Genomic DNA, 72089 nt, shown 5'->3' on the forward strand with positions numbered 1-72089 from the left:
TCTTTGAATAAATAAGTATATCGTCGATGAATATGATTACAAATTTATCCAAATATGGTTTACAGATCCGATTCATCATGTCCATAAATGTTGCTGGGGCATTTGTTAGTCCAAAGGGCATGACTGTAAACTCATAATGACCATACCTAGTTCTGAAAGCAGTTTTAGGTATGTCTTCTTCTTGTACTTTCAATTGATGATATCCGGAGCGCAAGTCTATCTTAGAAAAATACCTAGCGCCTTGAAGTTGATCAAAAAAACCATCAATCCTAGGTAATGGGTATCGATTCTTAATTGTAACTTTATTTAGTTCCCTATAATCGATACACATCCTCATCGATCCATCTTTCTTTTTCACAAACAACACTGGCGCTCCCCAAGGGGATGAACTAGGTTGTATAAATCCTTTGCTTAGTAATTCATCTAATTGCTTTTTCAATTCTAGCATTTCAGTGGGTGCTAATCGATAAGGTGCCTTTGCTATTGGTGTAGTACCCGGAATTAGATGGATTCTAAATTCTACTTCTCTATCGGGTGGTATTCCAGGTAATTCTTCTGGAAAGACATCTGGGTATTCTGAGACTATAGGGATGTCCTGAAGTTCCTTACTTTTAGTGTTAATGATTACAGAAATCATATACACCATTTCTTGTTTTCTTGAATAACTAGCCAATTTCATTACTGAAATGAATTTCAGTGGCTTTCGAGGTTTATCTCCTGTAATTAAAATTACCTCTCCTGTGGGAGTACAGATTTCTACGGAATTCTTATCACAAAGGATTCGAGCATGGTTGGCTATTAACCAATCCATTCCTAATACCACATCGAATCCAGCTAATTTCATAGGTAATAGGTTTGCAGAGAACTTATGGCCTAAAAGTTCTATTTTTCCTTCCTGCAAAACTTTATCTATGTTAATAGAATTCCCATCTGCCGTTTCAATTGTAAAAATCTGCCTAAGGGTGGTTACTGGTAAATTAAGAGCTTGGCAGAATGAAGTATTAATAAAACTTTGGTTTGCACCAGAGTCAAATAATACTTTTACAAACACGTCGTGGACTAAGAACGTACCAGCTATCACATCTGGGATTAGTTCCGCTTCCTGAGTAGTTAATTGAAATGCTCGGGCATTCTTCTTTGTTGTTCCATCAGGTGGTTTGCCTTTGTTGTCTGTGGGTTTAACCAATTTAGGACATTCTGTTTTGAAATGCCCTGCTTCTCCACAGTTAAAGCAGACTATGAATTTCTTTCTCCTACAGTCTTCTTCCTGATGCCCCGGAATTTTGCAAAAATTGCAATATCCTTTGCATTTTCCAAAATGCTTCTTTTTGCAAGAATTGCAAAATGGTCCATTAGAGATTGTCCGGTCCCCTTTCTTTTGAAGTTATTACGATTACCCACACGGAATCCTTGGGTAATCTTTTGAGCTACTTCTTTCTTCCGATCTTCTTCTCTTGTGCGTACCAGTTCATCGGTTAAAGTATTAGCTAATTCCACAGCATCGTCAATAGTACGAGGTCTTGCAGCTTTAAGGATGTTACGGATTTCACTAATTAGTCCCCAAATATAGTGAGAAATGAGTACCGGTTCTGGCGAAGCCAGTGTTGGTACCACTCTAGCATATTCAAAGAATGTCGAAGTATAACCGCGACACTCTACACCTACCATACGATGGCTTAAGAACTTATTCGCCATTTGTTCTTTTTCACATTCGGGACATAATTTTCTTTCTACAAGATTCTTAAATTCTTCCCAGTTCATAGCATAAGCCATCCTTCTTCCTTTTGCTTGTAATACTGTGTTCCACCACTCTAGCGCCCCTTCTTTGAACAAATTCGACGCATACATAACCTGATCTTCTTCGGCACACTTACTTATTGCAATTACTGCTTCGGTTTTCTCTAACCAACGCAGTACTGCAGTTGCTCCTTCGTTACCAGCAAATTCAGCAGGTTTGCAAGCCAGGAATTCTTTGTAAGTGCAACCAGGCGTTGCAGTTTTCATTTTCTTAGGAGGTGGAGCCTGTCGTGGATTATTATCGTCATGATTGCCGCCTCCATTTACACTATGACTAAAATTGTCTTCCTGGGTACGTTTACTAGGAATGATTTGTTGCGGTTCAACAGGTTTCTGAGCAGCAGCCATGATTACTGGAATAGCATTGGCTATCCCTTGAGTAATGATATTTTCTATGTCTTGTCTAGTCATATATTGGTTTTCCTGAGTTTGCTCAGATTGATTCCCTTCATTTACTGGTTCATTACTGGCGTTTTCCATCTGATAATTATTATAGATATAACTATTAGTATCAAATGATTGTAAATAAAACAATTGCAAGTAATCACATAAATCTTTTTTTTTTCACAACACACACATATATATATATATAGCCAAAATTGTCGATGTTTCGACTTCTATTTTAATTTATAGATTATATAGGCATCCATACACACTGTTTATCTTACAATGTTTTATTTCCCATTTTACAGAGTTAGATTTTTTTACTATTACTATTATGATACAGACACACTTCCCACCCTACTATCCTTTGGTCAACTGGCAGTTTTAGTAGCGACGATCCCTCTCGTCGTACTTCCAGGAGATTTGTTCTCCCATTTCCCGGATCCTATTCCCTGTACCTATCAGCTCTTCACCGAACTGACGAAGTTCGGCTAAGTTTTCGTTGCTCATTGGAGGACTGGGGAACGGTTCTGGATCAAACCGTGGGAGGAAGGAATAAGGACTGTTGATCATATTTTGAAATTGCCAGTCATTCGTCCACCATTCTTCCATTTGGCCTAAAGGTCTAGTGTGGATTAGTGGGTCTGGAATAGCTGGTTCCAGATTTACAGGAAGTTGGTTTTCAGCCGGGTAAGGATATAGATTATTGTGGATAGGGCTAATAACATCACAATTTGCCAGTAAACGGTCTATTTCGTCTTGAAATGTGATTTCTTCAAGTTGTCTAGAGCTCTCTCCAATTTCTATTCCTTTTTGTTTAGAATCTTCTCTAGTTTCTATCTGTGCTGGTTTAGAACTCTCTCCGGTCTCGATTCCTTTTCCTTTGTCTATAGGGTTTTCTACTTTTGGGAGTTTCCTAGTGGCTGGCTTTCTTCTGCGCACTTTCCTCCATCCTACATATCTTCTTCTCTTTTTAGGTTTTGCTTTTTCCAGCGGTGGAGCTTGGAATTCCAGGGGTTCCTCTATGTCAGCAATATAACCAGTAAAGTCGTGAGAGACTTCAATTGGTATTGGGTAGAGGTTGAGATTCTGAAATGCTTCCGATATCTCACTCATGCTGTGTAGCATATATGCAAAATGCACAAAAATGCTAAGTTAAAACTTTGGAACAAAGTTTAACAAATAAACATGGAAGTTTTATTGCATACTAATTTGTACAAAAGACAACAGGAAAGAGAACACACTAGGATTTATTTATTTATTTACTGGGTAGTAATTTTCATGCTTATTGATAATTTAGAGGTTTGCATTCTCTGCTACGGTAGCTAGCGTATAAAGATTTGCCCATTTTTCGTCTAATTCGTCTTCCCAAGGTGGATTATTGCCTAATTCCTGGATTTCTGGATTAAACCTCACTTTCTTGACTTGGGGTTTCTGGCTTTTCCTAATAATCGAATTTCTTTTCTCTGGTGTAAGAGGATTCTCATATTGTGCTTTCCGGACAAAAATTCCTTCTTCCAGGTTTGCTGGGTATTTGGAGGAAGAGGTTCATTTTTCCGTGGGTGTAGTATCTAATTTGTGGTAGATGACAGAAAGCCTTTGTTTACCCATACTGTAACTAACAAATAACTAATTAAAACACATAATCACAAAATGGCAATTTAATAGACTTAAATCAGTAGTAAGCTTATATCAGTGGCTCTGATACCACCTTTTCCTGTCACGGCCCTCGGCCCCGGTTTGATCCGGTCCAGAGCCGCGAGTCAGGAAATCCCGTGGTATTTAATTTAGGCGACATCGGAAGTCTTTTTAATAAAGAATCTTTTGATATTAAAACTGCCCGTTTACAAGATTTAGGGATAAAACCCTATAATTTACAATATTGCGATTTCTCTAGGAAATCTTTATTTCTGAAAACATGTTTCTTTTATTTATTTACATTGAGCCACTTTTCTAAGCTTTTAGTGCTCCACGGCACTTTTCTTTGCTTACAACAGATCACCTGAAACATGTTTGAAAAAGGTTTTGTCAGCGGGGAAATACTGAGTGAATCATTTATTTTGATAAAAATAACATTTAGTTATAAATTACAGCATAAGAGCGATTACAATGGTTCCTATCTTATTGTTATATGGCACCGTGTCACCTCCTGGTGACGGTGGTCATACCACTATTGGGTCCTGTCACCCAATTAGTGATGATAAGCACTGTTAGTGCTTATATGCCTAACCTATGTTAGGGCTTATTAGCCTAACCCTGTGAGAAAATTAGTGATGTGCACAATACCCCACTAGCCATTGATTAAGATAGCCACGACTTAATTCATGTAATTATAACTTTTGAAAATAATTTGAGGTATTGTAAAACAATTGATAAAAAGAGAATGACTCACATTGCAGATTTAACGAGCAGAATATAAGCCTACTGATTAGCCTTGATTAACCTAATTTAAATAACAATGCACACACAAACGGGTTAGTAACTAATACAGCAGTTACGACAATTCACGAGATTAAACCTTCACAACGAGTTACAAGTGCAATACTTAACAATTCAACGGATTCACAACGAATGACAGAGTATAGTCCGAGTTCGAACAGCACTCAAACATTCAAGTTGAAATCACGATGAATAACAAAGTATAAACTCAATTTGAGCGGCACTTAAACAATCGTTGGATAGTTATAATCGATCGGACGTTGAATCGTAATAGCGATCGAGTTATTACCCTGATTGCGGCAGCGTTTCGTGAATCGTGTGTGTTAACTGTACTGTTTCTGCTATAACTCGATGTATACAACGAGAATTTACGTCGTTCCAAAGACAGAATTCAAGTGCCAATGTCTGCTATTTATACACGAAATTTGGACATGCTTATGGACCGTAAGCCATATCCCTTACGGTCCGTAAGGGAAGCAGTCTATTTATAGGGTAGCTGGGTTCGGGACTAGGCTTGCTGACTTGATAGTTTTATGAAATTCTACTGTGATAACGAATTATGTTGATAACCGTTAGCTAGGTTTTACCCCCCTTGAGTTTTAGGGGCCCTGATCCTGATTCCGATTGTTCTGGAAATCTTAGGGTTTATACAGAATTACTTGGGTGTCTCAATTAAGGTTTCCTTAATAGATAATTAACCTACTAAGTATTAATTTTAGTGAGAGTTGTTACATTAGGCTTCCCATCACCAAGTTTGTGGTAAATCTACTGGTGAGTTACGAGATCCACATATCCTAAGTTAGTGCACTGGGGATGTTGCACATTACTCACTTCAAGTTATGTTCTATTGCAAACCCAGGGCATAAATCCAGACTCAGATATGTTTAATGTCTTCTACTTCATGGCATGCAATGCGGGCTTCTACCCTTTCTTCGCTCGTAACAATGTTACTGCTATAGGCGCGAACCCTTCAAAGAGCTTGCATGATTGGAAACATAAGTTCATTTATATTCGTGAGGCTGTTATTCTCATGAAGATGACGTTCAGGAATACTATGCAGAAGATTTCCAAGTGGCATGTGTGTAGGTCCCCCGGAGGTCGAGGTTAAACCTTATCCTTGTTATGTTTAACACACTAGCAAGTGCGGAATCCAAGCTAGAATGCAAACCGGTAGTTTATATGAGAACACAAGCTACAAAGAGAAAGGAAGACACACGAGATATCAAAGTTTTCTCTTGTATTTCAGTGGACACGGTTACAGCCCTTGACCAAACTGAAAATGCTCTCTACAAGACTTAGTTCACTCACACACACACTTTCTATCTTGCTGTCTAAACTGTCTTGCTGTGTCTCTTTTTGAAGTGAACACTACATGAGTATATATATACCCAACACAGATCGTCTGGTCGAAGGATCAGATTGACTGATTGAAGGATCAGATAGATGATCGAAAGATCATCTATCGATCTGAAACCTATCGAAGGATCCATATATATACCTCGAAGGATGATATCCTTCGTGGTCCATCAACATCCATCGAAGGTTTATCTTTCGAGCTCATCGAAGGATCTAAACAGTCCTTCGATGACTCATCCTTCAATGACACATCCTTCGACACAAACAAATTACAATCAGGTTCTAACTGTTTGGCCAAGTCAAACCAGGAGGATGGTTGACTTGGTCAAACTTACAAGACTAACAAAGGACATCGTTTTATATCATTACAAAATACAGACAAAGTACATACACAAGTGCACCAACAAACTCCCCCTTGGCTGTAGCTTTGTCTCGATCTTCGTGTCTTCAAGTCTCTGACGTCCTTTCAAGTCTTTAATGTCGGAGGACCTTCAAAGTCTTCACGTCTTGAAAGCAGAAAGTGTATCAACAAACTCCCTGTTTCATGTAAGAAGTGTGTTGACAAACTCCCCCTTAACATAAGCTCCCCCTTGAGTTATGCTCGTGAATGACTTGATCTTTATAGCTTGAGATCCTTGTGGTGTTGATGATGGTCAGCGGCAACTCGATCATCTTCATCATTTGAGTGCCTTCACGTCGTGTCTTCATTCCGAAGCTTGTCATCGACCATGTTCTCCTTGCCTTTAGAATCTGCACATGCCAGAAATCTAAACGCGTAATGAGAACAACTGCTTGGAATATAGTTTATAAAAACAAATGACACACGAATGACCATGTCACAATCAAACACCGTCCGACAGTTTGAAAGTTTAATAAATTTGTCAGTTTTAGTTTCTAACTTTCAAAACTTGCAAATTTCGACTGTTTATGAAGATTTAGTCAATTCGGTTTTCAGTCAGGTTTCAGGTAACGAAGACTCGAGATCCAACATCGTACGATCGAAAATAAAATAGAAATAAAATCTTTTTGGCTTTTATAAAGTTTATATTAAAACACACCTAAAATCTTTTTGGTATTTTTGAATTTTTCAAATGTAAAGACTGAAGGCAGTAAATAAATATATACAGACATTCTTTTTGCGAGTTTCGAGGGTAAGAGAATCATATCAGTGTACGGTCTTTTGTCAAAACACATTTCCTTTTAATATTCTTTTACAGAAGCGGATAAGTATTCTACCACAATTACCGATATTGTTATCCACTTAAACTCAGCGATCAAGTGTAATCATAATACATTGAGATACATTTAAGGTATGATTTATACTTACCGACCGGTGTTCATCCACTCACGACACATTCCCGTATCAAGGTATGCACGAGAGTTCATCTTACTGGCGAGTATACCATTTATCATCCGTTTTTAACGTATATAAAATGTGAACAAGTCACTTATTTGAGTTTGAAAACCAAGCCCTATGTGATGAAATCACTTATTGATGAGGAACTTGATTTTCATATGCATGAGGGCACAGGAGCAAGTCCGTGAACAGGTCAGTACTTTCGTACAGCAGAGAGACGAACTTGACTCCCGGATAAATGTGATATTTTATCACTTATTTGATTGGACATGTGATTGTTTATCACTTATTGAGGTCGAATGCAGTATGAGATATGTACACGTATGTATGGTATCATGGAAGAACTAGACTTTGTCTTTTATAGAAACAACCATGATACCCAGATGATAAACAGCATAAACCTCGAATATCTCAGAACCTCGGCAATCTATCAAACGAAATTTCGGTACCAAGACCATATGCCAATGAGCGGTTCCCACGCGGTTTTCAGTTCGTTATGTTTATATCTCCTGCATACTTTAAAATGATCGTGAGTCTACCGGTACATCATTAGTAGAGCTACTTATCATTTTCTTTTCTTTTGATTTCTAGAAACATGTTTCGACCGACCTCTGATGTAATATCATTTTCTCTTATATTGCCAAGAAACTCATTTTTGTTTTTCTATTGTTTTTGTGTTTTTCTGAATTTTCTCCCCCTTAAATGTAGAAAGTAAATAAAGTAAAAACATATTTTTGTATTTTTGTGGTTTTTCAATGTTTTTGTATTTTTCTTGAAACTTTCTCCCCCTAAAATTCAAAAATAAAATAAAGTAAAAACATGTTTTTGGATTTTTGGTTTTAGAAAAATATTTACAAAAACGATTTCCCGATGTCGGTTACTCTTGCTTCACCTTTATGCCGTTTACCAAAAGTAAATAATCGAATCTTGATTTATCAAATGCTTTGGTAAAAAGGTCGGCACGTTGGTGATCGGTATGAATGTGAACCACATCGATAAGTCTCTTTTCAAAGCAATCATGTATGAAGTGATATTTAATATCGATGTGCTTCGTTTTTGAGTGCTGTACAGGATTTCTAGTGATCTGTAAAGCAGCTTCATTATCAACATAAATAGGAGTAGTTAGGAATTCAAAACCGTAGTCCCGCATCTGTTGTTGGATCCATAGAACCTGGGAGCAGCAACTAGACGCAGCAATGTATTCCGCTTCACATGTAGACGTAGCCACACATGTCTGCTTCTTGCACTGCCAAGTGACTAGGCGATTGCCTAAAAACTGACATCCTGCTGTAGTTGATTTGCCATCTTTCTTGCAGCCGCCGAAATCAGAATCACTGTAAGCCTTGAGATCGAAGTTATCATCCTTAGGGTACCATAACCCGGTGTCAGGGCAACCCTTCAGATAACGAAAAATCCTTTTGACAGCAGCATAGTGAGAGACCTTCGGATTTGCTTGGTATCTGGCGAGAAGGCACGTTGGATACATAATGTTGGGTCTTGATGCGGTGAGATACATTAAAGATCCAATCATAGCACAATAAAGTGAAGAGTCCACAGCTTCCCCTTTTTCATCCGGAGTAATCCCGTGATTCTGCGGAAGAGGAGTAGAAATTGGCTTCGAATCGGACATCTGGAACCGGCTCAAGATGTCTCCGACGTACTTGGTTTGATGGATAAAAATTCCAGATTCGGACTGATTAACTTGCAAACCCAAGAAGAACGTCATTTCACCCATCACACTCATCTCGAATCGATCTTGCATCACCTTCTCAAATTCCTTGCATAACTTATCATCGGTAGAACCGAAGATAATGTCATCGACGTATACCTGTACCAACAGAAGATCTTCACCTTTTTCTTTGATGAAGAGGGTACAATCGATCAAACCCCGTCTAAACCCGTTGTTCAGCAGGTAGGTAGACAGTGTCTCATACCAGGCTCGAGGTGCTTGATGAAGACCATATAATGCTTTGTTAAGTAGTAAAACTCTGTCAGGATGTAATGGATCTTCAAACCCCGGTGGTTGCTCGACATATACTTCCTCTTCGACTACTCCGTGAAGAAATGTACTTTTAACATCCATCTGGTACACCTTGAATTTCTTGAAGGATGCGTAGGCTAGAAAGATTCTAACAGCCTCCAGACGTGCAACAGGTGCATACACTTCATTGTAGTCAATACCTTCTATCTGACTGAAGCCTTGAACAACTAACCTTGCTTTGTTTCGGACAACAATCCCACGGTCGTCCTTTTTGCACTTAAACACCCAACGAGTTCCGATCTTCTTGTAGTGGTCGGGCCTATCAACCAATTTCCATACGCCCAACTTCTCGAACTGCTGAAGTTCTTCTTGCATGGCTTCCACCCAGGAATCATCTTTCAATGCCTCCTTCCAAGATCTAGGCTCTTCTTGGCTAACATAGCAGGCGAAAGACCAATCATTTTGTTGTCCCGATTCTCGTATCTCAGCATACAAGCCAGCATTTTCGTTATTTCTGATTTGATTCCTTGTCCTTACACCACTGAGAACATCACCTATAATATTCTGTTGAGGATGAATGTTATGAATTCGGGTTTCAGAAACTGGAGGAATTTCAACATTGGTCCTCAAGTTATTGATATTTAAATTCCCGATATCATTCTGAAGCTGTTGAGTTGTAGAAGATGATGCATTTTCTTCTTGGACAATTGGCGCAGACACTGGATCCGTTGCTTCTGAAGTACCTTGAACCGGACGCGGTGCTTCACCATCATTAGCATCAACATACTCCTCATCTTCTGATGACAAATTGTAGTCGACAGCATCATTAAACACCTCATTTGAAACGAGATTGTTGACAGAAGAAACTGCTTGTGAGTCAAAAATGATTGGGCGAGCTAACTGAGAGCCAGTCGCATTCTCGCTTTCAGACAACATTTGAGCAATTGCATTGTTATCATCAAATGTCGGCAGATTAAATGAGTCGAAAAGACCATCATAATCGAACATCCATGGATCTCCAGAAGGCTTCGGTGGATTAGAATATCTTTGAACTCTTACTTCACCCCATTCTTCAATCTTCTTGTAGTCAGCTTCCATACTCGCAGATTAGGAGTAGCATACCCAAGGAAGTAACCTTCGATAGCTTTGGCACCAAACTTCCCGTCAGGCTCAATCATGGTACATGGTGCACCAAAAGGTTCTAGATATTCCAAGTCAGGAGTCTTCTTGTGTAGGAGTTCGAAGCACGTTTTGCCATGTCTTTTCACTGTGAGAACCCTGTTTAACGTGTAGCAAGCCGAGGCAACAGCTTCAGTCCAGAATCGAACTGGAAGCTGAGACTCAACCAACATGGTTCTTGCAGTCTCAATTAAGGTTTTGTTCTTTCTTTCAGCGACTCCGTTTTGTTGTGGTGTGTACCGAGAGCTGTATTCATGAAGGATTCCTTTTGCAGTGCAAAATTCATCCATAACCCTGTTTTTGAACTCGGTTCCGTTGTCGCTTCGAATTCGCCTCACCTTTAGATTATAAAGATTTTCCAACAAGGTGATCAAATTCTTTAGAATTTCTGGAGTCTCGCTATTGTGAACCATGAAGTCAACCCATGAAAATCTTGAATAGTCATCAGTGACTACCAAGCAGAAAACCTCCCCGTGCACACTCTTGTGTTTGACTGGGCCGAAAAGGTCCATATGCAGACGTTCGAGTGGCATGTTTATAGTGTTAACCTTCTTCAATGGATGTGATTTCTTGATCTGCTTCCCTTTCTGACACGACACACAGACATCTTGAAGTTGAAAATTCTTCACATTGACACCTCTCACCAGATTGTTTTTGACAAGGTGATTCATTTTTCTGAGGTGAATATGACCTATCCGTCTGTGCCAAGAGATCGTCTCCTTTTCAGTGGCTTTTGAAATAAAGCAAGTAACTTGTTTGGACTTGGTTATTGCTTGGCTCATATCGAGGACATACAAATCATTAATTCTTGGTGCTGATAAGAGAATCCATTCTTCGGGAATCTTGAATCCTGGCTTCAGCACATAACAACCGGCATCATCAAAATGCACGGTGAACTTCTTGTCGCAGATCTGAGAAACACTCAGGAGATTGTGATCCAACTGTTGCACATAATTGATTTTGTCGAAACTCACAACTCCATTTGAGATCATTCCCTCGCCGGTGATATACCCTCCTTTGTCTCCAGCAAACGCGACATAACCTCCTCTTATACTTCGCACATCGAATAGAAGACGATAGTCGCCCGTCATGTGCCTGGAAGCCCCACTATCAACAATCCAATGACTATTAATAGTTCCTCCTGGAGCCGCCTGCACATGCAACTAACTTATCAGTTTGAGAGGGGGACCCAAGCCTTTGTGGACTTGGGTCGTCCTTGATCATCAAGGAAGGTGATTTCAATCACTTGATGATTAGGAAAAAGAACCTGTGGTGCTCCCCCTGATTGAACTACCTACTTTTGCTTCCAAGCTGTTTGTCTTTTACCAGTATTTGAATTTATTGTTTTAGCATTTACTGGTTTTACAGTTTCAGGTTTTGCTTGTACAGGTTTTTCTTCTTTGACCTTTGATTTTAAGGCCTTTTCAATTACCTTTTGATTCTTTTGCTTTAACTTCTTTTCCCTTTCTTTCAAGATACGTGGGTCTTGTTTCGGGGAAACTGGTCGTTTTTGGTAATTGATTTCTTGGGGAGCACTCATTTTTGACTTCAGCTTTTGCAGGTATGGGCAATATCTTACAATATGCCCAACTGTGCCACATTCAAAACACATTCTCCGCTCTACAAACCTCGGAGAAACATGTTGATGACCAGACGGAGAACCAGACAATGAACTTTGTGATCTAGACGTACTAGGACCTAAATCACATCCGTTGGTGTGTTGGGTGTAATTATTCTGATCATTTCGTTTTAAAATTCTAACTTGTTTTACAAAATCAACGTTAGATTTATCCTGAAATGTTTCAAGTTTGTCTGAACCAGTGGATCCAACAAAGTTCATTTTTGGTTCTTGTCTCTTAACAGGAGCTCTTTTGTTTTGCACTTTTTGTTGTTGAACCTTAGGTTGCTCAACCCTTGATTGTTGAATTTTAGGTTGTGTAGCCTTAGGTTGAGTAGCCTTAGACTGTTCAACTTTAGGTTGTTTAACCTTTGGTTGTTCAGTCTTAGGCTGCTGAACTTTAGGTGCTTGAACATTCTTGTTCTGAGCCTTCTTTCCCTGTACCTTACCCTTTCCGGAGTTGACTTGTTGTTTTCGCTCAATTGGTAGTTTTTGGTTTCCGTATTGTTTTCTAATTTGTTCACACGGAATTGGATCACATTGAGTGACGGTAACTTTGCCACTTTTGTTCCCCAAAAACTTATCAGTGCATCCTTCAAAAATTTGCTCAATTAAATCTTGATTTACATTTTTAATTGGAAAATCTTTGTTAGAGTAGATTTTGCTATCTCCTTTGAGCGTATACAACAAGTTATTCCCTTCAGGGCTAACTACAAGGGACTCCATTGCTTTGACATTTCAGTCTTACTCGGTTTCAATGGTGGATCACACAGAATGTGATTCTCGATAGGAATATCTGTTGTAACCGAGTTAGACTGTTGTTTCACAATTTCTTCAGATTCATCGTCTGAAGAATCAGCATCCTCAACAATGGGAGGACTCTGTTCCTTAACACACAATGAATCTGTCACATTCTCAGATTCTGATTGACCCGAGGATGATGTACCAGTTGTGAACCCGAGGCCTGCTGCAAAGTCATCTAGACCAAGTGGCACAGTAGGTTCAAAACGGGGCATATCCTCGTCATCAGGCAATTTGGAGTAATTGTGATTCATTGGGGGAGGACATGATTTGAATCCAATACATTTTGCATCCCCCTTTTTCTTTTGAACGTCAATAATGTGATCCAATACATAGCGGGAATTGGAATAGCTTTCCAGTTCTGCTTAATTGTCTCACATTCACATCGAGCTGTTGCTAACTCTACCATTTGCTTTTCAATTGTGTCAATAAGATTATTGTTAGCATGTTGTTTTCGCAAACCAGCCTTTTGTAATTCTGAAACATCATGTCTTAATGACGCAATTGTTGCTTTAAATTCCTTTTCATTTCTGGTTAAAAACAAGTTAGCTTCGGTTGCTTTAGAAAGATCTACAATCAATTCTTGATTGTGTTTGTGTGTGATTTCAAACTGACTTTCCTTTTCTGCATATTTTAAACACTTTGCACATTCAATAGGAACAGAAATAGAGCCAGAATTAGTATCACATACCTGAGAAGTCTGACCTTCTACGTGAGCCATAAAGGCTGTATGAAAAGAAAAAGATCCATCTTCAGAGAAAAACTGAGCAAGCTTCTTGGAAGTTCCAGCAGATTTCTGGCAGAGAATAGATCTCCTCTTGCATAATGCTTCAGCTTCAGCCAAAAGCTCATCAACTTCCAAATCTAAAGCATCACTTGATAAATCACCAGCATCAAGTGATTCTCCATCCATGCTCCCACTATAACCCGAACTATCTTCATCTTCTGAAGATTCACCAGCAGACACGGGTTCTATTACCTTCTCAATCACTTTAGCATAACATGCTGTTCCACCATTTCCTCCTTCTCCAAGCTGAAGGTTCCAGTTGCAGATTTCATCAACTTGAACGACCAATCCTCTGTGGGGATTAGTGTTTGTGGATCCAGATGCATTTCCTCCAACAGGAACTATTGATCTGACAGAATTGTTGTTCTGTTGCTGTTGTGGCTGTCCTTGATTCCTGAAGGGATTCTGATTTCCTTGCTTAGGTGGCTTCTGACACTCCCGCTTGAAGTGACCCTTTTCACCACAATTAAAGCAAGTGACAGCATTCTTATCAAAACCATACTTGGTGTTGTTGTTGCTTTCCAAGTTGGTTCTCCCCGTCCTTTCCATAAACTCCTTTGCTCTTCGAATTACACTAGCAAGAGCCCATTTGATATCCATCATTTCAAACTCTTCTTTATCCACTTGCTGATAATCTTCATTGGTTAGATTGATATTCCCAATCTGACTTGCGACTAATCACAATAAGCACTAACCAAGGTATTCAACATCTCCATATGCTCCTTGGCTATTTCAACAGTGACTTTGGAAAGGTTGGAAGTGTCTAATCTGACTGTGTTCGGATTGGAAGTGGCTTGAAAGTTTGAAGAGCTTCCATAAAACCCTTGCTGTTGCGGTTGTTGCTGCTGAGCTCTGCTTGGGTCTAAGAAAGGCGGTGGTGTGAATTGCTGAGCTGTCGGTTGCACATACTGTTGTTGAGAAGAAGAATCTGGTCTTGAATACATCATCGTGTATGCTGAAGGATCAAACTGATTTGTTGTGGAAGGTCCGGTGTTTGAGATGAAAGCTGTTTGAAGCTTCGCGTGTTGAGAGACTGGTTTTTCTCCACTGATACCTCCTGCAATCCCATAGTACATCTCTGGATTTTGAGGAGTTAGTGTTCTTTTTGCCTTAAGCTTTTCTTCTACATCCTTGTTCTCCAATTTTTGAATTAACTCATAAACGGTGATTGTGTCTAGAACACCATTTTCTTTGAGAATTTCAAGAAAACTGCTCCACTTTGCTGGTAAGCTATCAGCGAATCTCTTCACCATTTCTTGTGGAGTGGCAGTGACTCTAAAAGCAAACATCTCGCTCAACAAGTGATGGAACCTTGTAGATAACTCTGCCAAAGTCTCATTCTCCATACACGTGAATCCTTCAAATTCTTTCTTCAGTAATTCTTGCTTGATCTTTCTAGATTGAGCATTTCCTTCACATCGTAACGTGAGCATATCCCACAAGCTTTTAGTAGTCGTGCAGTAAACAAACTGGTGGTAAATGTCTCTGTGAAGAGCTTGTGTGAGAATCATGAATGCTTTCTTTTCTAACTCAAATTTCTTCTTATCATCATCAGACATAGTGCTGTAAGTTTCTGGATTAGATCCTGCAACTTCCAAATCATTGTCAAATGCGGTGAAAAAGCACATCCATAGATCTTGACCTTGCCCCTGAACATAAGTTATCAGCCTTTCTTTCCACCATCCCCAATCATTGATGTGATTTAGCTTTGGCGGTTTTGTGCTTGTACCAGTTTCACTGTCGTTCTGCATCATTGCTTGAATGCTGCTGCTTTGATTTGTGACCAATGCCCATTGATTTGCAGTTATCATTGCAGCTTGAGGTGGGGCAATAGCCTGCATCCATGCAGTTTTGTTGAAATCTAACGCAGATTGCGTGGCTGATGATTGCGTAGCTGATGATTGTGGAGTCAAAGTTGTTTGAGTCCATGCGGTTGGATCCCCCTGACCATTTGTTCCCATTTTATAACAATTAATATATTAAGTGAAAATTGATTTAAAATTTGAAAAACAAGTTTTTCCCCTTTTTTTTAAAAAAAAAAATTAATTTTCACAAACTATGTTAATATCTTGAATGAGAACAGACAGCCGAAAGATCCTTGATCGAAAGACCTGAAAAACACAAACTTGTTAAACTCAAACAGACTAGGATCGAAAGATCAATACTTGTTCGAAGGATCAACAGTGTTCGAAAGATCACTGTTGAATTTCGAACAATGATTTCGAAAGATTCTCCAAAACGAAGGATCCTTATCTTTCGAATAAGAACTGTAGATCGAACAATATATCCTTCGAAAAGATTCCTTGGATCGAAAGATAAGTCACAGACTTCGAAGGATGTTCGAAGGATGATTATCTGTCGAACCTCCTTTGATCGAAAGATAATCTTTCGACTTCGAAGGATATCCTTCGATCTGTACGAACACAGCAGACAAAAGGTGACAGGTTGGTGAAAAGGTGATTGGTTGGTAGAGAACTTTCGGCAGAAGGTATGTTCAGACCATACTTTCTACCAACTCAGATTTGACCAATAAAATATTGCCTAAAAAAGAAGGTTCTTATCCAGAAAACCGGTCACCGGAGTAAGCCGGAATTTGGCCAGAAAATTACCAAACTTCTTAAAAACAAGTTTTTAAGTTACCCAACCCGTCCTTGAACACACCCGGTTAGTTTAGAACACGTTTTTACGTCTAGAAATGCGAGAAAAACACTAAAAACGGGTGCTAAACCGTGTGAGTTTTGTCCAAACACTCCAAAGTCTTGTATAAACTCGGTTTTTAACAAGGAAAAGAGCCACGGCTCTGATACCACTTGTAGGTCCCCCGGAGGTCGAGGTTAAACCTTATCCTTGTTATGTTTAACACACTAGCAAGTGCGGAATCCAAGCTAGAATGCAAACCGGTAGTTTATATGAGAACACAAGCTACAAAGAGAAAGGAAGACACACGAGATATCAAAGTTTTCTCTTGTATTTCAGTGGACACGGTTACAGCCCTTGACCAAACTGAAAATGCTCTCTACAAGACTTAGTTCACTCACACACACACTTTCTATCTTGCTGTCTAAACTGTCTTGTTGTGTCTCTTTTTGAAGTGAACACTACATGAGTATATATATATATACCCAACACAGATCGTTTGGTCGAAGGATCAGATTGACTGATCGAAGGATCAGAGAGATGATCGAAAGATCATCTATCGATCTGAAACCTATCGAAGGATCCATATATATACCTCGAAGGATGTTATCCTTCGTGGTCCATCAACATCCATCGAAGGTTTATCTTTCGAGCTCATCGAAGGATCTAAACAGTCCTTCGATGACTCATCCTTCGATGACACATCCTTCTACACAAACAAATTACAATCGGGTTCTAACTGTTTGGCCAAGTCAAACCAGGAGGATGGTTGACTTGGTCAAACTTACAAGACTAACAAAGGACATCGTTTTATATCATTACAAAATACAGACAAAGTACAGACACAAGTGCACCAACAATGTGATGAAGTATGACCAGCAGGACTAATTTAAGGCGTTATGCGCACGTCCTTTGCCATTTAGGCCGCATCCTGAGAACATAGCACACACTGAAATGAGAAGAAAGGGCTTCATGTACCAGTTTACAAATCCGGGGATGAAAGTAAGTTTCTTTTCCCTTTTCTCTTTATAGTCTTGTCTTGTTGAGGCCTACTCCTTTTTGCCTTGTAGTTTTGAGTGTTTATGATATTTTTCTGGATGATGTGCCTGGAGACATGGGTGTGAGGTAGGGCCGTTCAAAAAGCCCTTGGCTCGAGGCTCGCTCGAAAAAAGTTCGAAAAAAACTCGGTTCGAAGTCGGCTCGGTTTTAAACGAGTTGGCTCAGCTTGGTTCGGTTTGTAAACGAGCCGAGCCCGAGCCAAGGTAGGTTCGATTCGTGGCTCGCTCGTTAGTTGCTCGTTGGCTCGCTCGTTTGGCTCGTTTAAATTAAACCCCAAATTATATATGTGTGTGTGTATGTATATTGTGATATATTGTGATATATTTAAGAAATGTTGTTTAATTAGTAACATGGTTATTTTTTATCGAAAGAAATAGATTGTTAAGCTATAGTCTTAATTGGTAATATTGATTTAAAAAAATATATATTAATGTAACTAACATATAATCTTTTCAAATTCGTTTTATTTATAATTTGCCAAAAATTACTATTCTATTAGCCAAAATAATATTTCATTTATTGTTTTTGGTTTTATATATATCATTATGTGTAAAAAATACAAAAATAGAAACTTGTTTTAAACAAACGAGACGACTCGACGAGCCACGAGCCGGCTCGTGCTTTTGACGAGCCGAGCCCGAGCCCAACTTTCCAGCTCGTTAAGAAAAATGAGCCGGCTCGGCTCGATTCGATTTTAACTGAGCCGAGACTGAGCCCACCCTGGTTCGATTCGGTTCGGCTCGTTTACAGCCCTAGTGTGAGGCCATTGCGAAAACACGAGAAACCCTGGTTATCGCAGATTGCTGACCAGTTTCTGGCCCCCAAGGCTACGAGATCGGTTAATTCAGTTTCGTAATTGGTTAATTCGATTATGAATCGGTTAATTCAGTTTCGTAATTGGTTATTATATTCGTAGACACATTTTAAAATTATAGGTTGTTATATAATCATCCAATCGGATCCGAACCGATGGTATGATCGATTCAATAACTGATCCCATTTTTTAAAATATTTATATCAAGTCTCAACTCAACCTACCTCAACTTATTTCCACTTATATAAAAAAGAATTGTGTATCATGTTACCAAGTTAGAACTCATTTTTAAAATATTTACTTCAACCATCGTTATCATTAACCTAAATACAAATGAAGAATCATCTCATAGTCGGCCTCTATAGTATTTTAACTCATGTGTTGGTTGATCCTTCACCCGAGTTTCATGTTCTCAATGGTCGGCCATAAACATTAAAAAATACGAACATTTGATCCTCCTCATGATTAAAGATTTAAGATACCCACCCTGCTGTCTCAACTATATGTTTTCAAATCAAACACCACTATGCTTTCTCCAAATTTATTCTTATTTCTGCTGCTACTCATCTTCTTTACATTGTTACCTCATGGAGTTTCACAGGTTCTTCAGTCACAAGTACAACAATCTTCAGACAATATGTTGGTTCTTTTCCAATCTTCGGGGGTGATTAATGGCTATGATCATCAGGGAATTGAACGAATTCTTTTTGAAACCGTCAGTGATGACAATTCGTCGTTGATTTTGGCTGATAAGAGAACCCGAAGGAAAGATCCCAGCAACGATTTTAAATACTACACCGGTGGATGGAATATCAGTGATCATCATTACATTTTTGTAAGTCTAAACTTTTTTTTTTGCTTATAAATTTAAACCAGAATTTTAAATCAATCAAAAAGTTATATTAATGCACCAAGCATGTGATGCATGCTGATAAGTTGATAACTCGTACGTGAACCGGTGGGAATGCAGAAAAAAGGGTGAAACAATGGTCCATTATTAGCCTAATGTGTTGGTTATGTTACCCAAAATAATATTTCGGTTATGCTTTCTATTTTATTTAGTAGTCTAGTCTATATTTCTGTTAGTTTAACCGAACTGAACGAGTGAGTTACTAGAAGGGTCAAGTTATTCTACAAAGGTTTCTAATTGTAAGAAGTGTAAGAAGGATTTATAGAGTAACAGGTGTCCAATAACCTAAAACTAAACCCACTACATCACCACCAAAAACCTAAACACCCACCCCCACTGTAATGAACAAAGTTAAATGACAATGGAACAGTAACAATTATAAGGGAAAGGTTATTTTCATTGATAGTTGGTAGAAGAAGGAGGTGGGAAAGAGAATACAGAAGTGGGATGAGAGGGAGAGAATGACCAGTGAGATCTAACAAATTTTTCCTATCTCATGCTCACACAATAATTACTTTAAATATGATAATAACCAATTCTGTTATGCACTTGCTGATGTGGCACTGGTGATGAAGTCCACGAATTTCTTTGGCTTATTTCTGGTTCTTTCACTTCTTCTTAATTGGTCTGGACCTTCAGGTTGTAGACTACCACTGTTGGGCTGGATATGTTGGTCTGTTGGGCTCATAACAATACCACCCCCATTAAGTCCCACCTTGTCCTCAAGGGGGAAATTAGGAAACTGGTGGGTCAACTGCGAATCGTCCTCCCAAGTGGCATCTTCTTGAGGCAACCCATCCCATTGAATAAGACTTTGCGACACATGCTGAGATCCTTTCAAAATAGTACGTTTCTGAAGAACAGAATGAGGTTGTAGAATGATTGTAGAGGTGGAATCAACGAGGTGTAAGGGTGTAATCTGGTGTACCGGTGTACCACGACATTTGCGAAGCAAGGATACATGAAAAACCGGGTGAATCTTAGCTGTGGCAGGTAAGTCGAGCTTATAAGCAACTGAACCAATCTTGGAAAGAACACGGTAAGGCCCAAAATAACGGTGTCCGAGCTTATTATGGCGCTGTAAACGTACCGAACCCTGTCGAAATGGTTGCAACTTCACAAAAACCCAATCATCAACTTCAAAGTTCACCTCCCGTCTATGTTTATCAGCAGCCGTTTTCATTCGAGTTTGAGCCTTTGACAAATTTACCTTCAGCAGGTTCAAGACAATGTCACGTTCCACAAGCTGGTCCTCTAAAGTAACATTTGGAGTTGAACCTCTCAAGTAACGTGTAAGAGTGGGAGGCTTTCTACCATACAATATTTCAAAGGGAGTCATTTGAGACGAAGTTTGGTATGAAGTATTATACCAAAACTCAGCCCATGGTAAGAATTGGAGCCACTTTTGGGGATGCTCCGCAACGTAGCATCGAAGATACATTTCCAAACATCGATTAAGGGCCTCGGTCTGCCCATCTGTTTGTGGATGGTAGGCGGTACTAAATTTAAGGGTAGTACCATTTATACGATGTAACTCCTTCCAAAACTCAGTCATAAATCGGCCATCCCGATCCGTCACAATCGAAAGTGGAATTCCGTGAAGTCGGACAATGTCATTAACAAACGCCGTGGCCACCGTAAAACTAGTAAAAGTCGTTGGTAGGGCAATGAAATGACCATATTTAGACAAACGATCAACCACCACCATAATAACCGTTTTACCTTGAGAGTTGGGCAGACAAGTGATAAAGTCAAGTACAATATCTTCAAATACCGCATGGGGAATCGGAAGCGGTTGTAGTAATCCACCCGGGGATAAGAAGGACGGTTTGGTTTGTTGACATATTTGACATTGTGCAATAAACTCCTTAACATCGGCTTTCATATTCTTCCAATAAAACGTGGCAGCCAAGCGTTGATAAGTTCGTGTAACACCCGAGTGGCCCCCGAAAGCCGAAGAATGGAATTCGAGGAGAATTTGATGGCGTAAGGCTGTGTTGTGAGGAACCAAAAGACGACCTTTAAACAACAACAATCCATCTTGAAGTGTGTAATCAGGAAACATGGCTGGATCAGCCGTATATTTTTGCAGCAGGGAACTAAAATCTGGATCCGAGAGGCCAGCAGAATGTAGCTCCTGTAATATAGTGGGAACCGGTGCTGAAATGGCGAGAAGATGGCCTGTAGGTATACGAGACAAAGCATCAGCAGCCCCATTTTGTGCACCGGGTCGGTACACGATCTCAAAGTCAAAACCCAAGAGTTTTCCGAGCCACTTTTGTTGCTCAGGAGTTTGAATTACCTGATCCTGAAGACTTTTAAGGGACTGTTGGTCGGTAATGATAGTAAAACGATGACCCAATAGATATTGCCTCCATTTGGAAATTGCTTGAGTAATTGCGTACATCTCTCGGTGGTAAGTTGAAGCATGCTGCATGCGAGGGCAAAGTTTCTTACTAAAGTATGCCAATGGGTGTTTATCTTGAGACAAAACAGCCCCGATACCGGTTCCCGAAGCATCCGTTTCGATGGTAAAAGGTTTAGAAAAGTCCGGAAGACGCAAAATTGGGGTAGAACTGAGAAGATCCTTAAGCTTGGTGAAAGCTTGAAGTGTCAACTCGGTCCAACAGAAAGCGTCTTTGCGAAGAAGATCGGTTAAAGGGCCGGCAATAGAAGCATAGTTTTTGATAAACCGGCGATAGTAACCGGTAATACCCAAGAAACCCCGGACTTGTTTGACGTTTGTAGGAGTCGGCCATTGCTGAATTGTGAGTATTTTCTCAGGATCAACTGCCACTCCGTGAGCCGAGATGATGTGGCCCAAATAAGCAACTTGAGATTGCCCGAAGATACACTTGGAGAGTTTAGCAACCAACTGATTATCAAGGAGCAGTTGTAATGTAATAGTAAGATGATGCAAGTGCTCCGGCCAGGATTGACTATATATCAAAATGTCGTCGAAAAAAACCAAGATAAAACGCCGAAGAAAAGGTCGGAAAACGTCATTCATAAGGCGTTGAAACGTGGATGGTGCATTCGTTAGCCCGAAGGGCATGACCAAAAATTCATAATGGCCGTCATGTGTCCGGAAGGCGGTTTTCATAGCATCCCCATTCGCAATCCGAATCTGATGATAACCAGCTAATAAGTCAAGTTTAGAAAAATAGTGGGCACCGTGTAACTCATCGAATAACTCATCCACGGATGGAATAGGAAACCGATCCCGAACTGTTATCGCGTTTAAGGCACGATAATCCACACAAAACCTCCACGTCCCGTCTTTCTTACGAACCAATAGAACCGGTGAAGAAAAAGCACTTGTGCTTGGCCTAATAATACCCTGTTGTAACATGTCATGAACCAACCGTTCGATTTCCTGTTTTTGAAAGTGGGGGTAACGGTACGGACGGACCGAAACTGGTTTACTAGAAGGTAATAGGTCAATGTGATGATCCTGAGATCTGGTAGGAGGCAAACCCGTGGGTGGATTAAAAACAACAGCAAATTTATTTAAAATGTCTTGTAAGTCCGTGGGGTATGTAGGTGGTGGGGAATCAGGTGGCAAAAGGGTTAAATGATATAACTGACCAATGCCATCTGTATTTATAAGATGTCTAAACCCATGGAATTGAATTGCCTGACCGGTTGACACATCCCCTTGCCATTTTACTTGTTGCCCATTTAAAGAAAATTCAAACAACGAGGTCGAGTAATCCGTAAGAACTGGACCAAGAGTAGCTAACCACGAAACGCCCAACACAACATCCCAACCTTGTAATGGTAGCACATAGAAATCTGCCACAATTGGGTGACCCTGGATGACCAATTCTACAGCCTTAGCCAAACCCGAACACGGAAGCCTTTCACCACTACCGACTAAAACCGAAAATGGTTCAATCGTTTCAATAGTAAGATTAAGAAATTTAGCGATTCGGGTTTGCACAAAACAATGGGTACTGCCCCCATCTAATAGAACCTGAACTTGCTTCCCATGAATTAACCCCGTAAAACGCAAAGTAGTGGTCGAACAACCACCCGACAAAGCATTATAAGAGATAGCCGACTGGGTTGTAACTTCATCTAATTGGAGTTTTTCAGCCAGTAAAGAATCAGTACCTTCTGATGATGGAGAATCCGGAGAACCGCCTGAATCGGGAGGATCGTCATCGAAGAAAAGAAGCTGTGGTGCGGATTTGCATTTGTGGTCCCAAGTGTATTTCTCGTCGCAGCGAAAACACAATCCTTGAGATCGTTTCTGAGCCATTTCAGTGGATGATAATCGACGGAAGCTGACACTTGGGTTCGAAGCAGGGAATGTTGAAGGTTTTGTCGGAGGTGTAGATGTTGTTGATTTTGGTGTAGGTAACAAGGGTTTAGAGGATCCCAGAGATACACGGCCCAAACCTCGCTCAAACTGGATCCTCCTCTCATGCAATTGGGCCTTATCCATTGCATCTTCAAGTGTGACAGGCCCATGACAAATAACAGACTGTTTGATGTCAGATCTGAGACCGGAAATCCAACAACTGATGAGAAATTCCACCGGAAGAGGCATGGTCCGATTGGAAATAGCTTCAAAACGAGATCGATAATCAGCGACAGTAGAAGTCTGTTGAAGTTTAGCTAGTAAACCTTCGGGTTCTTCAAAGTCAGCCGACCGGAATCGTTTCAACAACGCCGCCGTAAATCCATTCCAACTGGTGATCTTTTGTTGACGTTGTAGCCAATCATACCAATCCGCCGCTGCGTCATCCAGATAAAACGAAGAAATCGTCAACCGATCGCGTTCCGGAATCTCATAAAACTCGAAATATCGGTTGGCTTGAGCGATCCACCGCTCGGGGTGTTCACCGTTGAATCTGGCCAAATACACCGGAGCTGGTTTGTGTCTCCCCAAAACACTGGTTCCTTCACCATCCGGTCCATTCGTTCCGCGAACAACCGATGGTTTCTTCGAGCTACCATAACCCGCATCAGAGCGACGGATCAATTCATTCATAGATTGCTGTAAGGAAGCAATCGCCGCCACAACCGTATCCAGGTCTTGCCTCATCTCTTTCTGATCAGCCTGCACACCTTTAATTGTTTCATCCATGGTACGAGATCGAGTTCCCTCAGCCATATGAGCAGAGGTGCAATGAAAGCACCAATTGTAATGAACAAAGTTAAATGACAATGGAACAGTAACAATTATAAGGGAAAGGTTATTTTCATTGATAGTTGGTAGAAGAAGGAGGTGGGAAAGAGAATACAGAAGTGGGATGAGAGGGAGAGAATGACCAGTGAGATCTAACAAATTTTTCCTATCTCATGCTCACACAATAATTACTTTAAATATGATAATAACCAATTCTGTTATGCACTTGCTGATGTGGCACTGGTGATGAAGTCCACGAATTTCTTTGGCTTATTTCTGGTTCTTTCACTTCTTCTTAATTGGTCTGGACCTTCAGGTTGTAGACTACCACTGTTGGGCTGGATATGTTGGTCTGTTGGGCTCATAACACCCACCCCACCCCACCACCACCCAAAAACCTAACCCCCCCCCCCACCAAAAAACCTAACCCCCCACCCCCCCCCCCACCCCCCAAAAACCTAAAAAAAAACCTAACCCCCACCCCCTCGGAAAAAAAAAAAAATTTTTTAGGGTGGGTGAGGGGGGGGGGGGGGTTAGGTTTTTGGTGGTGGTGGATGTTTAAGGTTTTTTTTTTTTTTTTGTAGTGAGGTTTTTTTGTGTAGTGGGTTTTTTTAGGTTATTGGACACTTATCACTCTATGAATCCTTCTTACACTTCTTACAATTAGGATCCTTTGTATTTGATCCTAATTCCTAGAATAATATATATATATTGTATTGTTAGGGACAACTTTTAATGTTATAATAAAGTTTCTTTCATTTGGGTTTTCTTTAAATGTTTGCTAGAATGTATCTAGAGTTTTTTATCGCTTCCATACCGCGATATTAGCTTTCATATGATTCATCAAAATTATATGTATTTTAATGTTTGAGTCTATAAATAATGACATCCCTCCACGTTCAAGCAACTTTCTTTATTCAAACACAATTTATACACGTATTCAAGATTGTTTGACTTGATATATATATTTTTTAGTTTATTTTAAACTAATATTTGCATTTAATTTTGGTTTTTACAGTCTGTATCATTTACTGCTGCACCCTTGTTTGCTATTGCTGCAATCTGGTTCGTTGGATGTGGTGTATCCTTGCTTCTAATATGTTGCTGCTACTGCTGCTGCATGAGACACCCTTATTATTCCAAAACCGTATATGCATTTTGTCTTTGTCTTCTCTCCCTCTTCACCATTTCAGCCATGTAAGATACTCTTTGCATATTCATTAGCTAGTTTGATCTTTATTCGGTCGTGGACAGTAGATATGTTTCGTTAATAAAAAATGTCCGCCTTAAGTTAGAAAGTTCATAAACAGCTGAAACTGACCGAAACCAAAGCATGTTGCCAGGTTTGGTTGGTTTGAATATATAATTCGTTTCACGGTTAAGTTTTGACGATTCAAAGGTTTATGGTTTGGTTAACAGTTTGAAACTTGAAACCAGTCGTGTAAAACAAATCGGCCTTTTATATTATTATTTTTCATTTTAGAAAAATATGAAGTTATGCATACAACCATACTTCTCTTTTTACAAAAACATTTTATGCAAAACCGTATAGGTTTGGGTTCTAATAAAAAGGATTTTTATCCTAAAAAGTGTAGGAAGCCACCAGGGAGATGTCACGTGTCCAAGGAAACCAAAAATATGGATGACACCATGTTGAAAGGAAAAGGCGGATAACACCATGTTGAAAATATAAATGGATGACACCATGTGACAATTTTCGTTCCTACACGTTTTAGGATAATAAACTTTTTTAGCATAACCCACCCTAACCACTGTAATATAGTTAGCGCCTAGCAGTTCGGCCTAGAATTTTCATCAAAGTTGGCCAAACACATTTTGAGTAGATTGGTTGTGGATGAGAGGAGAAGTCCACGGGTAAAGAATGTTTGGGTGTGCAAACTACCGGAAGGTCTTCACACAAGCAATCAAAAACAAATCCATTAGCGTCTAGTGGGCAAAGCGGACAATATTGGTTGTTATGATGAGCCAGATGTTTTAGTTTATGTGTGTGTTTGTGTTTTGTGCCATTTGGTCTCATTGGTGGTTTGATTTGTGTTCCAGTGTTGGTTGTGTTGTTTTATACACGGGCCAAGGGAAGTTCCATGAGAGCACGAAGGACACATTGGACTATGTCGTGAGCCAATCCAATGATACGGTTTCCAGCCTAAAAAATGTGTCTTCCATTCTTTCTGCAGCAAAAGACATTGAAATAGATCAAGTTTCATTACCTTCAAATGTCAAAACCGACATTGTTAGAGTTCATAACATGATCAATGATGCTGCAACAAAACTTAAATTCGAGACCAGAAAGAATGAAAAGGATATCAAACATGTTTTAAAGGATGTGTAAGTGGATATAATGTTGTTTGTCGTCACTAGATGCACCTAAAGTATAAATTGTTTATCGCTTACTAGTTATTTTCTTCTACAGAAGGCTTGCGCTTATAATCATTGCAGCGGTTATGCTTCTTGTAGCTCTTCTTGGTTTTCGTAAGCATAAAGATCCAAACTTTTTTTGTCAAAGTTGAAAATTTGTTTCGAATACTCACGTTCTTGAATTCTTTACAGTGTTCTCCATGCTCGGATTACAGTTTCTTGTTTACATGTAAGTGATCATTGTTAATTTATTTAATCAAGATTTTTATCTTTATGTGATTTTCTTGATCCAAATCCCCATTGCAGCTTGGTGATTCTTGGTTGGATTCTTGTCACGGCTACATTGATATTATGTGGCATATTTCTTGCACTCCACAAGTATGTGAATGTTACTCTCATATCTTTAAAGTTCTATTCTAAGGGTGTTAATTTCAATGTGTTTATTAAAGGGATATTGGATTTAAATAACTCCAACTTTCATCAACTGGTTGATAGCACTCCCAACTTTCGATATGTACCACAACACTCCTAACTTTCAACTTATTTTCCTCTGGCACTCCCAAACTAACTGGACCCTAACCCAATTAGCTGACGTCAGATAGATGCCACGTCACTAATCAAGCGCCACATCAGCGAAAGTGCCATGTCAGATGCCACGTCAGCAAAAATTGCCACGTCGGCAAAAAACTAACTGGGTTAGGATTCAGTTAATTTGGGAGAACCAGAGGAAAATAAGTTAAAAGTTGAGAGTGTTGTGATACAGATCGAAAGTTGAGAGTATTTTCGACCAAATTGTGAAAGTTTGGGTTATTTAAATCAAAACGGTGAAAATTTGGAAGCTAACTACACTTATTTTCCATGATTGTAGTATTGTGGGTGACACTTGTGTTGCAATGAACGAGTGGGTTGAAAACCCGATGGCTCATACCGCTTTAGACGATATTCTTCCATGTGTCGATAATGCAACCGCTCAAGAAACCATGTCTCAAAGCAAAGAAGTGGAATTTCGATTAGTGGAAATGGTTAATTACATCATTAACGTCTCGAACATCAATCCACCACCATCATTTCCTAGATCACTTAATTACAATCAGTCTGGTCCATTGGTTCCCACCCTATGTAATCCGTTAACCGCTAACAAAACAGATCGAACATGTCAAGCTGGTGAACTGCAATTTGACAATGCCACCAGGGTAAAAATTAACTATCTTTATAGAGCTATATTAGAAGTAAAATATCATGCACAACTTAGAGAACTTGATTATTTATCTTTTTTTGGAAATGGACAGATATATGACAATTTTTTTAATAAAAGGAATAAAGGATGCATAACTTTACGGAACTAGCCTTTCTTGAGACAGGACTAGACCTCGAGTAGAAACCTACTTATTGGGCCTAACATTTGGGCTATAAAGCCCGGCCCAATAAGATCTCGTTCGAACCCTATACATGTGGGTGTTGCAACTTGTTCCAAAATATGTCTACACTACTTTGGACTTTGGAGCCAAACTCAGCCCAGAGTAAAAACCAAGCAAAACAATGTCTCATATTGGGCTGAATCATAGCCCATTTGAAAATAAAATCCAAACAATGCCAATCTAATATTTGAATAACTTACATTTGATGCATTATGTGTAGGTATGGAGGAACTATGTTTGTCAAGTATCTACAAATGGTACTTGTACAACCACGGGGCGCTTGACTCCAAAGATGTATCAAGAAATGTCGGTCGCAGTCAATGTGAGCGATGGGTTATCCCAATACACCCCGTTTCTGACAGGGTTACTAGATTGTAGCTTTGTTAGAGAGACTTTGATTGAAATTCACAAGGACCATTGTCCAGACTTGAACCGGTTTAGTGAATGGGTGTACATTGGTTTAGCCATGGTGTCAGTTGCAGTCATGCTTTCATTGGTGTTGTGGGTGTTGTATGCATGTGAGAAGAAACATCGAAGATACACTAAACTTATGATTGAATCTGCACCAGGTTCGGTTACAATATATCGACAATGGAAGTAAAACGATTTGTTGAAATTTATCTACTAAACATATATTGTGAAGCATCTATTTATAGCTTATATTTGTTTATTTTTTTTTCTTTCCTGTTCTTTTAGGCTATGAATTTTATTTTTATGACGTCGAAAAGATTTAAATAAAAGAAAACCTAATAAATTATGTTATAAGTTTATGGTTACATAACAACAATTTTACACATGTTATTATGACTTATGACTCGATGATGTTGAGCCAAGGCTCATCTTAGATGATGATGAAGAATGCTTATCTAAGAGGATCGTGAGGTTGTTCTATGTGATTGATGGTTTGTTCGTTGAGGTTGGCTTTAAACCCTTTCAATTTTGGGTTGGGTAATGGTTATGAAAGCGCTCGATGATGATGAGCAAAGCTTATCCAAGAGGTTTTTGTATTTGTTCTGTGTGTTGGATGCTTTATTCGTTGGTGATGACCATAAATCCTAGGATTTGCAGGTATTTAAGCCAGTGATGACAAGCCATGGCTCATCTGAGTTGTGATCTAACTTGGAAACTGTTATTGTGGGTGCAACGATAGCTATACATGGTCATTACTTCATTATGCTAGCAAAGGTAACAAGTTCTGTTATGAAAGCAAGTCCAGGTTCCTCGCCGCAACGCGCGCTAGGAAACACTTATTGGACTAAACTAACAAACATAAAGAGTTTATAAGCCATGTGGAACGAGCTCACTTGAGATACATGTCTTTTAGAGGGATGTCTCGTGTTCAAACCTAAGCAAATAAAATAGTTTAGGATAATTAATCTAAAGTATAATAGGGGTAACATCTTGCAATTAAAAAAAAGAGTTTATAAGTTGCAAAGAAAATTCAACTCTACTATTTTGTGTTTGATGTTATGTCTATATAAAAATTCAGCTTCTACAGATAACCACATTATTATACAGCTCCCAAATAGTCAATCATATCATCATCATCATCATAGTATGTAAATCCCATTAGTAACTAAAACACCATATTATTTTTAATAGTCTTCCAACTTATTATTTTTCCTTGTTTACATCCGTTCTTAATAGTCTTCCAACTTATTATTTTTCCTTGTTTAAAGCTCCGAAGAAAACAATTAATGAGTTGGAAGGTTTGATGAGAAGGTTTTTGTGGGGTGGGTTTGATGAGGTTAGAAAATTAAGTTGGGTCTCGTGGGAAACTGTTACAAAGTCCATTGCGGAGGGGGTTTGGGAATTGTTAGACTCGAGCTTAATAATCAAGTGTTGCTTGTTAAATGGGTTTGGAGGTATCTAAAAGAGAGCCATCATTTGTGGAGAAGGGTCGTTATGTCCATCCATGGGTCGTCTAGGGGTTGGGGAATTGTTCCGGTGAATAACGCATATACGTGTGTTTGGAAGAATTGCATTTTGATGTGCAACAATATAAAAGTCGAAGGTAAAGGTATTAGTAGTGTCATTTGAGGCCAATTAGGAGATGGGAAAGGTATTCGGTTTTGGTTGGATACGTGGTTGGGCGATGAATCATTTAAAGTTAGCTTTCCTAATTTGTTTGCGCTGGAAAAAGAGAAAAGAGTGTTGGTGTGTGATCGACTGGAGACTCAAGGATCTGGCCGAGTTATGAAGTGGAGTTGGAAGCGTCTTATAAGTGGTACACGAGAGCACGACGAGAAGAATGGATTGGAAGGTTTATTGAGTAGGGTCAATATGAATGATAAGAGAGATGATTGGGTATGGTATAATGGGAGGCAAAAAGATTATTCTGTGTCCGAGGTCAAGAAGTGGATGAACGGGTCGACGAGCAATGGAGAAAGAGTTGGGTTTACTTGGTGTAAGTGGGTGCCCCTTAAATGTAATATATTTATGTGGCGTCTCTTTTTGGATCGATTACCTACCAAAAAGGCTTTGATAAAGAGAAATATACAAGTGGGTAACCCTTTATGTGAATGGTGCGAGATAGAGGAAGAATCAACGGAACACTTGTTTACCGGATGTGGTTTTTCGGCCGGGGTTTGGAATGGAGTCTCAAGATGGTGTATATGCATTTCATATTAAAGACTTGGTGGGTTTGCATGATACGTGTGGGACGACGGGTACCAAGAAGATGGTACTTCAAGGGGTCATTATCATCGCTTGTTGGGTGTTGTGGAAAGCAAGAAACAAAAAGATATTTTCAAATAAGCATTCGAAGGTGGTGGAAGTGGTGACGGACATCAAGGTTTTGGCTTTTCTTTGGTACAAACATAGATTCAAAAACGGTATAGTGGACTATAATAGGTGGTCTAATTTTGATGTGATGTAATCGGTTTTTGATTGTATGGTGTTTGGTTGTTGGCTTGTTATCCCCGCCTTGGGGATAGCTTGTTTTTGGTGGTAATGAAAGTAAATCTTAAAAAAAAAAAACTAAAACACCATATATTTGAATATTAAGAGTGATAGATTTGAAAAAATTTAATGAAGTCAAATAAATCAAAACAATTTTACTGCATTTATTCTCATTATTTATTAATAGATAATATTCATGTTAATTATTTATTAAACAAATAAAGTATTAATAAAATATCATAAAGTTATTTGTTTAGTGAAATTAATAAATAGGAAGAGTTACAAGATTGTTTTTTATTTGGTATCAATCAATCTTCATCATAAAAACAATTAGCGACGTTCTATATCATTACAAAAATATTCAAACATAAAACTTTAGAGTATGTATGTAACTAAATAACATTTCAATATGTCTTAATCCTATCATGTTTTAATTAAGATTGTATTATTAATCGTGTGATTAAAATAGGATTAATCCAAGACGTCTTAATCCTCTCGTATTTTAATAAAGAGTTAATTGCCATTTTAGTCCCTGTGGTTTGGGCCATTTTGCCAGTTTAATCCAAAGGTTTCATCGTTGCCATTTTAGTCCAACTGACTTAACTCCATCCATATCTGTTAAGTCTGCCAATAGCATTTTTGTCATTTCATTTAAAAGAAAAAGCAATAAAGAAAAAAGGGTTAATAAAAAAGAAAAATGAAATGACAAAAATGCCCTTGGCAGACTTAACAGATATGGATAGAGTTAAGTCAGTTGGACCAAAATGGCAACGATGAAACCTTTTTGGATTCAGATGTTAAAAATGAAACCTTTGGACTAAACTGGCAAAATGACCCACCCACAGGGACTAAAATGGCAATTAACTCTTTAATAAATAAAATGTATATCAAAGTTTATTTTTTAAAAACATATCTTAACGACTATATGTGTAACACGGATTTAATCAACATCTGCAATGCAATACACGGGTTTTTTGAAGATATATTTTTTTATTATTTAATATATAAACAAATATTCATTCAACCCGTGTAATACACGGGGTTCTAACCTAGTATTGTTATAAATATATTATTATATTATTATGGTTATCAACTCCTAAAATAGACTGGCTTCTTCTCCAAGTTTTCTTCTCCTATATATACTACATTGTATCTCTTGTATTAGACACATCTATCAATGAAATATCAGTCTGTTTCTCCCTACATCTCTTTCTCTTATTGTTTGTTATTAGGCTAGTAGGTCGTTGTTACACAACACGTTATCAGCACGAGTTGCTATAGAAGATTCATAAGGTCGCTAGTTTTTCCTCTTAAACCTGGACTACATGAGCAAACCCTTCGATGACCATCAACGATTCATAATTTTTTTATTTTATTTTTTGGAATTTAATTTGTTCGTAATGGATTTGTGATGATTTTTGTTAATTTGTTTTGATTTTATCGAAGGTGTTAAAAATTAAAATACATTTTGCTTTTCCCCAAATTGTGTGAATACAGGCATTCGAATACATGGGTGTGATTTAATTTAGTTTAATTCATAATTATTCAGATTTTGATATGTCCAATGTCCACTAATCTTTCATCACTAGGTTTCTTGATTACAATTGTTTAGATTGATTACACATCCGAAAGTGTGTGTTTATAGGCATTCGAATACTTTTTGCTTTTTTTGTTGAATATGTTTGATTTGGGAGGTTTTAGTTATGATCTCGTATGTATAATTTTGGGAGATTTATTATTTAAAATAAATATATTTTTCAAAATTATAACTTATTGTTTAAAAATATTTTAATAAAAATGTGTCTTTTTAATATATTTTAATTGAAAAATCCATGTCAGTATCTATACTTTCCACATCATATAAATGATAAAAATATAATGAAACCTAACACATCATCATTGGTAACCTAGTAACCTGATGATTACATAGTATTAGAACAACTAATAAAACTTTAGTGACTTTCGAGAGACAAAAAAAAGTTTCAGTGACTTAGTTGTAACAATTGACAAACTTTGTTACATTTCTATAAAATTACCCCAAAGATATATTACAAAATAAGTTAACATTCAGACCCTCAAGATGCCTTTTTAGATTATCCGTAACATAACAACAAAATTAAATATTAATAAAAAAGGGCCTATTCATGAGCAATAAAGGATCGTTTGTTTTTTTTTCCTTAAAAATCATGAGATATAAAAAGCATGAGATACTGAGAGATATTTGTTAAAAGTAGGCATAAATATTTGTATGTATGTACGATGTACTTGTGATATGTATGATATACTTGTGATTGGTTAAACTTTGATAGATTATGTATATGAGTTGAGATACTGAGAGATATTTGTTATATGTATTTTTTATCTCTACTTCTAAATTACACCAAGTTTACTAGATGCAAGGAATTGAACCATGGTCTCTCCCCAAGAGGCACAAAGGCTCTACCACCCCACCAAAGTGGTCGTAATCATATTATCTAGATATACCATATGATACGTTTATGCTTATAGTATTCTTATATTTGCTATATAAGAACTTTGGAAATTACATGACAGGTATTTGTTATATAATAATTTTGGACATTACAAGACAAGTTATCGTATAATTTTTACTCTCATTGATGACAAATTATTGCTATAAATTAGTAGTAAAATCATATATTGATTTACTCATTTTTCTTTGTAAATGTTATTTTGCTTTTAATCAAGATTTATGATTTTAATGTGGCTTTCATCATATATCAACTTTGTCCTTTATGGGAGCATGACCTATAATGATAGGCTTATCACTATTACAATTTTATGTCTTTTATATGCTTTGATTTGTTTAGATGATATGTTAAATAGAAAAACACTAAATTATGAAAGAGTATGAATATGCTTAGACATGTCATCCAAAGTGTTATGCTCACAACATCTCATTACTGATCTATACAAAGGCCGAAGTGTCATACTCCTAACATCTCATTATTAATTTATAGGAGGCCATAAGATTTAAGGCCGATAAATCGTACATGATTCAATCATGTAATTACTTCTCAATGTATGTAAAGAGAAGATTATTTACATTGAAAATCGGATATAACAATTTTCATTTGTCACATCTCAGGATATGCTACTGAAGTACCAATATTATAATAAGAGTATGCAGTGTTTTATAGTGACTTTATATCCATATGTCCGAAAACTAATGACAAGCCATGAAACTTGGTTGGTTTTAATCCATTCCCTGAAGTGAATGCGATTATACAACGATCATTGAAAATGTCATGATCATGACATAATTGAGAAAATTGCAATGATGGTCATTGTAATAATGAGATCGACCATTAGAAATTATAACGATAGCCAAGTTAATAATGAGATTGACCACCACAAGTGGCAAAATATGAGAATGACATGTGGAAATAATAACATGATATAACATGATAGTTTATACATTATATCGTGTCTTATGTCTTGTACTAGCATACGTGCAAATAATACATATACGATCATAAACAGAAGTTTATAGATCATGATTATTTACTTTATTGGCATAACCGGTTAGACCACACCGAGTCAATAATGATGTGAAACATAATGAAGAACTTGAAGATTCTAGCTGATAGCATATTATGTCTGCTCTTAAGGGAAATTATTTATTTGCCAATTAAGGGTGTGTATCCCTAAATATTCTGGAAGTGATTAAGGGATATGCATATCCCAACATGATACCATTTAGTGTTTTAAATCGATGCATCGTCTAAATGATTATCAAATCCACAACCTGAAGTTTGTGTGATTGTGGGTTAGTTAATGTGATAACAAGCATATTAATCAAGAATGGTATATTTATTTTAGTAATAATGGTGAATTCAATTCCCGGGTTATTAATGATAATTGGATTAAATGTTGAACTTCATATTGCTTATGTTTATACAAGAATTGCTTTATTGAGACGATCACTAAACGTTCATGATTGATAGAAAAGCCACTAATCATGTGAGCAAGTTCATGTTTATATATACATACATGTAATTTTACATGCAGTAACATTAATACACATCAAGCCAACATGTTGTAATAGTTTCTCCCCATTATAGTTGGTTTTTGGTCAGAAACCAAAGATATCCCTTCTAAGATTTTGGTTGTGCAGTATATATTGAAATTGATCCACCACTACGCACAAAGATGGGACCTTAAAAGGTGGTTGGGAATATATGATAAATTAATTGATATCCATCTCAATGGATTAACATTCCCAACATCAGGGGGAGATAAAAAGCAGTTGGAAAATAAATGAGTTGTATGAATTATCAGTGATCCTAAAAAAAACTAAAAGTGTGAACCAAAAGTTCAAAGAATAACTCATATACAAAGATTAGTGAATCTATTACCAGACGCATTCACTGACCTTAAAAAGGTGATTATGTCACATATACCAACTGCTAATGCTCCAATTAAGATGAGTGTCCTAGAAGGACAACCACATGTTTGTAATGAGTCTATTGCACGTCTGAAGCGTGGTGGACTAGTCGATTCCTGTAACACCCTTATATTTATACTAGAAATTAATAACTATTTTATACCAAAAGACATTTGATTAACATAAGTTTTTAAAACTACTACACCCTTAGCCTACTAAGACAAAGGTAGAACGTAACATTGTTGTTTAAGAAATTGATTACAACAAAAGAAACACTGATTAACAAGTTCAAACATAGCGGAAGCTTCGAAGTGGAGTGTTCGGTTCATCATCTTGTCGCTTGATCGCCACCCATGACCACCTAATTACCTAAGAATCAACAATTAAATCGTTAGTTCTTGATGTTTATGAATGATAAAATCTCAAGATTTAACACCACATTGAAATAACAAAAATATAAAAATTTTCCAGGCTCCACCGTAATTTACGGTTCCACCGTAAATTACGGTGAGTGCTGGAAATTCTTGGTTACACCGTAACACAGTAGAAAACCACCGTAAATCAATACCCTCTACCGTAAATTACGGTGGCACCGTAATTTACGGTAGCACCTGGGAATTTATGTTTTTGTTTGGTTTGAGCATTTCAGCCAAAATCCCAACTCTCGGGTTTCAACATTCTGCATTATCAATGTAGTAAGAGTCTAATATTTCTAGTACATCATAATACAACCACTACATACATCAATATATCATGTTTGGAATGTAGATCATGTTTACTTGATTATTTGACCCGTTTGGCTTGCCTACGGAATTCCTTCCTTTATGACAACTACCAACGAGTTAAATTCATTATTCAAACAAGTATTCAATACAACAATGCCTTCGTTTCAATTCAAAATAACTAGAAACTTTGATAATCGACTACAATGATCTAATGTCACATAATGTAACGAGTCATGTTACGTACCTTGGCGCACACCCTTCAAACGAGAATCACCACCGGCTTGTCCGCTCGACGTCCCGATATCTTGTCCTATAGAGTTCATTTACAAGACATGTTTAGAACCCTCTTAGACATCATTTCGCATAATATACCGAAACATCTTAATTAAGCGTTAAAGCTTCAAATTTCTATTTGTCAACCTTCTTTGAGGCATTTCCACAAACATCTAGAGGGCATAATTTCTATATTATTCATATTCATGTTTATGGATTGCTTAGTAGTTGACTTAACTTCAATTAAGCCATCATATATCATGTAAACATCACATCTTTTCTGGAACTATCTTCTAAGGTCGAATTTTACTAGTATAACCACTAAGAACCCTAAAATTCATCATCATCTTGTAGAACCCACAACCCACCTTCAAGGTGTTCATGGAGTTTTCTGAAATTGGGTCATGATTTCACATGTAATTGGTTGAGTCTAACCTCTAAACACCAAATAGATTCTAAACTAACCAAATAACACTCATGCAACATCAATTTTCCAGATTTCACTACATCATGAGAAATTCAAACAAGGAATTAACACAAGTTTTTACATACCTTGGAATCCTCTCGTGATGAGGATCACTAATCTATGTTTAGATTTCGTTTTTTATCAGATTTGAGCTTTCAATTTGATGTTTTTGTGAGTTTAGGGTTTTGGAATGGGGGTGTCGCCCCCTACTGCCTTCTGATCGACCAACACTCCAATTTTGGAGTGTTTGGTTACTAATTGTAATTTAATTTTAACTTTTGACAATTCCAGCCCCTCAACTTTGTTCTACACATTATTTAGTAGCCTTTAACCTTTCATGAGTTATTTCTAGTCTATCAACTAACTAGGTTAAAGGTTCCTAGTTAGTAAACTCCCGTTTATTAATAATTTAAAATTTTAACATAAAGTTTTATATTTTCGGGGTGTTACAATTCCAATAATAAAATTCCTCAAAAGTTGGAGCAACTAATTAAGATGGTCAAGTCGGGGTTATATTAAAAAGGTCTCCTGAAGAGACGGTAGACATGATGGTTCAAGAAGAACCTCAGGTACCAGAAACTAAAGAGATCTCAATAAGTTGTATCATGTCTAAGATATGTATGGAATCGAAATAAAATCGACGTCGTTATACTTTTGTATATAATATAGCGCTTGTAATAATGAAATGATGAGGATCAAGATTTAAGATCTGCCTATGAACAAATACAAAGAAATAATTGGCCAAAACGAAAAGACGCAAATGAGGCACAGTTGAATTCTCTATTGAAATGGAAAGTTTTTGGACCAGTAATCCATACAACAAATGTTGTAAAACATATTAGAAACAAACAGGTCTTTTATATGAATCAATAAATGAAAAGTAAATGGTATAAGGCAAAATTGGTGGCACAAGGATTTCGCAAAGACCTAATATTGATTATGAGGAATCGTATTCTCCAGTGGTGGATACAATAGCTTTCCATTATTTAACTAGTCTGGTAATAATATTAAAGAGAGAATTGACATGCGTCTTATGAATAATATTTATCACTTGATACTGAAAGTTTACATGAAAGTCTCTGGAGGATTTAAAATATCAAAATCATGTAAATAAAGTTCTCGAGAACAATATGATCGTTGTATACATTATCAAAATACATGATGATTATGATATCTCAATAAGAGTATACACGGATTGTACAATATGGATTTTGGAGATAAAATCAACTAAGCAAGTGTTCATGACATTTTTGCATATAATATAGATATCTATGTGTTAAATGGGCAAATTTATGTAGCAAAACTTCTGAAGAGTGAAAGCACATGCATATTTGGATAAGATGGAATGAATTCCCTCATGGATTGATAATGCCAGAAGCATTGACGTCAAAACCTCAAGAACATACTAGTTGAAGTTGACAAAATATGTATGGACTAAAATAGTCGGGTCGAGTGTTGTACAACTCGAGATATTCGCCTAAAGAGGGATATAAGTTTGATTAAATTAGCCATGTTTTATCAACATTCTACTTTTAAAAGTTCACTATAATCGCAGTTTACAGTGATGACGTTTAGGCATCATCGAGAGAAACTGCTGAGCTTTTAGAGGGAGAATTTTCGAAAGACATTGGCACGATCTAATTATTACTCGAACTGCAGTTCGAATATATATGTAATTATATTTTATCAATCCCTCAAGTACATCCAGAAGATGATGTTGGGATATTTTAGTATGGACATAGTTGAACCTTAAAGTATGTTAAAGCTTCTTAAGTCACTTGTCATAAGAAATGGCTATTATCATCTCCTACCAAAGTAGAGATTCTCATTCTAGAAGTACCATCGTTAAATGCATAAGTGCATTAATATGTTTTGCTAGCTATGTATGATTATAATATCTTTCACTTGAGCATATTGTCATGATATAACCTTTGTCAAGCGAAGAGACATTGGAATGAGTTCAAAGAAATATTTCAGGTATAAACGATATTTGATTATATTTTACTAACTCATCAAAACAAGTTTGATTAGTCTTGTAGATGAAGGAATGTAACAAAACATAGTCGTGAACATTTGATATTTTTTGGAATGAGACACCTAAAGTCTCGCTAGAAGATTACACAACATTGCTCTACATAAAAGATTGCACATTAAAGGATCAAGCGACAAATCATTGGCTTGTAGAACTTTCAAGGAAGATGGACTGACATCAGGACACATGTTAAAATGAGGGGAGACTTATTCAAGTTGCACTCTTTTTCCCTCACTAAGTTTTGTCCCATTTGGGTTTTCTTAGGGCATGTTTGGGTAAGCTTTTTGAAACAACTTATTGACTTATTGGCTTTTTGAAAAGTCATAAGCTCTAAAATGATGTTTGGCAAAAAGGGTATATGTGAGGGGGAAAAGCCAATAAGTCAATAAGTCACAAAATCCTGACTTTTCCAATAAGTCAATAAGTTGTTTCAATAAGCTTACCCAAACATGCCCTTAGTAAGGTTTTTAATGAGGCAACACACATGATCCAGAAGTAGTATCATGAGAAGAAAATACGCGCTGCACTCTTTTTCCCTTAGTTGAGGTTTTGTCCCACTGGGTTTTTCCTAGCAAGGTTTTTAACGAGGCAGCAACTTAAAGCGTATTAAGTTGATAACCAAGGGGGAGTGTTATAAATATTATTATATTATTATGGTTATTAACTCCTAGAATAGACTGACTTCTTCTCCAAGTTTTCTTCTGCTATATATACTACCTTGTATCTCTTATATTAGACACATCTATCAATGAAATATCAGTCTGTTTCTCCCTACATCTCTTTCTCTTATTGTTTGTTTTTAGGCTAGTAGGTCGTTGTTACACCACAAATATAAATATAAAATAAAACAAACAATTGTATTTAGTAAAATCTTATTTATAAGGTAAATTTTAAACAAAATATAATGAAGACAAGTCTTACCTCTATAAGTTACTTTTAATGAAAAAGGTGTAGGTAAACATTATTTATTATTTATACTAGTTTCAAGTATTTTTGTTAAATTCTATATATGATTAATTATTGATCGTGTTGGGAATAATATAGTAAGTGCGAGATGTAGCTCAAGATAAGATGCATTTGTGTATGCATTATTTATCATGTATAAATAGAAAAAAAAAAAAAGTCATTGCAATTTTACATGCGTGTTTACTTCTTCAATCTTGATGAACTCAGATAAATATAATATAAATTACATGTTTGTTTACTTCTTCAATCTTAATGAAATAAGACAGGTAAATATAATATAAAATATATGCTTTCCTTTTTCATATGCGTCACAAAATATGGTAGGTACAAGAAAATGCACCAGGCGTATTCCGATATTTTGTTTTGCATTTCTGTATGTCGCTTTCATTGGTTATTCTTTGAATTATTCTACCAAAAACGTCACTGACAAGGACTAACATTACTAATTTTTAATTGTTATGTTGTCTCCAACGACAAAGACTAACATTACTAATTTTTAATTGTTATATTGTCTCCAACAACTCATATGCATAATGGACATTCAACTACAATTGCTAGGTGGTTATGACTCTCATGATCACCATGATCCTTCACAAAAGCACCACATCATCCATCTTTAATCCATCATTCAAAATCACTACCCTAAGGGTGTGGTCATGAACCAAACCACTATCCCCTTTATCTTTTTAATTTATTTTTGTCTTAAAATTATCAAATGAGAGGGTCGTGGTAATCGTGGTTTAATCCATGAGAACACCATCAATCAAGGAGGGGGATGGTGTACCATTTAATTAATGGTCCTATGTGGAAATAATGTTCCAATCCATGACCCCCACACCCCATATTATCACAGGTTAAGGATCCTGTAAAAAAGGACAAGTTTGTAAGACGTGTAACACACCCTTAGATCTAATTTTTAATGACTGAGATCACAATGGCAAAAATGTAAATTGTATTTTAATTTTTATGACTTATTTGACTTGATAGGAGTATAAGTGACAATAAACATAATTTAAATTAAGAAACTATATCGGTTACATCATATTTCAAACCCTAGACGTCCTTCTAACAACATCAACGTCTTTTTTCTTCGATGATTTCCTCATCTCCTAATTGTTTATTGCTTGATTGTGCTTCGGTACAAAACACCATGTGTTCACGCAAGTGTTTCTTATTTGATATCTGGAAGAAATTTAAGATTCAAGGCATGGTGTTTAATATCTAGAAACATTGTATGGTGATTCAAGTCATGGTGTTTTAACTTCTGGAATTGTATTGTGATTCAAGCCATGGTGTTTTAACATTTAGAGTAATTGTATTGCTATTCGAGTTATGGTGTTTTAACATCTGAAAGAACAATAATAAGATTCAAGCGCGGTGTTTTAAACAACAGGAAACATTGTATTTGTGATTTAAGACATGGTGTTTTAACATTTGGAACGCAGGTTGTAAAAACACCATGGATTGATCTACGAATTAATTTAAAACACCATGTTATGTTATGAATGTATTCTGATGTTTGTGAATGATGGAAAACACCATACGCGATTAAAACATTCTGGAACGAATGTTGTAAAAACATCATGAATTGAACTATGAATTTATTTAAAACACCATGTTATGAACATTTTCTGATTTTGTGAATGATGCCAAAAAAAAAAAAAAAAAAAAAAAAAAAAAAAAAAAAACAAACAAACCTTGAAATAAAGTATGAATGAGGTTATGAACGGTTATCAAGCCCTTAAGTCAATGATTTTCTCTCTCCAAATTCATAACTCGAAATTCATTACCATATTTGAATTGTTGATTCATTTACAATTATACCCTTAAATCTTAATTTTAATTAATACCACATGTTCTCACTATATTCCTTCTTACACTTTTCACAAAACCACCCTTTTTAGGTCATGTGTACTCTAACATCTAGAGTGTTAACAATGACATGGCATGTTAACTAACATTGCAAACCACTCCCTTTGTGTTAAAGTGCATTAAATGAGTTATGTGTTAACATGTTAACCCAATGTTAAAAGATTAAATTGATTATTATTTTCTTTTTTAGACAAAATCCAATGTTAAAGTGCATTAAATGAGTTATGTGTTAACATGTTAAACCATTTCCTTAGAGTGAGACAAAGTGAAATGAGAAAAAAAAGTTGATGTGTCACTTAGGTGGAGTTAAGTTAGGTTAAAGTATACCCAAAGGCCTTACATTAACCTCGTTTATCACATATAATAATAAATTTGTTCTACTTAATGCAAGGGCGGATCTAGGCCACTTTTATGGGTTCCCAGGAACCCCTTCGGTTTAGAAAAAACGAGAAAAATTAGTGAAAATCTCGTATGATTTGGAAAAAAATAGTGAGAATCTATCAAAAGGAACCCAATGAAAAAAGTTTTTGATCTGCCACTGACTTAATGGGTGAGGAATGCCCATTATCCGTTTTTAGTAAGATAAATAAATAAATAAATAAATAATAATAATAATAATAATAATAATAATAATAGTAATAATAATAATAATAATAATAATAATAAACCTTGGGTAATGCCTTACAACTTCCCAAGTCATCATATGGCTAAACAACGTGTCGTTATTTTCTTTTCTAAACGATATTGGTAATTAGCCATATTCAATAGATCGACTTTGTTCGTACCATTTCTTCTTTAACAGTAGACGAGTAGATGACACGAATTCTCATCATGTTCCATTTCAAATCCCTCCATTTAGAGTTAAGTTGATAGTGTGTATGATATTTTTCAGGTTGTATTGCGATGTGAAAATAATGCAAAACACGTCGACATAAATCATAATGGATTATCAACCATCATGTTTCGTTTCCAAGTTCATCATGTTCCGTTTCAAATCCCTGCGCTTAGATTATTAACCATTACATAATGGAAATCGTTAATATATATATAACTTGCATCACTATCCTTTGAAATATTGATCCAAGCACGTATTAAAGTTGCTTCCTCGATCATAGTCCATGCTAAATGATTCAGGTTAAAACCTTGAGATTGTTTGGATCTAAACAATATTTAGAGAGATTGGATAAGATAGAAAAAAATAATCATCGCAGAGCGCACGGTGACGCAGTGTTCCCCTTCGCCTCGCAAGCCACATAGACTTTCCACAAGCTCTACCACAAGTATAACACATGCCATAATAGAGAACCATTATATTTTCATTATTGAGTTAAACAAACAACGTATTGCTTAAGCTACCGTAACCAATTTGAAAACATACACTCCCCACCCAGTGGTCCTCAATTTAAATAAATGCAAGTGATAGCTTGGTAGGTACAATAATCTCATTAACAACACCAGAAAAGTTAAGCCAAATAGTGAGTATCTTGGTAAAAAATCAACCAACAAAAATGTCCATAAATCTTTTAAAAAACCAAAACCCAATCTTGTTAATCTTTGGGTGTGCGGTTCGGTTCGGTTCGGTTCAGTTTTTGGGTAAAATCAAAACCAAAACCAAAATGTCGGTTTTTTGGCTTTTTAAAATCGTTCGATTTCGGTTTTTTCGGTTTTTATGTCGGTTTGGTTTTTCGGTTATTTCGGTTTTTAGAACAAAAATATGTAAGATTCAAAAAAATATAAAGTATAATTTAAAATATAAGAATCTTTATTATAGGTTTACATTTAAGTTATGATAGTTAACTTATTTAATTAATATTGTTTACATTAACCTAACCTTCTAATATATTTTTATGTTTCTCGAAAGTTTTATTAAGACACTAGTATTAAGCCCCTGCGTTGCAGCGGTTGTCATAAAATTGTGTTAAGTAGTAACAATACTATACCATTGTCAGCGACCACCAACACCGAAAAAACTTGTAAAAATAAAATAAATAAAAATGGGAAATAAATAACGCCGAGTGAAAGACAAACGTAAAATCTTTGAATCACGCACGCTCGTTGCTGAGAAATTAAACCGAAACATAAAACATAGAAAAAAATAACTAAGTCCATCCAGGACCTGCGTGTTGGACGAACTTGTCTAACGCAGAAAAATAAATGTGACGTTACGGGCAATCAAACAGGAAAAAAATATATGAAAAAATGTTGAACCCCACACGCACGTTGAGGTGCTTTAACTAACAAAATTTAGAACGAAACGAAAAACTTGGAAAAACTGAAAAGTATGGTGGACCAAAATTGAAAATAAAAAAGAGTTAGGATTAAATTACAAAAGATGAAAAACTTTGGGTTAAAAGTAAAAAACCAAATGGTCTAAATTGTAAAACCGTTGCAGCGGTTGTAATAAAACTGTGTTAAGTAGTAGCAATACTATACCATTGTCAGCGACCACCAACACCGGAAAAGCTCGTAAAAACAAAATAAATAAAAACGGGAAAAAAATAACACCGAGCGAAAAGCAGACGTAAAATCTTTGAATCATGCACGCTCGTTGATAAGAAATTAAACCGAAACGTAAAACATAGAAAAAAATAACTAAGTCCATCCAGGACCCGCGTGTTGGACGAACTTGTCAAACGCAAAAAATAGATGTGACGCGACGGACCAATCAAACGAGAAAAAAATATACGAAAAAATGTTGAACCCCACGCACGTTTCGGTGCGTTAACTCACAAAATTTAGAACGAAACGAAAAACTTGGGAAAGATGAAAAGTATGGAGAACCAAAATTGAAAATAAAAAAAAGTTGTGATAAATTGCAAAAGATGAAAAATTTTGGGTTAAAATTAAAAAACAAAGGGTCTAAATTGTAAAATCGAAGTTATTTATTAATTTTAGATAAAGATAAGGATAAAAGTAAGTGATATGTATATATTGGTTATTAATTAATATTAATATTAAAAGAAATTATTAAATAAATTTAAATAAAATTTTTGAGGTTGAAGGAGAGAATGCCATGTGGCATTGTTTGGACTCTTTTATTATAAGTTAGATTTTCTTTTATAATAATTTGAAGATCATTTAATTTTTATATAAAATTTTGTTATTTCTTGTAGGCAATAAATAGATCACTTCAATTATAAATAAACATGTAATGTTTTTATTATAAATACTTAACATTTAAGAATAAAATTAATATTTTTTACTAGCATTGGGTTAAATATTTAAACAACTAAACTTAAACTTGAAAATATATGGATTGTAACTTATCGGTTCGGTTCGGTTTTCTTCGGTTATTGAAAATGGTTATCCAAAAACTGAACCGAAATTTTCGGTTATTAAAAATCTGAAAACCGAACCGTCGGTTTTTGTTTCGGTTCGGTTTTGTCGGTTATTTCGGTTTTCTGCTCACCCCTTATCTTTCCACACATCCCACATAAATTCCAACCCTTTTCCCATTTACACTCACAATAATCTCATCCCAAATCATCTAAATTCCAAATTTCACGTTAGAAAGAATTGTCAAACCGAACTATAAACCAAACCATTTGGATCACAAACCGACAAAAGCAACCACACCACTACATTCAATCATTGAACTAGATATAAGCAAATGGTACCCAATACCGAAATCAAGCCGGTACCATACCAAGCCATTTTCTGTACCAATTCGGTACTCACTTTTTGTATTTTCAGGACCCGCACTTTCAATTCGGTAACAATATTTTTGATTGATCCATCTTCGACTACCGTATCGGTACCGAATTACCGATACCCATTTTTTGCAATTTGCAGAACTAGTGTACCGAACTCATCCCTAGTTTTAACGGTTTTCAAACACTCAGTTACCAAAGTGTCTTTGGCCTAGCGATATCTGAGTATAAAACGACACCCTTTTCCAAAAGGTTAAAGGTTTGAGTCTCGCAGTAAACAATGATCTAGTAAACGATTTCTGATCCCTCCGGGTTTTATCAGTTCTTCATTGTCGTGTCCTCGGGCGAGTGAAGGGTCGGGTTTTCCCCGGAACTGGTGGCTTGGTGGGCGAGAGGCTTTGTGCGTGCAGGTTGGGCCGCCGTGGTGGCTTGGTACCCGAAGTTGCTTAAGTTGGAGGTTAAAAAAAAAAAGTAAACGATTTGAAAACATGACCACTAAATGGTCCCACTATTTTAATCCAAGTGGTAGGTAGAATAACTAAATAAGCCCAGCAGAAATCGAAAAGTTTGAACCAAAGACTGTCCTTTGTTCAAAAATCAAACCACAAAATGTCCACAAATCTTTCCAAAACTTGTTAAATGTTCCCACAAACAACACTTTCCACACACATCCCACATAAACCCCACCCATTTCCCCTTTCCCCCTCACAATAATCTCATCACAAACCAACAAAATTCTCCATTTTTCACAATTTGTCACAAAATTTAAGTAAAACCCATCTGGGTCAGAGTGATGCCGGCCCTAAAAGCCGGTAGCCGGCCACCGTGGGTGGGTCTTGCAGCCGCCGTGTGGGTCCAGATCGCCTCCGGAAACGCCTACTCTTTTCCTCTGTATTCACACGCTTTAAAGGTTGTAATGGGTCTTTCTCAACAACAGCTTACAATTCTTGGTGTTGCTAATGATTTGGGGGAAAATGTTGGTATTTTACCAGGGATTGCTTCTAATAAATACCCACCTTGGGTTGTTCTTTTGGTCGGTGTTCTTGCTTCTTTCTTTGGCTATGGTGTCATCTGGCTTGCTGTTAGTCAGACTGTTCATAACATGCCTTATTGGGTTGTAAGTTTTCTTTTTTTTTGTTCAAAAGTTTTGATCTTTTTGCATGCCCATGTTATTGTTATCTTCAGAGTATGATCCTGACTGGTTTTTTTTTTTTTTTTTTTTTTTTTTTTTTTTTTTTTTTTTTTTTTTTTTTTTTTTTTGCTGAAAAGATTTAATTTTTTTCATACCCATGTTGTTTCTAGAGTATAATCATGAGGTTGAAGATGTTAATATGTTGTATATATGTGTCTTGACTTTGTGTATAATTGGGATAGCTGTTATTATTGACTGTTTATGGGTTTAGGGTTTATTTAGTTATCAGGAATTGGGTGGTTGTTTTTCTGTATTTTACTGTATTTATGACTCAAAAATTTGCACAATCTTGATTGGTTTCTTTGAGGCAGATCACAACTGAAACTTTTGAGTTACTGTTGTAAGAATCGCTAGGCGCTAGTCGGGCGGTGGGGTACCGACTAGCGATTGATCGGGATTAAGAGGGATTAATCAGATCGAGATTTTTATATGTAATTTTTAGTTATATATACACACACACATTTTTATATGTAGTTTTCTAAAGCAGATATTTTTCAACCACTCATTGACACATTTATTTAAGTAATTGGAAGGAATTTATAAGGTTTGGTCGAAATTTGGCCGGCGTCTGTCCAAAATTTGGCCAGAATAGGACCGCCATTGACCGCCTAGTGATTAATCGGCCATTAATCGGTGAACCTCCGATTAGTGATTAATCAGCGACTAATCGGAGACTAGTCGGGAGTTTTACAACCAATTGAGTGTTTGAATGAAAAAAAGTGTTTATGCTTTAGGGTGAAATAAGTTATTTTTTGTATGCAATTTAAGGTTGCTTATTTCAGTTTGAATTCATTTATAGGTTTAGTTTCTTCAACTACAAGTAATCAAGTAGTTACCTTCTATGCAGTTAATATCGCCGATATATAGGTAATAGGTCCCCTGGTGAGATATCGGTGCAAAATATTGGTACTGATATTATCGGCGGTATTGACCTGTATATCTCCGATTTTCCCGATATCAGTACCTTTCTTCTTAGTTCTACCATCTGTCTTTCTTCTTATTGCTGCTATATGTATAAATTCTGCATGATATTAAAATTACCGATAACCTATCTCTCAAATATCGGTCCTTGACCGTTATCCAATTTTTTACCGCATTAACTGCTTAGGTTACCGTTTAGTATTTTAGTGTAATTATAACTCCAGAATTTAAACATCTTGCAATTTTTAATTTCCTTTTCAGCTGTGGCTTGCGCTCGTTGTTGCGACTAACAGCAGTGCATGGTTAGGAACTGCCGTACTCGTTACCAACATGAGGAACTTTCCGCTCAGTCGAGGCACGGTTGCCGGTATTCTCAAAGGTTACGTCGGCTTAAGTGCCGCAGTTTTCACCGAGGTTTATACTATGGTTCTAAAAGGATCCGCTTCTAGTTTATTACTCCTTTTCACACTCGGGATTCCCGTCATATGTTTGGTTTTAATGTACTACGTTAGACCTTGTACTCCCGCTTCCGAAGCGGACCCGTCGGAAACCGCGTATTTTCTTTTTACTCAAGGCGCTAGTGTGCTTCTTGCAGTCTTTCTTCTAACCACCACGATACTAAAAGAAGTTTTAACGCTAAGCAATGCGTTATCGTACACGTTCATCGGGATAATGGTCGTTCTTCTAATGGCGCCACTTGCGATTCCCGTTAAAATGACGTTATTTCCGTCTAGCAAGAAGGTTAATCGGCCAGGTGGCTCTTCCAACAATTTGACCGTAACCGATCCGTTGCTGACGCAATCTACTTCGGAACCGAGTCTTACGAATTTGAATGATCTTGAAGATATGTCGGAGGTGGATGTGCTTCTTGCTGTCGGTGAAGGAGCGGTTAAAATTAAGAAGAAAAGACGACCAAGAAGAGGTGAAGATTTTACGTTTCGTGAAGCGATTGTAAAAGCCGATTTTTGGCTTTTATGGTTGGTTAATTTTCTCGGTGTTGGTTCTGGAGTTACGGTTCTTAATAATCTTGCCCAGATTGGAGTTTCGCTTGGGGTTAACGATACGACGACGTTGCTGAGTTTGTTTAGTTTTTGCAACTTTCTTGGTCGTCTTGGAGGCGGGGTTGTTTCAGAATACTTTGTAAGGTAAAAATTTTAAGAGTAAAATGCCATTTTCGTCCTTGAGGTTTGGCCAGTATTGCGACTTTCGTCCAAAGGTTTGTTTTTCCGCATCTGGATCCAAAAGGTTTGAAATCTTGCCATTTTCATCCGGCTCGTTAGCTCCATCCGTTTTTCTCAGTTAAGTCAGAGGTATTTCCGTCTTTTTTTGCTAACTTAAAGGGCAAGTCCGTCTTTTTTTTCACTTTATGTAAAAAGACTGCATACCCCTGAAAAAGACCGGATTGCCCTTTAAGTTCGCAAAAAAGATGGAAATATCTCGGACTTAACAGAGAAAAATGGATGGAGTTAACGAGCCGGATGACAATGGCAATATTTTAAACCTTTTGGATCCAGATGCGGAAAAACAAACCTTTGGACGAAAGTCGCAAAACTGGCCAAACCTCAGGGGATGAAAATGGCATTTTACTCAATCTTTATCATCAATATGTTACCAAAAAAGACAAACTTTGAAATTTTAACGATAACAATCCTAAAAATTTATGTGTTTTTTCAGGCTAAATACGATCCCACGCACGTTTTTGACAACGATAACACAAGTAATCATGGTAATGACTTATCTATTATACGCATCGGCTCTCAACGGGACACTATACGTTGCAACGGCGTTTCTCGGAATCTGTTACGGAACACAGTTTGGTGTTATGATCCCAACGTCATCCGAGCTTTTTGGATTGAAAAACTTCGGTTTAATTTTCAATTTCATGGGGCTAGGAAACCCGATCGGTGCTCTTTTATTCTCCGGGATGCTTGCGGGTTACGTGTACGATACAGCGGAAGCTAAGCAAGGCGGGTCAACATGCATGGGCCCGGATTGTTTCCGGCTCACTTTCTTCGTTCTTGCAGGTGTGTGTGGTTTAAGTGCGGTTTTGAGCTTAATATTAACCATCAGGATTAGGCCCGTTTACCAGATGCTTTATGCGGGTGGTTCGTTTCGTTTGCCACAAAGCTCGGGTCATTGAGGATTTCGGTTTTGTGTTACTTAATCAAGAAAAGTGTTAAGGTTTGCACGATTTTGGAAGTTGCAGCTTAACCAAACTTCAGTTTATTATGTAGTGATGATGTGTAATCAAAGAAGTATTTTCATTTGGTAGTGTTGACATATAACATGAACCTTATTTTTAAGTGTTCAATATGTTAGTTCCTTGAAACTTTGGCTGTTTAGTATACCCTGTGCATCAGGGATTGTATTGTAATTTAATATGTAGTGTTGCTTATGATTTCCGAGTAGTGGTGTACAAATCGGGTTTTTTTAAAAACCGGGTTTCGGGTAGGATCGGGTTCGGGTAGGATCGGGTTTTACAAAATCGGGTTTTTTTAAAAACCGGGTCGGGTCCGGGTCCGGGTTCTCTACCAAAAATGTATACCCTATATACCCGGGTTCGGGTAGGGTTCGGGTCGGGTTTTATAAAACCCGGGTATTATAATACCCTATTTCCGGGTTCGGGTCCGGTTCGGGTATTCATCGGGTAGGGTTCGGGTATGCATCGGGTTGGGAAAAAACCCGCACCGGAACTATGCTTATAAAATGTATCAAACATAACTCTCACACATAGATATCAAATCTATTGATAAACAGAGGCACAATTTATAAACAGAGGCACAATTTATAGTTCTTCATGTGGTTATTCTTGAACTTTATAAACAGAGGCACAATTTATTAAATACAAAAACTAATAATGATATTAAACAAACAAAGAAAATAGAAGGGCCAACATATATTGGCATATTTGTTTCCACTTGTAATGAAATATACTAAATAATTAAGTAGCGGTGGCAAATATCATTAGAAACCTAATAATTAAACAAGATTACATCAAAGTGCATACATAATTTTGTTAAATCATAAGAACTAGAAGTCTTAATGCATATATAATTAAACAAGATTACATCAAAATCGGGTTTTTTTAAAAACCGGTTCCGGGTATTTATAAAACCCAGTTCCGGGTTCGGGTTCGGGTATTTATAAAACCGGGTTTCGGGTATAAACCGGGTATAAAAAAACCCGGTTCCGGGTTCGGGTTTTAGATCAAATATGCATACCCGGTCCCTACCCTACGGGTAGGGTCGGGTTCGGGTTCGGGTATAAAAAACCCGGGTTTTATAATACCCGGTTCCAGGTTTTTTTTTCGGGTCCGGGTCCGGGTTCGGGTTTTTTGTGCACCACTATTTCCGAGTGGTGTTTATGCCCGGTTTACCTTTTCTGATATAAGAATTTGGGTCGAACTGCTAACTACAGTTTCAAAAAATGATAAATCTAAACCGGCTGAGTTGGTTGGTTCAGTTGGGCTGGCAAAACGGTTTGGTTTTAACGTTTGAACTGGATTGTCTTTTTTCAATCGTTAGTTTAAACAATAAAGATGGGTTTATGATAATTAAATATACACGTAAGGCTGGTGGGTATGGGCTGGCGCTCCCTCCGGCTCAGCAAGCCCCCCCCCCCCCCCTCAATTTCCTAAGTGGCGTGTTATTGAACCCTTGCGAGCACAATAACGAGCCGCAACGGCTCTTTTTGTTGGGCCCACTTCACTTTAAACCAAGGGAAGGGCGCCATTGCTTATAGAGAGCTGAGGTGGCGGGCTCCATTTCATACCCACCAGCATAAGTGCCTAACTATGTATTTTAAAAATAAATTATAATAATACAGGTTCAACAACTAGTCCGGGGGGGGGGGGGGGGGGGGTATTCCACGGTCCTCCTAACCGCTGGAGTGATCACACTCCACAAGCTAGCTTAGCCCCATAGCTGCCTGGTTTACACGACGCGCATAAACCCCACCCGTATTTCAAATCGTAAACTCTTAATTAAAATGTATAAATCTTAGGAAAAATTACAAGTTTTGTCCTTTATCTTAATACCACTTATCAGACGGTGTTCTTTTTAACGAATTTTGACAAGTTTTGCTCTTTACAAGGAATTTTGTTGCACGTTTTGTCCTTTAGGCTTAACCAGTTAGATTTTCTTGTTAAATCTTGTCACCCAAGGGTATTTTAGCCTTTTTACCCATTTATTTCAAGAGTCAACCCTAAAATATTTTGTTTTATTCTTTTAAATAATATTAAATAAATGGGTAAAAAGACTAAAATACCCTTGGGTGACAAGATCTAACAAGAAAATCTAACTGAGTTAAGCCTAAAGAACAAAACATGCAACAAAATTCCTTGTAAAGGGCAAAACTTCTCAAAATTCGTTAAAAAGGACACCGCCTAATAAGTGGTATTAAGATAAAGGACAAAACTTGTAATTTTTCCTAAATTTTAAACCGGTTAAACTGACCGATTTACTTCGGTTTTCAACACAAGAACACTACAAAACACACAAACTTTTGTGTTCATGACAAAACTCCATGTAACAATTGATTGTTAAAAGGACCCATGACTAATAAGTTGCCAACCGTACCGGCTACCACCACCTTTGGCCCAGTGGAATTGTGACCAAACAATCAAAACATAGAAATTTCATAGCATGGGTTTGACTTGACTCAAGTTCACCGTAACATATACTCCATAAAGACTTTCAGTCAATCTTGATCAATATACATCTTTTATTACACGAGGCGAAAATTGATAAACAAATGCTCTTAATCAAGTTGGTTTCAAATTCTGAAACATGGTGTCCCATTTAATCTCTTCAACACCCCCATCGAACCAGCGACCGCTGCCTTCATCTAAACTTGCATGATGGTCACCATAACCGCACTCTTTCTTCTCTTGATCACATCGATAAACCAATGGGCTCGAAAAGGACTTATGATAGCCATTAGTGAGTAAAAGAGTAGGTGTAGATTGTTCAAAGGTCACAAATGTCTTGTTTCTCCTTAACATATTACCTTTCCATCTTGAACCATAAGTGTCATGAACCAGGACCAAAGCTGAATCATCGCGATGCACCCATGTCCGGATGTGACTAGCCAAGGTCCTCTTGGTTTTCTTGATGGCGATCACGAGCTTTGAGATGGGGTGTGAACCGTTTGGCCGTTTTTGTTTCCTAGCAAGCTTGAGTATCTCTAACCTGTGTTTGGCTATAGAGATCCCCATGCTTTGAAGTAACTCATGGTTGAAGTATGTTATATCATCTTCTTCGAGCTCGTTTCGAGAGAACGCCATCCCATATTTGTAAATAAGTGAGGATTCAAGCCTGGTTTTTGAAAGCAAAGAAAACCAATCAATGGGTTGGTGCATATTTGCCATGAAATGAATGTGTTGGTGATTTGATTATTGAATGAAGGATGGAAGTTAACTATATAAAGATTCAAGTGAAGGGTAGTGAGGAAAGGGCAAATATGACATTTTCCTAGTCTTGTACTCTTGTAAAATGCCAAAAAAGAAAAAAGTTTGTAGGGTATACCCAAAGCAAAGTATGTGTTCAAATTATAGAGGTGTGAAGTGTATAAAGTATGTGAAGTGAAAGAAGGGGTCAAATGAAGTGAAAGGAGGGGTCAAATGCAGGGGTGCGAGCCACGTGGTTTACGAGATGCTTGAGATCGACTTGAGAAAAAGCTTGAAATGGGCTGAGCTTTACTGAGCCCGAGTCCAGTTTGAGCCTATTATAAAGCTCAATTATTTATCGAGCCCGAGCCTGGCATGTGACGCTTGTCAGGCTCGTCGAGCCTTATCGAGTCTTAGTGTAATATTAGTTTTTATTAGTATTTAATAACATCTACCCCTTATTCAAAGTTGTCTAGTAAATGAGTCGTGCTGAGCTTATTAAAACTTGTTTACGAGCCGAGCCGAGCCGAGCCTGGACCTAAAAATAAGCTTGTTTAGTAAGAGAGCCCGAACACGAGCTTCACTTATCGAGCTCGCGAGCTTAAATGAGTTTATTATTTACATTATTTTTATTTAATATATTGATCATTAGATAACAAATGAGCCGAGTTCGAGCCTGGTCTCATAAGTTAATCGAGCTCGAGCTCTCATAAGTTAATTGGGCTGGGCCAGGCTCGTTTAGTCAAATGGCATCAATCGCCGTCACGTTAACGCAGGGCTGTCTTCGAAAATAACAAAATAAAAATTGGCCATGTGAGAGATAAAAAATTTGGGTCATATTCGTAAATTTCCATATATTATAAACTCATCAATTATTTAATCACTAAAATTTATGTGAAAGTAATTTAATTATTTTTAGCTAAGCGTAGTTAGTAATTTATTAATTAAAGGAAAAAATGTAGTTGACAAAATTAGGCATTAAATGTCATATACAGCTAAAAAAACTAAAAAATGAAGCTAAAATAGAGGATTTGGAGACACCGGGATTAGAACCAGCGTCTCCTTGTTGTCTAAGCAAGGCAATAACCATCCCGACAAGAGTTTGTTTGTGTCATCTTTCGATTCAGTATATATATTCTAGCTTATACAACGGAAATTCTATACAAAATTAAAAAGATTTAGGCCCCTGAAGGGTTTAGGCCCCGTGCCGTCGCCCACCCCACTCCCCCTCAAAGACGGCCCTGCGTTAACGCTAACTACTGTTCCCTTTCGATTTCCATTGTTCCATAATTCGATAACTTAGTCAGACACTAGGGTAGTGTTTGGTATGCAAGAATGAGAGGTGGAATGGAATTGATGATTACAATGGAATGAAGAAAAGAGTGTTTGGTTGGTCAATGAAATGGAATTACCCATTCCAAAAGACATTCCATTCCCTCAAAATCATTCCTTCCACCCTCATGTTTTTTTTTTCCATTCCATCCTCTCTTGCACCATTCATCAACAACATCACAACCCACCACCTTCGCTAAAACCCACCACCACCACCCACCACCGACACCATCGCCGCCACCCGCCACCACCTCACCCGACAGCCACCGTCGCCGCCGCCACCCACTCCCAACCGTTGTCACCCACAGCCGCGACTAACCGCCAACGCCACTCACCGCTGTCGCCCACCGCCATCGTCAACGCCACCACACCCGTTACCACCAACCACCGCCACCTCTGCTGCCACCCACCACCAACAGCCACCTTGCCGCCACCACCACTCGTCGTCACCGCCGCACCGCCACTCCCCCCCACCACCACCCATCGTCGCCGCCGACACCTACCACCGCCACCTATAACCACCCACAATTACTACCACCGACCACCACCACCACTCACCGCTTATTTTATTACTCCGTTTTTCTTGCCTACCGAACAGTACACAATAATAATTCATTTCATTTATACATGGTAACCAAACAAAACATGGAATGGTAATGATCCATTGCATTCCCTCGTCCATTCCATTATCTCATCCATTCCATTCCTTCGTCCATTCCATTATCCCATACCAAACAGACCCTAGTATTGCTTAAATGTATAACAACATATTTATCTTAAAGGTCCAACAATATTCAACTGTTTAATATGAAATCAATGAATAATTATAAATGCATTTAAAGACATATGTTATTTTTTTAACGGCCAACAAAATTTTCATAAAACGACTAAGTGGGTGTTAGTCCACCAAAATACAATGTTCACACCAACAACATAGAGAAAAATCAAAGCAAAGTGGCAACAAACATATTACATACTATTACAGACCCATAGCTGATATATTGAAATTGCACCACTGGTCAATTGTGTGCGGTTATCATATAAGCTAAGGTACAGATTTCGTGATCTTTTTCTTTTGGCATATTATTGTTTTCATCGTTATCATAGTGCATGGATTTTGTGGTCTTCTACTCGTAGTGTTTATATATGGTTATTGTACTCGTAGTGTCTAATTCAGCGTATTTATTAGTCGCTTCTTACAAATTAATAACAAAATTATTTTCATCAATTTGCATGCGATAGATTAATTATTTAGACTCAATATCACATGTTCCTATTGATCATTGATTATAGTCATAGAAATTTATTATTGTACTATTTGCCTTGACTTAAGTGTACCATCTTATTAACCTCAATACCCGAGCACATCCACCTATGAGGACATAGGGCGTCATCACCGTCACAATTGACTTAAGTGCGAAAGGCCCACGGCGTCTCTATATTGTATTTTGTGCTGAGAATAACACTTGTTGGTTATTGATTATTGAAAGGCGTATGGATCGATCCTAGGATATTATTGCTATTGTATTGGTATTGGGATAGGTGTGTGTGCCCACCCCCTCTATATATTGGTGCATTATTCTGCAGCTAATGTAAGTATTGTTTATAGTTTTGGCTCACAGCCTCACATGAGTATTTCCACATAGATGTTATCATATTGACTCACCATTGATTGATCACTACGTAATATAGATCGTAATATGACTCACCATTGATTGATCGTTCATCGTATGGTATCATTTTTACCGTTTGGCTCGGTCTTATTTCTTTTTGTTGTTTTCTCTTATTGTTAAAATAGGTACTCTTGAGAACAGTGGCGGACCCAGGATTTTATTTCAATGGGGTCCTTTTTCGGGTCGGTCCTCGTTCGGGTCGAGTTAAAGTGAGGTTTGAACTAGATTTTTTAAAAAAATAAGAAAAATGGGCTTATCAAGGATTGAACCCATGACCTCTTGGTGGAAAAGAGGGAGATTTACCACTACACCAGTTTTCTTTTTATTTCTATGGTGTCCACCTAATTGTATTTATGGGGTCCATATACAATTTAATATACCGAATCTACTATTTTTTTTAAAGATTGAGGTCCGGGGACCCCGGTGGCACCAATGTGGGTCCCCCCCTGCTTGAGAATTGAGGAAAGAGTGCTAAACAAAAGTTTTGATCATGGTTGACAAGAAGTTAAGTTAAATAAGTTAAAGTTAGAAACTTATAAAGATTAAATGTTACAGACCATTTATCTTCTAATACATTTGTTGGGTTTTCAGACTTTAATAAAACTGACTCATTTCTATATCGCCATATATATATATTTTTCGGTTCAGTTTGGATTAAGACTTAATCACTTACCTAAAGTCGGAATTCGGCCGTCAAAGGGATCCAAATCAGCATTGGGTCTGTGGGTCTGGGCATTGTCTGCCGTTACTTGTTCTTTTTTTTTCTCTTTTTTTTTTTTTTTTTTTTTTTTTTTTGTATTTGTTGCTGGACTTTTTTATATAATAAAGTTTAAACCTTTTTTATTATCCTGGGCTAAGGCCTAAGAATAAAGAGCTTAAGCTTATTGTTATTGGGCTAATAAGGTTTAAACTAAATTTGAGTCTAAGTCATAGTGGTTTTAACATGCGGATATTGGTAATTATATAAGTTATATTGATAATTAATGTTTATATAAAAAAAATAAAGATTTCTAATTTGTTTTTTCCTAGGGTCGGTTTCTAAATTTCATGATGGTCCGTTTTAAAAGCTTAAGGTGGTGATTGCAAAAAGTCATAAAAGGCATTCAGGATTTTTGTGTATTTATAACACCGGTTACATATAAAAATTAAAACTTAAAAAAAAAACTACTTAGCGTTTTTGGGTTTTTTTTACTCAAAACTTTAGAAAATATGTATATTACATCCCCTAATTTTTTAGAAAAAAAAAACGATTTGTTACATAAGTTTTACAAAGGATTTTTGTAGTTTTCGCAACTCAAGTAGGTTTTCTGTCTATATTTCCTCTATATATATAGGGAAATGATAATAATAATAATAATAATAATAATAATAATAATAATAAGAAAACCTTATTGAGAGAAAACTTTGAAAACTCAATCTCCACCATTCATCAAAAAAATCTATGGTTAAGATTCAATGTTACATAAAGTAACTTTTTCTGAACATGTAACAGACTGGCCAAAGTACACGTAACAACTTTTGCTTTTTCAGATTCTGACTGACACACTAAGGGTGGGGGGTATAATGTTCGGTGAGTGGGTGATTGAGTGGGAGTCACCGATCGGTGACTATACCCACTTGATGAACTTGATCGGTGAGTTGGAGAGAGTGTACCAAAATCGGTGTGTAGTCACCGAATGTGAGTGATGGAGTGATGGAGGAGAGAGAGAGAGGAGAGAGGAGATAATAACCAATCAAAATTTTTTAACCTACTCAAACACCTTAGAGTGATTAATCATACCTCCTGATTGAGTGCAAAATGGAAAGTGAAATGGGGAGTTGACATGACATAATATTATTGGGTAGAATTTCACTCAATCACCCTATAGTGATTAACCATACCCTCCACCCTAACATGTAATAGGTTTGTCTGTTACACTAATTTTACTTGTAACATGGTGTAAAATGTGATGGTACATCTACATAAACGGACGAAAAAGGTGTAACAAATCAACTTTCTATCTTCTAACAACGTTGTTACATGTCAGAATCTGAAAAAGTGATGTAACACATGACAACTTGTGGTCCATTTATTGAGTTTCTTAAATTTTCTCAACTTAAAAGGGATTTTTCCTCTATACTTCCCCTATATATGTGGAGATAGATCTATACAGAATACTGTATATCGTAAAAATACGCATAAATGGATCATTCATTTTTATCAATCTTGAAAGCCTAAAACATGTTATAAATGCAATTCTTATTGCTTTTCACTTTGGAGTTCAGACCAATTCTATATATACGGGTTCAGAAATTTTTAAACTTACATAATACGTACCAACCCTATACATCAATACCTATTCCATTTTAAAGTGGTTTTTTATTTTCTTGAATATTGAATATTCATCTACTATTATTTTATCTTCATTTTCTGATTAAAAAAAAAATCATATAGGTTTTTATTGTCCATCGGTACATAATTTGTCAACTCAACTATAATATTCTTCAAAGCGGAATATAATCCTTCAATAATATTCTTTGGTATCTAAACGATAGATTGCATATTTGCGTATTCATTTTGGCTTTGACCTCTACTCCCTTCATCTTCAATAATTATATATTCGGTCTCCAAGAAGAGTGAATCTTCAAGTGAAACTTTATCTTAGTGTTGTTTTCATCATCTAAATAATTGATATAGAATGATCAAGCTTTATGTATATGGTTATGATTTATAGACAAAACTTGCTCATAAAAAAATGTATACACAATTAAAAATAAATACATACATATATCCAATATTTTCCTATAAAAGACATTATATATATACATATATATGTTATTATTGTGGTGATTAGTATAAACAATACCGTCTAGGGCTGTTATCTTTATCCAAATCCCGACCTGAATCAGAAGCCACCCGAACTCGAATTAGAGAAACCCGCCCGAACCTGAATAATCCGAACATGACCAACTAGAACCTTAAATTGGTCTGTTATTGGATCACTTTTCCCAAGAAAAAAAAAACCCGAAAAACCTGAAACTCGAAATGTCTTTTATTATAGATACATTTTAGTTTGGAGTCTTTGGTATTTAAAATATTAAGTTTTGAGATTAGTATAGTTTGTTTTGGAACTTTTAAACACCGTCATATCATATTGTCAAAGAACTTTTGAACACCGTCATATCAGTAATTTTTTTATGATATTTTGTGAAGATTTTTTTTCATTTTACATCTAAACTCGAAAACTAAACAATTCGACCTAAGCTAACGCAAACCCGAATCTTAAATGGATCATATTAGATCATTTTTTCCTACTCAAAACCCTGAATGACTCGACTCCCAAAACCCAAAATCCGAAAAAGAACAACCCAAAGAAGTGAAGAACACCCCTATTAACCGTTTTCTTGTTTTTTACATATATTTATTTATTGGATGGATGGATGGATTTAACCGGTGGAGTGTGCAACTCGTCTCAAAGGCTATCAACATCGACTCAGACAAGCTAAGCCGAGCCGAACCGGTTGTTTATATGTCAGCTTATTGGGGACCGGGTATTTAATTAGGAAAACATGAAGACAAAAAACTCATTATCAGAAAACGGTCCCATCATTGGCTCTATTTATCCTACTCACTACACGATACGATAAATTCATTCAAATTCTCAACACGATATTTTCATACTTCATTCATGTGATGTGATTGACAACCTAACTCATCAATTAAATTATGTGATTATTATTTTTTATTTATTTATAACATATCCATGGATTTTATTCATGTGATAATAACTATAAAATATTCTAAGAAAAGATTATTTTATTTGGAGTCTCGCTCACTTAATAAGAAAAATTAACTTGGGACACACCAAATAAAATAGTTACTTGACAAGACTTTAAATATAGAAATTTTATTCATTTCATTATAAAACATAATTTCAATTACAAACCAAATACCTCATCACAACACCTTTTCACACAATGATTTGGTTAAAATGAGTAAATGACGCAGACACCACGTGTCGGAAAAGTCCATGTTGTTTGTTAAACCATTGCGAGCGAAAAAAAACGTGTACTCTATAATTTAGTTATTATTGTGATTTTTCATTAAAATATCCACTTTTTTATTTATGATAGTTCGTTTTACGCTAGTGGACAAGTTATATGTAGAATTATATATTTTTATTTAAGTTTATTTAAAAGCATACTTTGAAATAATATTTTGAGGTATATATTTTAAAGAGAGATTTCGGTGGTCTTCGCCACATCACGTGCTCTCCTTTGTGACGCATTCTAGATGGCTACCCTAGTCATGCAGTAGAACTTTTTTACTTAAAATAAAAATATATATATAATAATATTATACTTAAATTAAAGAGAATAAGATGCTTATTTTTATAATTTAATTTTCTTAAATTAAATATTTTTGTGTGATAAAATTATACTTGTTTAATAATTATGGAGGAAGTTGGTTTAAAAGTCAATCAATATGTTTTAAGGTATTGTATCATGTGTTTCACAAGTTGTAAGACCACCCGTAATGGGGCGTTGTTTTTAAAAAAAATTCAAAAAAAAAAAAAAAACGCCAGAACACGCCCGGCAACCACTACACCCCGACGTTATTTAGCGTGATTCGAGAAAAAAAATGGCACCGGCGTTTTTTAAAACACGTCTAAATGGGTTTGGGGTGGCCAATCAGATGTATCCCACTATTTCTTGACCAATCCCCTTTTTTGTTAGTTTTTTGTTTTATTTAATTCTTTAAACCTCTTTTTAACATAATACACACATCCCCACTACACTCATTTCACAAAAACGCCCAATAATGCCCCTTGCTGACTGGACTACCACATGGCGGAAAACGCCCAAGGCTGGGGGCATTATTCACCCTTACCACTACGCATGGTCTAAGTATTTAAAGTTTTTAAATTATGTGAAATTATATTTTTATCTTTCTTATACTTATACTATATTATAATATATAAAAAGAGAATAAAAAAAGTAATTTTATATAATTTTAAAACATATTATTGACTTTTAAATCAATCTCTCTTTCATGATTTTTAAACACGCATATTTTTTCATAAGTTAATATATCTAAATAAAACTACACTATCAATCAAGCATTTATTCTCTCAAAACTGAGTATGGTATTGATATATATTTTTTGAATTTAAAATTTTTTAACGTGATTACCAACGTCTATGTTCCCCAACGTTTCACGCAGACGTTCCTCTAGTGTTTTATAATATTGTGTGTGTGTGTAGGAGTTGGTTAACGTACAAATTGTGTTAACGTACGCAGCGTACGAAATTGAGATACAACATGCGAACTTCACTTTTCACAATGCGGTTTTTTTATAACATGCTATTTTCTCTTTTTTTTTACAACATGCTATTTTTCATCTTTCAACATGCGACTTTTTATATTTTACAGCATGCGAGTTTTGTAACGCCCGTCTTAATTAATCAAGATTTTAATAATTACGATACACATTTTGCTGCTAAAATGTGACTTTAAAAAAAAATTGTCATACTTACATTCCCATAAGTTTACAACATTTAAAAAAAAACATATTTGTAAGTATTTACATAATTCACTTATAACAAAACAAATCAAGATTTGACGCGGAAGCTTCATTTAACGTGTGTTCGGTTCTTGCTCGACGCTTGATCTTCATCTAGGACTCTCGACATTCACCTATGATCAAAACCAACTTAAAAGTCAGTTTTGATAGTTAAATAACAAGTACAACAAGGTAATTGGGTCAAATAAACAAAAATTTCAATATTTTACCCCGTCGCCGCACACCACGGCAAATGCCTTTGGCCGTGGCGCGACGCCACAGCTTCAATTCGACAGAATGTGTGATGCTGGTGCTGCATATTTGCCCAGCTAAGTTTTAACCAAAACCTAACTTCAAAATGGCATAACTTTTGATCTAGACCTCCGTTTTACGCGATTCTTTTTCCTACGCGTTCGTAATTTAATCCTCCATCTCATGGAGTAAAAATCCGACATCTGAATTTACAAAATTTTAGATTTCAAGCTCTCGGCTTGAAATTCAATTAAGACACTTTTGACCCGTTCATGCTTTTACCAAACTAACTTGTTATTTTCCTTCAAATTACCATGGTCATCATATTCTATCCGTTTACTAATCTTCAAGATTCAACTTTACGGGTTCCTTAAGAAATTTTAACCCGTTTTGCATATATACTCGTTTTGACCCGTTACGAGTATTTTACATCTTTAGACTTAAATCATGCTTCTATTAGTTTACATCCTATCCCGATTTTTTATACGAATTCCAAAGACTCAATTTAACAAGACGTTTATTTCAAAACAACTCTTTAAAGGTTGTTTGCCCTATTTACCCCTCAAGGGCTTTTTGGTCAATTTTAGCCCTTCATTTGTGCGACGAAGGACTTCCGCTATTAATTGACCCAAAATATCGTCTTTAGCTATAATTCTAAACATGCGTACCTGGCTCGGGTCATAAGATTGACCCGTTAAAATACCTTTCGCTATTAATTTCTAGTTAATAGCAACGCGAACCATGTGTTAATTCCTGTGATCACAAAACTCAACAAGCGATCATCAAATATTATTGACAAATGGTGTTAACAACACCATTTGACCCGTTCGGTCAAAATGACTAATTATCATTTCGAGATGGTATTTAATTACCATTTCACCCCCCTTAACCTATCCTGGTTTACTTTTGAATTCATCTTACTTAAGACTCGTTCTTGTTTTGTTTGACCCGTTATGGCTCACGCCAAATGGTGTCCTTTCAAATCCCTTTATATATTCATTAGTCCATGTCCGGATTACTATTTGACCGTTTTTACCCTTTTTACCATAATTCATGGTTTCTTATCTTTCTCACCTTTTCCGACTCGCATTTAAATTGTGCCGGAACATCATGTTTCGTTTACTCAATATAATTCAAATTCAATGCTCGCAATCAAGCATTTGGTAATAAAATAAAAGGCGTAAGCTTCACTTACGTCGCATCCAAACTATGCTTCTCTTTTCCTTCTTAATTCGTTTGACCCGCTTCCTTCTCCAAGCTTCCACCTAGCTTGTTACGCGTCAAACTATCATCATCGTTTTCAAGGTGGTTAGTTAAATCATAAATTTAATACGATCATTCCACGTTACGCATTTACTATCAGAATTTTTCATTCGATCTTATTAATGGTCAGTTTGACTTTCAAAAGTCAACTGCCTCTTTTTAATATATATGAAATGCACAATTGAATTCAACGAACTCACTTAGGCATTTCTTCAACTATTCGGTTGTCACCATTTTTAGGCCACTAACTCACCCAAGGTTCTAGCCGAGTTTATTATGTTTTCAATACTTTATCTTGTTCATGTGATTATCAAGACTAATTTGTCCATTCATTTCACAAGGACTAAGGGTTCCTCATATACGAGTGAAACCCGTTTCGTCATATCACTAGCATTCACCCGAACACCTAATACAACCAAGTTCTACCTATCAATTTAGCAGTTAACATGATTTCAAACATCCATATTCATGAAATAAATCCCTAATTTCACTACAACCTTCAAAACCCTTTTTGAATCATGTATAATCAAATACTCAAATTTGCAATTTGTTTAAGTATTTCGCTTCAACTATCAATTATGATGATTTCCAGCACAAGCATATCATCAACCTCATTATTTAGCTAAAACCCACTTAGCACATACAAGGGAATTCATCAAACCCTAGTTTTTAACACTAATCCTTCAAGTTTTCAACAAGGGTTTGTTTCTAAACATGAATTTCATCACAACAATGCTCATAAATTCATTGTTCATTCCAGAATTTTGATTATGATTTCTCATCATAATTTCGAAGTATCACCAAATAACAAAATTCAACATACCTTGTAATCCCCACGACTAGGTGATTACGAATTGGTGTTTGATGCGTGTGAAGTGCTATATATTTTAGGTGTATATTTTAAGCCCTTTTTACACTTTTTAGCCAAGTTTTAAATTTATAAACACGATATTCACTAACACTAAACACACACATGGGCAAGTGCACCCATCGTGGACGTAGTATAGTGTTGGTAAGATACCGAGGTCGTCCAAGGACACAAGAGCTTTTAGTACCGGTTTATCCTCAACGTCTAATCAAATCAGAATGTTAGAAAAAAGTTTTTTAAACTAAAAATAAAACTAACTAAAATACTGAAAATAAAATAAAAATAAAAACAGATAGACAAGATGAATCACTTGGATCCGACTAATGTGTAGTGTAACCTTTGATTATTTTTGCACTTGTTTAAGAGATTATCTTAGTTATTGTAGTAGACCCCTCTTTTGAAGGCGACGTTACCCTCAACCCAGTAGTTTGAGTAAGCAAAGATACAATCCTAAAGGGTCGAATTATTGAAAGATAATTAATTAAGTTATTAATGCATAATATGGTAGGCCCCTCTTTTGAAGGCGACGTTACCCTCGGCTAAGTAGTCTGAGTCAGCAAGGATACAGTCCTAAGTAGCCGGGTTAAAGTTTTAATAGTAGTTTAACTTATGAGGGGATCAAAGAGTTTGGACCCCCGCCATCCAATACCGTTGGGTATTGAAGGAGGTCCTACTAAATTTGACCCAGGTCCTATGCAGGATCTATACACTGAACAATGGCAAGACTCTTACCAAACCGTTCCCTTAACCCCCGACCAGGTAGCCAACATACCTCCATATAGACCGTGGAGATATGAATGGTGAAAATCTTTTATTTTATATAGACAGTAAAATAATGCCAAGACACCACGGACAAACGATAAGGAAGAATCATCTTCAACATAAGAAACTAGTAATTAAAGTCATTAATACAAAACCAATTAAAAAGTGCAAAAGATTAAAAATAAAAAGTATTACACTAAACACTTGTCTTCACCAAGTGATGTAAGAGACTTAGGCAAACATGGCCTTTGATTGTCAAGAACTCTTACGATCAATCTTGGATCCTGAGACGACTCACACAATCTATGATGGACAATGGATGATGGTGGTGGATGATGGTGTTGTGATGGTGGTGGGTGGTGGGTGAAGTGTGAGAGAGGTGGTGTGCCAAGGGATGAGTTGCAAGAGCTCCAAGCACTCCTATTTATAGGCTGAACAGAAGCTCGGGCACGGCCCCGTGCCCATCCGTCTCTCCCTTCATTAATTGCAATTTCATTAAATGTTGTCTGCATTAGTTGACCACACCCCGTGCCCGCTGAGCACGACCCCATGTGCAGAAGCATATCTGTATTATTGAGATTTGCATGGATTTCGCGAATCTTATAGTTGACCACGGCCCCGTTTCCGCTGAGCACGGCCCCGTGGTGGGCAATAGAAGCTTCTACCATTTTGTCTTTTCTGCTGACACTTGGGCACGCCCCCGTGCTCACTGAGCACGGGGCGTGTTCAGGCTTCTGTCTTCTTGTATGCTTGGGAAGATGTTGTCGGGAGGTCGGGCATGCCACGTTTATTCCTTTTTAGCTGCCTTTTTGCTTCTTTTGTTTATTTGAGCTCATTTAATCCTGAAAATACAAAAGGAAGACAAAAGCACACTTTTTCCAACATTAGTACTAAAAAAGGGTTAGTTTTATGCCACAATTGATGTAATTTATATGTTGCATTTTGTGCACATCAAATACCCCCACACTTGAACTTTGCTTGTCCTCAAGCAAAACTCTTTATAATGTGGCTTTTTTCACTCCCAAATGGAATGGGTAGAAGAGAAGGTTTTTTGGACTTGTCATAGAGTGTCGGGATTTCCAAGATTCTTTATTAAGTTTTATTTTTATTTATTTACAATCCTATTCGTCATGATTGATTAAAAACGTTTCACAAGATAAATTACTTATTTAGGCATAACATGCCTTTTTAAAACTCCATTTATTTACAAGTTCACATACTGACGTGGGATCACTCAACACTCGGCCGAAGGTGTATTTTTTTTAGTGATTCTCTCGAGAGCGGCATGGAACTTACTCCTACCATAAGCTTGCCAAGCAATCAATCCTCCTCCTTTTTAACTATATACCTTTATAAATATCAAGAGGACTTTTTGGGTGAAGGGTTAGGCTTGGGCTAAAGGTGGGTGGTTGGGTTAGTGGTTAGAAAAAAAAAAGGGCGAAAAGCGTAAAAAGCGTCGATTTTTTTAAAGACTTTATTTTTCACAATTTTATTTTTATTTTGATGAACCATTTCTTTCAAACCAAGTTATTTTTGATGAACTTGTTTGTTTATTTGGTTTCATCAAATATATTTTTTTTCAAGTCATAAGAAAAACCGAGCTTTGTTACTAAAAAAAAGGGTTAAAATAAAAAGGTTTAGGTGGGTACAAAGGTTGATTGTTTTGGGTTAAGAAATGAAAAGGTTTAGGCTCAAAGGGGTTAATCTAGGGGGATTTTGGGTAGGTGGTAAAAAAAATGAAAAATAATGGTGTAGAAAGAAAAAAAAAAGGTTAGTCCTAATGCCTCCATCATTTACTTACTCGGGTTTAAGTTGGTAAGGACCGGGAATGCATTGTTGTGGCAAGTTCTAGAGTCGTACGAACCAAGCGGCTATTCACATAAGAAATGAAAAATGAGCATTTAGTGTAAAGATATGTATTTGTATGCTCAATAAAGGCTCAAAACTCACTTTTGTGGGAATGGGTTTTTATGTGATCAAGTATATATAATCAAATTTTAACTAAGTTTGTCATGTCGTTTCATAATTTTCTTATGTTGGTTCTTTTTATCACGACGCTATCGGTTGTAAACTTGTAAAAATATAACCTTTTTTTAGAACTTGAAATTCCCAACTTAAACTTAGACAACTAAAAAAAATGAAAATTTTTGAAAAAATTTGGGGTGATTAGCGGTTCCAATAGAGTTTTGTGTAAGGCTTGTTGATTAGGACTTGCAAGATTCAAAGTTTTAGCATCCCCCCCACACTTAAATTACACATTGTCCTCAATGTGTCCCAAAAATAAGTTTTTAGGTTTATTGAATGTGTAAAAGGGTGTCAAAAGCAAAATTTCATGTTACTGGCACTGTGGACACGGCCCCGTGTCGGATGGACACGACCCCGTGTTCAGGTGCCAGTAATGAAAACTTACTGAAGGTGGACACGGGGGCATGTTGGCTGGACACGACCCCGTGCCTGGCAAAAAATCTGCAGAAGGTAAACAAACAGCTGGTCTGGGAGGTGGCCACGGGGGCGTGTCGGCCGGACACGACCCCGTGTAGACAGTCTGCAAGGTTAAAAAACAGGTTTCTAGCTCCGGTTTTCCTGTCCCGGCTTTAGTAGTACTAATGTTTAGTACTCTAAGCCTCGTATGTACCTGTTTTATCAATAAATACCACACCAAACAATACCAAACATCCTAGATTACCAAGTTCAACATCCTTGTCACAAAGTAAAAACAAATGCAGAAAAATAAAAAGAGTTAGGGAAAGTAAATTGTTTAACACTCGGCACGCAGGCCGGAAATTGTTTGATAGAAAAAGGGGGTTTTAACCTGTGGGATCACCAAACACCTGCTCCTGCTCCTACTCCACCCGCCTACTCCATATCTTCATCACTGTCCTCGTCATCACCTCCTCCTCCATGCACCGCCATGTACTCCCGGATGCTTCCGATGTCATCTTGGATGTCGGAGATGTTTCTTTCAATGGCTCCGACCCGGTTGTACGTGTTGTTGGCGAGGTTGTAGGTGTTCCTGGTGCACATAAGGTTTTCCTACAAAATATCATGCAAACTCTGAAAGTTAGGAAAACCACCTCCTTGCGAGGAGGATTGGCCTGGATCACCGTGAGGGTGGTACTGGTAGTGGGGAGGTTGTTGAAACTGTGGAGCGTGAAGGACTAGTGCCTCTTGCGGGTTCCATGCATGCCCTTGCATCCTCTGAAAGCTAACCGACCCGTCTTCCACCTCATAGATTAGGTTCATGGAGCGGCAGATGTGTACATCGACTCGTCCCGACCATGGGCTCCTTTCGAAAGACCTAGGTATGTTCACGAAGCGCTTGAAGAGGCGGTAGACCCATCCCCCGAAGAAGATAGGGGTTGGTGCATGAGCTAGCCGGTTCAGATGCATGTTTCGGAGTAGGAGAAAGGGAACATCGAGGTGTCTTCGGGTATGAATGCATTGAAGGACTATCAAATCTCTCAACCCAGCAACGCCACCACTATCATGTCTTTGGCTTAAAGAGTAACCGAGGACCCTATGGATGTATCGATAGAGTGGGTCCCTCAACTTGGTACTCTTTGTGCTGCTTGGGTTGTAGTGCCCTTCACCAATCTGAGCCCACGCGGCTTGGCGCTCGTTCTCATCCAAATCTCGCACCCCTCCGGTGTTCTCTTCACTTCCCGAATCCTCCTCCGTATACAGCCCAACTATTGCCCCGAATTGTGCCATTGAGATCGAGTACTTCGTTCCACCACATCGGAATGCCACCCCATCATTGTCGAAAGGGTCGCACCTTGAATTGAAAGTGAATGTGCTATAGAACTCCATAGTGCACTCATGGACGGAACGAAGTCTAGTGGTTAAGGCAATTCTTAGTGGGCCGGTAACGAGGTTGTTAAACCGGTCAAGTTGGTTCACCACGGCTAAGAGATCCGTGCACCCTTGTCTTGGATATTCTTCCGGTCTTGTTTGAAGTGTGTCATATCTGGCCCTAGCATCGAGCTCATTTGCGTTGAATCTTGTGAACTTCTTCGACATCTGAAAGAATACATCAAAAGTTAGCATGAAATAGTGAAATTTTTCGGAGAAAACTGAAAACAGTGGGCTGGACACGGCCCCGTGCTTAGCGGGCACGACCCCGTGTCCAGGCGTCTGTTACTCAAAAATTCCATTTTTCGACCCGGTCCCGAAAACTTGAAAATTTTTGGTCAAGTATGTGCGGTTTCCCTCGAAAATGAAACCCCAAGTGCCGTTTTTCCCAAAACAAACCGTTTACCCCTTCAATTTTATCTTTTTCGGTTCAAAAATAAGGGTTTGGGGTTTTTATGAGAAATCGGGCAAATCTATCAATAATACAAGTGGGTTTACTTTCCATAACACTAATCTATACTAATGCTATCAGATCTAAGCAAAAATTTGAGGTTTGATCCGGATGAACTTCAAGAACCCTAGATTTTCCCCCCAAATTTTTGATGTTTTAACTACATACAAGTAACTAATCTAACTACTAATGATGATAGAATCATACCTTGATGTTATTAGAATGAGAGGAGACGTCGAAAATCTGCGGAAAATCGCCTGGACCAGAGCGTTTTGCAGGGAAACGGGGCGTGTGGAAATGATGTAACTGTTATGAAAAAGGTGTTTTATCCCGAACAGATGCGCGGACACGGCCCCGTGCTGAGCAAAGTTTTTGAAATTTTTTTTAACTAGTGCTCGTGTGAGTGCCCTGTTTTCCCAAAACTCGGTTAGAAGACTTACCAGTTTCGATGTTTATCCGCTTGTTCGTAACCTACCAGGTATGATGTTGATGCTTTTATTCGTCAACCGTTCGAAGCGAGATTTCTTCCTCCTCATCCTCAATGAATCCTTGATAGAGTTTCAGCCGTTGACCATTGACTTTGAATGGAATACCATTCCGAGATTTAATTTCTACTGCACCATGAGGAAAAATATGGGTGACAGAAAAAGGACCTGACCAACTAGATTTTAGTTTACCCGGAAATAATCGAAGTCGTGAATTAAACAATAGAACTTGATCTCCCACTCGAAATTCATTAGGTTTAATGTGTTTGTCGTGTAAATTTTTCATTCTTTCCTTATAAATTTCAGAATTAGAGTATGCATAATTCCTTAATTCGTCTAATTCATTTATTTGACAAAATCGATTTTTACCTGCAAATTCTAAATCTAAGTTTACATTTTTTATTGCCCAGTAGGCCTTGTGAGCTATTTCTACCGGCAAATGACAACTTTTTCCATAGACGAGCTTATATGGGGTGGTGCCTATAGTTGTTTTATAGGCAGTTCGAAAAGCCCATAAAGCATCATCTAATTTATCGGCCCATTCCTTTTTATTTAATCCTACGGTTAGTATTCGTTTTAAACCTTTATTAGTCACTTCGGCTTGTCAGCTGTTGAAACCCGGTGATAGACCCCATATCTTGTTAAAAAAAATTCGAGTTGATGATTACAAAAATGGGTACCTCTATCACTTATTAATGCTTTAGGTGTTCCAAAACGAGAGAATAATTTTTTCAGAAATCTTACCACGACTCTTCCATCATTTGTTGGAAGTGCCTCGGCCTCGGCCCATTTAGACAAGTAATCTACTGCCACAAGTATATATTTGTTTCCTTTTGACGGCGGGAAAGGTCCCATAAAGTCGAGTCCCCACACATCAAAAATTTCACAAACGAGAATGCCATTTTATGGCATTTCGTTTTTGGAAGAAATATTACCTGATTTTTGGCAAGCATCACATGTCTTAACTAGACTTTGCGCGTCTTTGTAAATGGTCGGCCAATAAAATCCTGAATCAAATACCTTTCGTGCGATACTAGCGGCACCATGATGTCCTCCGTATGGACCTTCATGACAATGGCATAGAATTCTTCTTGCTTCACTACCATGTACGCACCTTCGAATGAGTTGGTCGGCACACATTTTGAAAAGATAAGGATCTTCCCAAAAGTAATGCTTCACATTAGCAAAGAATTTTTTTCTTTGGTGATGTGGCCATCCTTTGGTGACTATACCGCTAGCTAAGTAGTTAGCATAGTCGGCATACCATGGCTCTTCCTTGTACTCCACCATTTCTAGGGACTCCGTTGGAAATTTTTCGTTGATTTGCTCGTCCTTAGTTGCCTCTAAAGCTGGGTCTTCTAAGCGTGAAAGATGATCTGCAGCAGTGTTTTCTGCTCCTCTTTTGTCTTTGATTTCAATATCAAATTCTTGGAGGAGGGTAGATAAGTCCAGCGTCAAGTAATTTGATGACTTCGTTTTTAACCACTTCTTGCTCATTTGGATTTACCCTACGTTGTGGTTGTATTACCGATTTGTAGTCATCATTCATTAAAATTTTATGCGTGCACATGGAAGGACTTATTCCTTTAATATCTACAAGCTTCCAAGCGACCGCATTTTTATGTTTTTTCAAAAGTTTAATTAATTTTTCTTTTTCTAAACTACTTAATTTAGACGAAATAATTACAGGTGATTTACCATCTTTGTCTAGAAAAGCATATTCCAAACCTTTCGGAAGTTCTTTGAGCTCAAGAGGTGGGTCTTTAGGAGACTCCTTATTTTGTTGCTCATTTTGATCAAGAACTTTAAAAGTTTGTTCTATGGCGACCTCTTCTTCAACAAAGTGGTCAATCTTTTCACTTGTATAGGGTGGCTCATCTTCATCTTCAATTAGGGGGTCATTGTTGCCAAAAGGATATTTCATTGAGTGCTCAAGATCTATGCTCCTTTTGAATGCCCCTAGTTGAAGAGGTAGATTGTTGAACTTCCGGTTTTTCAAAGCTTCATGAGTTTTTACAAAAGGTCGTCCCAACACTAGAGGAGCGTCATCGAGGATGACGAAGTCGGTTGGGATTACCATTTGATTTGATTGAACCAAGACATCCTCAACTACACCGATTGATTTTATTACTTTCCGATCGGATAGAAAAATGGGTATTTGAAGTGGAGAAAAATCACTAATACTTAACTTTTCGAAAATGTAGTTAGGCATTATGTTAACACAAAGATCTTTATCAATGGTGACGTTACTAATAAATGAATTCTGAAAGAAACATGGAACCGGTGTAATGTTAATTTCAAAAGGGTCTTCTTTTATTAGCGAAGTTTGATCATTAGTTAACTTAACACTTACCATTTCCTCAATTTTAGTGTTAGTGTTTAACTCTTTTAAAAACTTAGCATGAGTTGGTACAAAACAATGGTTTTCAAAAGAAGGTGACAAGAGATTAATTTCTTTAAAATTAGACTCTTCTTGAATTTTAACGCTATCGTCCTCAACCCTTTTGTTGTTTAACTCATGTGTCGGTTTTTCACTTATTTGTTCTTCCATTTTTAACTCTTCAACTATCGTTTCTGAAGGGGTATGGTCCCAGATCTCGCGTCAGCATCGACCGCGAGTGACCATTACCCTTATCAAAACCCCCACTAGCCAACAACCTACTTGTGCCCATGCGAGAACGCATCGACACAAGGGTTGAATCCAATCTGTCTAGTGATGGAGGAGGACTTACCTGGAACATGAGAACGTAGAGTGATGCGACATAGCATC

The 72089-nt window shown here is 37.1% G+C and overlaps 3 protein-coding genes across 4 annotated transcripts; 2 read left to right on the top strand and 1 right to left on the bottom strand.

Annotated features, from left to right (window-relative positions):
- The first annotated feature begins 18776 nt into the window (after positions 1 to 18776).
- On the top strand, positions 18777 to 28730 carry LOC110918863. Its single transcript, XM_035985995.1, has 8 exons — positions 18777 to 19044; positions 25275 to 25453; positions 26318 to 26602; positions 26688 to 26746; positions 26825 to 26861; positions 26939 to 27010; positions 27501 to 27825; positions 28271 to 28730. The coding sequence occupies exons 1-8, from the start codon at positions 18847 to 18849 to the stop codon at positions 28649 to 28651; spliced, it is 1536 nt and encodes a 511-aa protein (XP_035841888.1). The 5' UTR covers positions 18777 to 18846; the 3' UTR covers positions 28652 to 28730.
- Positions 28731 to 45905: 17175 nt separating this feature from the next.
- LOC110918470 (protein NUCLEAR FUSION DEFECTIVE 4) lies at positions 45906 to 49848 on the top strand. Its single transcript, XM_022162780.2, has 3 exons — positions 45906 to 46457; positions 47715 to 48598; positions 49128 to 49848. Exons 1-3 carry the CDS (start codon positions 46134 to 46136, stop codon positions 49591 to 49593), a joined length of 1674 nt encoding a protein of 557 aa, XP_022018472.1. The 5' UTR covers positions 45906 to 46133; the 3' UTR covers positions 49594 to 49848.
- A 1822-nt stretch (positions 49849 to 51670) lies between these two features.
- Positions 51671 to 52859, bottom strand: LOC110917333. Of its 2 annotated transcripts, none has more exons than XM_035985997.1 (2): positions 52216 to 52859; positions 51671 to 52151 (listed from the first exon to the last, which is right to left on the bottom strand). In XM_035985997.1, exon 1 carries the CDS (start codon positions 52819 to 52821, stop codon positions 52216 to 52218), a length of 606 nt encoding a protein of 201 aa, XP_035841890.1. In that variant the 5' UTR covers positions 52822 to 52859; the 3' UTR covers positions 51671 to 52151. The 2 variants fall into 2 exon arrangements, with proteins under 2 accessions (XP_035841890.1, XP_035841889.1); XM_035985996.1 differs by having other exon boundaries at positions 51671 to 52155; positions 52220 to 52858.
- Between the last annotated feature and the right edge of the window lie 19230 nt (positions 52860 to 72089).

The sequence above is a fragment of the Helianthus annuus genome, chromosome 16, assembly GCF_002127325.2.
Source record: "Helianthus annuus cultivar XRQ/B chromosome 16, HanXRQr2.0-SUNRISE, whole genome shotgun sequence".
Taxonomy (NCBI): domain Eukaryota; kingdom Viridiplantae; phylum Streptophyta; class Magnoliopsida; order Asterales; family Asteraceae; genus Helianthus; species Helianthus annuus.

What these genes read in the sequence shown, in the direction of transcription:
- LOC110918863 (XM_035985995.1), top strand. Translation starts at nt 18,847, where the DNA reads ATGTTGGTTCTTTTCCAATCTTCGGGGGTGATTAATGGCTATGATCAT. An exon ending in GTGATCATCATTACATTTTT is followed by an intron (nt 19,045 to 25,274) that starts GTAAGTCTAAAC and finishes TGGTTTTTACAG; the next exon opens with TCTGTATCATTTACTGCTGC. An exon ending in CTCTTCACCATTTCAGCCAT is followed by an intron (nt 25,454 to 26,317) that starts GTAAGATACTCT and finishes TTTGTGTTCCAG; the next exon opens with TGTTGGTTGTGTTGTTTTAT.
- LOC110918470 (XM_022162780.2), top strand. Translation starts at nt 46,134, where the DNA reads ATGCCGGCCCTAAAAGCCGGTAGCCGGCCACCGTGGGTGGGTCTTGCA. An exon ending in ATAACATGCCTTATTGGGTT is followed by an intron (nt 46,458 to 47,714) that starts GTAAGTTTTCTT and finishes TTTCCTTTTCAG; the next exon opens with CTGTGGCTTGCGCTCGTTGT. An exon ending in GTTTCAGAATACTTTGTAAG is followed by an intron (nt 48,599 to 49,127) that starts GTAAAAATTTTA and finishes GTGTTTTTTCAG; the next exon opens with GCTAAATACGATCCCACGCA.
- LOC110917333 (XM_035985997.1), bottom strand. Translation starts at nt 52,821, where the DNA reads ATGGCAAATATGCACCAACCCATTGATTGGTTTTCTTTGCTTTCAAAA.